Source organism: Pungitius pungitius, chromosome 3 (assembly GCF_949316345.1).
Source record: "Pungitius pungitius chromosome 3, fPunPun2.1, whole genome shotgun sequence".
Lineage (NCBI taxonomy): Eukaryota > Metazoa > Chordata > Actinopteri > Perciformes > Gasterosteidae > Pungitius > Pungitius pungitius.
This window is the reverse complement of record NC_084902.1, coordinates 9,142,135-9,212,312: the sequence shown is the minus strand read 5'-3', so window position 1 is coordinate 9,212,312 and position 70,178 is coordinate 9,142,135. Positions and strand designations below refer to the sequence as shown.

General features: G+C 44.7%; 5 protein-coding genes across 8 annotated transcripts in view; 4 read left to right on the top strand and 1 right to left on the bottom strand.

Annotated features, from left to right (window-relative positions):
* The window catches only part of egln2 (egl-9 family hypoxia-inducible factor 2), a 9,768-nt gene extending 8,320 nt beyond the window's left edge, over positions 1-1,448 (top strand). For all 3 annotated transcript variants that reach the window (XM_062561171.1, XM_037460024.2, XM_037460032.2), the window contains 2 exons: positions 262-329; positions 441-1,448. In XM_062561171.1, coding sequence (XP_062417155.1) covers positions 262-329; positions 441-493 — 121 coding nt within the window. In that variant the 3' untranslated portion in view covers positions 494-1,448. The remainder of the gene's footprint in view (positions 1-261; positions 330-440) is intronic.
* An 11,716-nt stretch (positions 1,449-13,164) lies between these two features.
* Positions 13,165-20,150, top strand: slc1a5 (solute carrier family 1 member 5). The gene is made up of 8 exons (XM_037465564.2): positions 13,165-13,854; positions 17,042-17,084; positions 17,219-17,287; positions 17,423-17,589; positions 17,710-17,943; positions 18,063-18,257; positions 18,358-18,492; positions 18,643-20,150. The coding sequence occupies exons 1-8, from the start codon at positions 13,316-13,318 to the stop codon at positions 18,884-18,886; spliced, it is 1,626 nt and encodes a 541-aa protein (XP_037321461.2). The 5' UTR covers positions 13,165-13,315; the 3' UTR covers positions 18,887-20,150.
* Positions 20,151-20,635: 485 nt separating this feature from the next.
* fkrp (fukutin related protein) lies at positions 20,636-24,283 on the bottom strand. Its single transcript, XM_037465577.2, has 2 exons — positions 23,898-24,283; positions 20,636-23,652 (listed from the first exon to the last, which is right to left on the bottom strand). The coding sequence occupies exon 2, from the start codon at positions 23,540-23,542 to the stop codon at positions 21,944-21,946; it is 1,599 nt and encodes a 532-aa protein (XP_037321474.2). The 5' UTR covers positions 23,543-23,652; positions 23,898-24,283; the 3' UTR covers positions 20,636-21,943.
* Positions 24,284-25,036: 753 nt separating this feature from the next.
* strn4 (striatin, calmodulin binding protein 4) lies at positions 25,037-38,373 on the top strand. The gene is made up of 18 exons (XM_037481188.2): positions 25,037-25,544; positions 31,078-31,181; positions 31,347-31,423; positions 31,529-31,607; positions 31,749-31,934; positions 32,512-32,689; positions 32,800-32,956; positions 33,546-33,641; positions 33,955-34,073; positions 34,178-34,353; positions 34,440-34,487; positions 34,560-34,681; positions 34,764-34,931; positions 35,024-35,164; positions 35,267-35,365; positions 35,454-35,540; positions 35,981-36,169; positions 36,683-38,373. The coding sequence occupies exons 1-17, from the start codon at positions 25,245-25,247 to the stop codon at positions 36,148-36,150; spliced, it is 2,307 nt and encodes a 768-aa protein (XP_037337085.2). The 5' UTR covers positions 25,037-25,244; the 3' UTR covers positions 36,151-36,169; positions 36,683-38,373.
* A 5,539-nt stretch (positions 38,374-43,912) lies between these two features.
* Positions 43,913-69,699, top strand: prkd2 (protein kinase D2). Of its 2 annotated transcripts, XM_037481006.2 has the most exons (19): positions 43,914-45,061; positions 59,827-59,965; positions 60,138-60,269; positions 60,407-60,606; positions 61,410-61,593; positions 61,684-61,755; positions 61,933-61,950; positions 62,105-62,264; positions 62,363-62,474; positions 63,183-63,260; positions 63,345-63,663; positions 63,966-64,018; positions 64,113-64,185; positions 64,512-64,618; positions 65,926-66,087; positions 66,236-66,334; positions 66,492-66,759; positions 67,095-67,180; positions 68,449-69,699. In XM_037481006.2, exons 1-19 carry the CDS (start codon positions 44,735-44,737, stop codon positions 68,662-68,664), a joined length of 2,805 nt encoding a protein of 934 aa, XP_037336903.2. In that variant the 5' UTR covers positions 43,914-44,734; the 3' UTR covers positions 68,665-69,699. The 2 variants fall into 2 exon arrangements, with proteins under 2 accessions (XP_037336977.2, XP_037336903.2); XM_037481080.2 differs by lacking the exon at positions 61,933-61,950 and having other exon boundaries at positions 43,913-45,061.
* Positions 69,700-70,178: the final 479 nt, after the last annotated feature.

Below are 70,178 nucleotides of genomic sequence, written 5' to 3'. Positions count from 1 at the left end.
AGGCAGGAAGTGCGCGTTTCCTGTGTGTGTGTGTGGGGGGGGGGGGTTCGGAGGGAGGAAGGTTCGATAGCAGGACTCGTGCTGGAGAGGCACTGACATGAGAGACAGGAATAAACAACACGGCCACACTGGAGCAAGCAGAAAGACCAGAGGATTAACCCTCTGCTGCCCGGGATCCCTACTTTAGTCTGCTGCTCTCTGATGACAGTCAGCCCAGCAAGAGGCCGTGTTAATAACATCTCTGTGCTCCTCTGTTTACAGCTATGCCATCACAGTTTGGTACTTTGATGCCAAGGAGCGAGCAGAAGCTAAAGAGAAGTACAGATTGGGTAAGTCTTTCCTTTTTATTAAAGCACTCCATCACCTCCTGGCCTCATATGTGGCGCCACTCGACTCGACCTGTGTGACCTAACGTGCGCTTTCTCTCGTCGCTCGTGTAGCAACAGGACAGAAAGGTGTCCAAGTGCCCGTCACGCAGAACAGCAGGAAGTGAACCCATGAGCCGATCACTGGAGAGCACTCTGAAAAGTCAAATGTGCCTTCCCCCGAACTGCAAAACGAACATCGCGATCAAAAAGAACGGACGGGCGTGGACGCAGCTCTGTGATGTCGAACCCCCCCCCCCACTCCGACGGACTGTGATGTGATCAAAGACGCTGCGGATGTGGAGCACAATGGACTGGATTGTGTGACAAACGCAAAATAAGGACTAAAGAGGAATGATGAGCAGACTCCCTCATTTGATGGCGTTGCAGTTTTGCCGGTTTGGTGGCAATTGATGCTGTGGAGTACAGACAATGGGGGGGGGGGGCGTTGAAAGCAACGTCGCCGTCCCTTTCTTTTCCCCCTGCTTCTCTGTGATGTTGTCAGTGAAAGAGACGGAAATATTACAAACCCTACTACTCGGAAGGCGTGCTGACCCTACTACGGGCGAAAGGATTGTTTTCTGACTTTATTGCAGCACTTTCTTTGATTTTAAAAATAGGGTTATGTTGCGTTACATCGAAGTAACTGATTCGTTCAATTGGAATGTTTTCTCACATATTTCTTTAAAATGGCGAAACACTCTTTCGGATGACGAAAGTGCTCATTGTAAAAAAAAAAAAAGAAATGGATCGAAAGTCTGGGGAAAAGAATTGAGGGGGGAGGCAGTAATTGGCGGAACAAATCAATGCATTGGATGAAGCTCTGCAACGATGTAAGACTTGACAGCCGTTAGGGAGGTCAGGAATTTAGCAGTCAATGCATTGAATTTTTACTATTCTCAAACATTTTATTTAGTATCGCAGTCAAAACACAATGAATCCCTGCTACAGTACTTTAACAATATTACCTTTTGCATCCAGCTTCAAGCACTTACTCCAAGCATTACAGGGACGCACTTCCAAAACTCTACACTTAAGTTCAATATCGCACACTAAGTAAAGTTCAAAGAACTATTTCTGGACTCTTATTACAGCATCAGGCGAAGACAAAAAACAGTTTTGCAATGGCCTCAAAATGCTCACGCAGAATCGCCACAGAACCCGGCGTGGACGCTGCTTTTGTTCTGCAGCGTTTCAAGACCACGCAAAGGTTTTTCTACGTGACGGATACCTTTTGTAGTCCGCTGTGTATGACACGGCTCACACTCACAGGATCAAGCTTTCCAGGGATAAGGGTCAAAACAGGGTGTGATGAAACTGTGTGCGTGCGTGCGCGCGTGTGTGTGTGTGTGTGTGTGTGTGTGGTCATTAGCCTGTACGCACATCCGGCTTGACTCTTATCTGTTCTTCACAAGATGGAAACGGTATCTATCAGCAGTCTGGACACTGTCAACCTGCTCGGACAAAAGACCCATCTGTGGAATAAAACACTGACTTAAGCGTCCCCTTGGGTGAACTGTGGGGTCAAACTATTGCCTTCTCAAGTGTGGGATGGATTTTTATGTGAAAATGTACTTGTATGTGTATATTTCTGCTGTCTCAAAGAGAGCGGCGGGTTGTTGTCTCTATATTGGTCAATAACTAGCACTTTTTGTTTGAACTGCCGCGCGTGAATGACGGTAACGCCTTTGTGCCGTGGGTTATGTGGTCATTCAAACGCAATAGAAACTAAAAACAATGAGATCAAATGGAATATGTTTCCCTAGTTCATTCTGGTGTGTTAAATTAAAACCTGTTTGTTATCGCACACACAAATGATTTGTTATTGATTTACAGGGAATACGATAGTATAGATAGACGGACCTATACCTGTGAACACGATGTTTCTCACTTGCTATGGATGTGAACTGATTAGGGTTTGGTGGTCTCTGTGAACTCACAAAACACACAATGGGCCGTATGCAATTGTGAGAATTGAACATGTCTAGTGGGATTAAACTGATAATGAATGATGTGCTGACATGCATCAGAACTGGAACAAGTAAGGTTGGCCAACGTGGAGGGGAGTAGGTTATAGTTTAAATTCAATTCATCAGTGATTCAATGGCCACTGATTCATCAGAGAGGCCCCCAGTTTGACCTTTACGAGGCCTCTCCAGAAGCCAAAATCACAGGCTCCATAGAATACCTAGACATAGTCTACGACCGAGTTCTTTTCAGTCTGATTCTGACCAGTCCATCGCATAGCAGCATTTCTTCAGCTTGCAGAGGTGGGGCCAGAGGGGCCCTCAGTTTAACCTCCAAGAGCTGTTTCTATAAGATTAAGGGCAAAGCTGATGTAGAGAGAGCGCTCAACACTTACAACAGTTGGCTAACTTGAAATGACACATGAACCTCGGGACAGAGCTGCGAAATAAGGAGCCATGAGTCACATATTATTTTAAGCCTGAAACAATCAACGTCAGTCTGTTAGCCAGATAAGTCAAAAGGAGATTTATGGTCAAACAACAATAAATAATAAACGGTCCCTCAAAACCATCAAGAGGACTTTCATTAGTAGAGTACATGCATACTGTACAATGTACACACTAATACACAAAAATCACACAGTAGTAAAATCCCTCCCTGGAAAAAAAAACAGTACTGCATTTCCTTTAACGCGTGTGTGTGTGTGTGTGTGTGTGTGTGTGTGTGTGTGTGTGTGTGTGTGTGTGTGTGTGTGTGTGTGTGTGTGTGTGTGTGTGTGTGTGTGTGTGTGTGTGTGTGTTAACAAGTCACCAGTCAGAAACCAATATCCTACCTGCTAAAGTCTAAAAACACAGATGCAATGCACACCGTGACCCTGCTGTCCCTCTAGTTTAAACACTCCTAGAGTCCAACCAGAAATACAAACTACTCGAGACGCTTTTGCCGTGTCTCACGGAAGACTATATTGCTTTTGTTGATGACAGTTTGTTGATCCTATACACCGTGGATATTTGTACGAGTTGCTTTAACTACTTTTACATACGGTATAATCCCCGTTTTAAATAGTTCTGATGTTCTTTCTCCACCTTGTGGCTTGTTTTGTTCACAGCAGTTTGGGCGTAAATCCTCCTGCAGACTGCTGTGTAGCCACCAGATGTCCCCCCATAACACAACACGTCTTCATGTGTTAACTACTGTCTCTGAATGGACTCACTATGTGCGTTGCACACACTCTGGCTCCATCATATCTGGAATGTGTGATAGAACACACACACACACACGCACACAGCATTGAAAACACAGCAGGTTAAATGTTAGCAGATGCAGTTAAAAGCATGTGTGCTTGCTTGTTAACCTACAAACTCTACAGCATGTCTTTTTTTAAATGTTCAAGCTTGTCCTTCAACATATTTTTCTTTGTTGGGCTTCACAGGAATCTTAGATTGCATTTTTCCCCTTAAGTTACAATGATGCAATCCTCCCAAATTGTTACTCTTACTACAAATAGTTATCTTGTACAAATAGCACACCCACCCATAGATAAGAATTGTTATTATGGCCTATGAAAATGTGTCATTATTTATTATAAGTTAAGTAGAATAGATTGTCCTGCACATTTCTCTTTCGCTAATGTTTCAAAGTTTCAAAATGCCCTCAAATGAGTCAGAATTGTTTCAGTTTTTCACTTTTACCACAAAGCTAAGTTCCATCATGTGTTCATTTCGTCACTTTCCTTCTAACTTGAAAATAATCATCCTCACGGATCTGTTGCAAGTTGCTTTATCAATATTCTAACTTTTATATTGTTACAAGCTGAGGTTTAAAGGAAAATCTCTCAGAAATCAAGGCTTATTGTATTCTGATTTCTTTGTAATTATTTAGTTCTGTCTCACTGTGTATTTTTTATTGTAATGGTTAACAGGAAACATATGGAGCCATTTTTTTATATTCGGTGTAGTGTATTTTTCAGTTCAGATTTTATGTTTTCAGATTCAAATCTTATATTTTCAGATTTAAAACATATATTTTGACTTTCAGATCTTTTTTTTTACTTTGGATCTTTTCTTTTCACATTCATACTTTTGATCCTGATGTGTCGTTGGGGGCGGGGCATCAACCGGGAGCGGCGTGTATTCATCAAAAAGATCAGAACGTGAAAAAATGATCTTAAAGGGAAAATATAAGCCTTGAATCTGGAAATATAAAAGCTGCAACCGTAAAATATAGTACAGTGAATAAATTTAAATAAAAAATAAATACAAGTGAAGAATGAAAAAAATTATAAAACTGAGTTAAAACTATATTAAACCCGACAATACTTTTCGTGCAGTAAATTGTTCTATTTCATCACCAAAACTTAAACTTTCAGGTTCACATTTGTTTTTCAAATGATCAAAACTTTTTTTATCTGGATTTGGCTCCATACAGAAGAAGGTTGTCCTTTTTCTAGTTGTCCAGGTCATAATCCTCAACATACTTCCCTGCATTTGAGCGTGGTTAATTGGGAAAGACAAGTTGGTAATCTAAGGAAACGGTATCCATGTCAATTCAGCTATTTGCAAAATACCCGTATGCGAACATGTGAGTTTCAAGCAGACATTGATTCATGTCTCATGCAGTAAATGCTTTTGTTCTGTTTGCCCTCCCTCCTCCTACCTTGGAAGTCAATTGCAGGCCGATTCACACGAGAAGCTGGAGAGAGTTGTGCTGTTTTCATATCAGGTGAAATCTCAGTCATCACTTAAGTTCCTAACCTAAAAATAGTGTCCATGTCAACACTCTCGTATGACACAAACTCATTATTATTGGTAATATCTTACTGTGTCACCACAAAACCTGCAGAAAACGAGGGTCATGTTTCATTTCCTGGTTGGCAGCTTTGAGTCTGTAATACATGAATGCGTTTCAGCTTCGGGCTACCTGAAGAATGTCTCATCAATTTCCAGTGCTTAGATTGTGTTGTGTTGAAACACTCGTTAAGAAACACAGGCACACATGCTCGCACATAAGTCATTAAGAAAGAAAACCCTTGGATGGTCGATGCTTCAATCAGTGTCTTTCAATCCTCTCAATTTAATGTTGTCATTGGGTGTGTACTCCATAACAGTTAAAAGAAGCATTTTGAAGGGGAATCGTATTGTTAACAAATCTTTCGTGGATTGTGTTATTGTTGCAATCAAATCTCTGGACGTCGTTACAGTTACACTCCAAGATCCAATCTTGCTCACATTGGGATCCAATAAGCCAGAGAAATATCTGATGACATCCGATCAGGCGAGTTGCTTTGAAGTGTCAAGTATGGAGTTACACGTGCACACACAAGGCATTTAACATCTGGCGGATCCAATTATGAAAGTCACATTACAAAGAAAAGTGTAACCGTGCATATTTGAAATATTGTGTCTATAATTGTCGGATTTTCTGTTTTTGGAGAATGACACCTATGAGGGCCACGGCTAAGAAGACTTTCAATTTTAGTCAGGCGAGGACTTTGATGACTTTTGAATAATCATCGTTAAATTGACTGATTTCCCTTGAATCTTTTCATTTTATTTCTGGTTTCACTCAAATCATTTTTTATTTGGTCGACCTTTTTGTGCTAAAGGAATACGTTGCCCTTGTTTGCCTGACTCATCACTTAAAAGGTATTGTAATCATATTCTCCTGGAGGCAATCCAATCAGCAGTGAATCCGCAAACAAAGAAATATTCACAAACCACTAAACAAGATGGTTATCTTGTTCAATGCTTGTCCCCTTCCATGACCATACTGAAACAATAGAATTATATCTTTCACTGCCTTTAACATGTCCTCTGGTCCTCTAAGGTCACATCTGTAGTTGCCATGGTGATGGATTTTGTACCCAGCATACCTGAGAATAATTAGGTGATTTCAGGTGGTTCTTGCCATCTCTCTTGGGCTGTATATCTATTATAGTTAAATCAATATTCTGTCTCTTCACATTCACATGAAGCACACAATGTTTGGCTGTATCTAGATTGTGTTTGCTATTACAGGTATTGTATTGCACTGATGTGTGTGTGTGTGTGTGTGTGTGTGTAGTCTCCGCTATAGTGGGTTTTTTTTTTTGGGATGTGTGTGTGTGCAGAATGCCAGACATAATTAAGGATGGTTCGCTAGACCAACGTGACACATGGAGCTGAATGTGTCTCTTGGTCCCAGGGGAGCCGTGCAGCGGGACCGTTCTCACGGGATTGGGTGAGCTGGAGCACCTCTCCTAGGGGCATCTCCAACACAGGGGTAGGCTTAGACTGTCTGACCTGTTTGTCTGACCTCGGCCCCGGTCCTCCATCGGGCCCCAAAAGCCCTGCCTGTCCTGGCGCCTGCCTATGCAAGCCCCCTCAGCGAGATTTTTTGCTTGCTTTTTGAAAAAGCAATGGCAGATAGTTATGTCCCATGTTTGGACCAGCATTTGCCTACAATACCGGGTGTTTTTGTCGTGCGGGTCACTTTGCTTCAGACTGAAATAAAGACCATGGTGATCCATAGAGCTTTTCAATTTATTTTGCTCAATTCTTTGGATTATGAAACAAAATTATTCCCACCAGCCTCAGCCATACTTTGTGTTCAAGGCTAAGAGCAAATCTGTTCACGCAAACGAAGAGGGCAAACATGGTACACATTATACCTGCATAGCACCAGCAGCTTGTGGCTTAAAATCTCGCTTTACTTGCACTTTCAAAGAGCCGCTAATTTAACAGAGCTCTAAGGCAGAATAAATTATCCAAGCTCATGGCGTATTGCTGCATTAAGTTCCAACTGCACCAGCTTATAGTTCCTCTTACAGCCTGCCAATGTTTGATTAGGCAGCATGTTTTTGTAAAGCATGCAGTATATACGGATTAGGGGAACTATGAAACAGGGGGAAAAGGAATAATATAATACAGACACAGGAAGCATTGTATGCTAGCTCCAGATCTGGCTGAAATACATCTGACAGGTGACATTGGCAGATCGTGTCCGTTTATCTAACCGATGTGGCGCCACTGAGCACCATCCAATCTACTATTGCAGCAAAGGGCTAAAGCCAAGCGGCATTATCGACGGCAGAAGGGGATCCGGCCGCCATGTGGGCCTGCGCACTGACACGCACAGGGAAGGAGGAGAGGAGAGGAGAGGTTGGCGGTTTGAAACCTGGTGGCTCTGTGTCCCATGTCGAAGTGTCCCAGAGCAAGACACCTAACCTCTAACTTGTTTAATACATCCCTTCGATCGGCATGTCTGTGTTTTGCTCATGTTGAGCAGCAGGTTGATCAGTTATATGAAGGAGATTTTCTGTAGTTGAGTCTTACATGTTGGTTGCAAACATCGAACCACCCTCAAGCCATCTTCAGTGCTTTTTGGAAGAAAAAAACGTATTCCTCCAATGAAGGTAGTTTCAGTTGCCTTGGGTTTAATGGATGAACCGTTGAAATACTATTTCGACAGACTATCGGGCAGAGCCTTGTCTTTCCCCAAACGTATCGCGTATTATAGTTGCCCCCAAGTAGCCCAACTTAAGTAGGGTCTGCAGACGGACATATTTCTGTGTTATGCAACCTGTATGCTATACACAAAACCCCATTCATGAGCACAGGGAGGGAGCGGAGAAATGCCAGTCACTGCTTAATGCTGTGTAACAGTGAGTCAGCCATTTGGATTGTCAATTTTGCATTGCTCACCCTTGGCTAATACAGACCCACAGAGGGCTCACTCCGCATTCAAAGTTGAAAACCTCAAAGGCGGGGGGGACTGACTCTGAACAGATGAGTTTTATGAGTCTATCTTGACATTTTGGACTTGAAAGAAGCCAGTAAAAGCGGCAACAGAAACAGAACAATTGTGCCTTTTCTCCCCAGTTCTTCTTGTTCTTTAGGCCCAGTCCTTATCTACACAAAGAAAGCCTGTGAAAGAAAACTGAGTAGGATGTTAAAAAAAAAAAAAAAAAAAAAAGAGTGGGCTTTGCCGGTGAAAAGAAGAAATTCTGAGCTCCTCCACGCCATACAGTATCGTATGACCTCCACTGCGGTAAAGGGGCTGGAAAGGAAAGGGAAGGGGGGCGGGGGGGGCTGGTGAGAAGGGCGTGTTTATCTCAGCAAATCACAGCACTTCTAGCTAGTACTGCCCGGGCCTGAATGTTCCCTGATACATGTCCCGTGGACAGATTGTGATGTGTGCTTTTCGTCCACGGTTTGACCCAACTCTCCTCAGGTGTGTTAAAGCCCCAACAGAAGTAAGACAATTACAGGAACACCGTCTCTCTGTTGATCTTTTAATAATGGATCGGCCAACCAGACCTGTTCAGCAAAAAGCCAGCAGGGTGTGACTCTACTCATGTGACAAAGTTAATTGTTTGATTATGGACGGCATCTTTCTCTTTGTTCTGAATTCCCTGCTTCAGGAATCTGCGTCCGCCTGCCCTCTGTGCTCTTGGGTTCTAGCGTCACCTCGTCCCTGATTTTGACCTTCAGTGTGGCCACACAATTAGGAATGAGATGAAAACAAAAAAACAGTAGCAGTAAAGTATTGTTGTAAGACTGAGCTGTGTTCATGACTGGGCAGGAAAGCAGGAGCACAGAGGACAATCTCCTCTCTCTCTCTCTCTCTCTCTGTGTGTTATTGATCGACCTCAGCCAGATGCAGGCCTTTTAAAGCACACAACCGGACCCACACATTTGTGTGAATGTTATCACCACGTTCACCCAATGCGGTACTGACATTCATGCACATGAATAGCTTGGATAGTTTTTTTTGTCCTCCTTTTTTTTCCGATGGCACAGAGAGCTCCCGTGTCCTGAGGCAGAAGCGGGGATAGCGATCGGTGCCTCGACTACACCGATCGCTATGACCTAAGATAACTCCCTCGGAAAGATCAAAATACTCACTGTGAGTGCAGGCGGAAAGTGTCATTTTTGTCCTTTGTTTTTAACAGAAGCATCCAAGACTGAAGAGGGGGAGATAGCTAAATCATCCCTTTTGTGTTTGCAAGCACATTACTAGGCCAAAAATCTAGCACACTTTGGAGGTAAGAGAAAACATGCACTGGATACTTTTAAAATACATTACTTATGGGTACAGTATAATCTGCCAGCGTTTCCAAGAAACAAAAGAGCAAAAACTAACCAAGGTAATAGAGTGTTGTTCTGGAAGGGGGGAGGAGCGGTGCACAGTTACACAATTGAAGCTCGAACATTTGGTTCACAAAAACAGCCTCCCAACACATGGTGCGGCCCCAAAACGGTTTTTTCCCTGTTTTTTCTTCTTTTAAAAAAAAAAAATCAAAACGCCTTGTGCAGATGTACACTGTGTGTGGGTAATCCACCCAAGGTGTTAATAGGCCTATGTTGGAGTACTGTGCCTATGGGTGAGGCTCAAAAAAGGTGCACAGCTACATGAAGTTTTGCACAAATCATTCGTCCCTTCCTCGGCAGTATAAACGGGGGGACATTAGATCAAGCCCTTCTCTCTCTCTCTCTCTCTCTCTCTCTCTGGATGTGATTGACATGACTTAAATGAAAAAGACAGTAATTTATTCAGATAACAGGATCACTTATAATGAACTCTGTGCTAGAAGTTATGAAAGGCGGGGGGTAAAAGACACATGGGGCCTGTGAGTCTGATTAGAGAGTAAATCCCAGCATAATTTCAGCGGGGCCTGTAAGACGAGACAGGGTTTAGCAGCGATCCCGTCGCTTCTGGACTACACGTACAACGCTCATGTTCAATTATTCTGTGTTTTCATGACCCCCTACTACAATGCTGTTTATGAACACACATGCTTCTGATTTCGTGGAAGCTTTTATTCTAAAACCCTTGCCAACTACATTGTTCAGTGGGGGGGGGGGGGGGGGGTTGCAGTCAGTGAACGCCTTTTTGTGCAGCCCCTTGGTCCTGCTATACGTGACAGAAGAATTCAGGTACTGGATGTTAAATTAAGCTGCCGTATTAAGTTTCCTCTCCTCTTCCCATCCGTCTATTGTCTGCGCCCCTGTTTCTCAACGGTTCTCATGATACCTGAGACAACTGCAGAGGTCACATGATTGTTGTTCTGTCTGCCAAATGCCAAATTTGTTTTTACCTCAGTGGAAAGTTGTCTTTGACTCCTCCAAGCACAGCAAGGGCATACACAACACACAACATACCATAAAAATATACAAATATACAGCAACAAAGAGGGAAAAAAACGTTTGAGAAGTTTGAGTTTATAATGGTGGGATAGAAGCTTTCTTTCTGGTTTCAGCAACGATCAAGAACCCTGTTTGTATTTCTCAGTCGTTCTTGTTCAACATTAAAAGATCAAATTGCGAATTTTTGCTGTAAACGCAAAATCTCCCTGAGTATGTGTGTGTGTGTGCATTGTGTGTTTTTATAGATGGGGCCTACTCTCTCGGCTCTCCTGAGCCCGTGGGTTTTAGCTATTGAAGTTGTCCTTTCTCACAGAGTAAAGCACTATTTCACAGAACCGCAGTGATATCCCTCACACAGTCAGGGGGAACAAAGAACGAGATTGAGATAACAAACTGACCACTGAGAGAACGTATTTCTATCAGCCGGTTTATGGCCCCGTGGGGTTTATTTGCTGTTAAAGGTGCTTTTCTCACAACGCTCTAACTGGTGGGACTTTGTTTAAAAGAAGCTTGGGTGGTTGTTTGAGTGTAAGATAACCCCAGGCCCCCTTGGAAGCTTACTAACATATTAAACTATCACACCAGAGTCCTTAGTCTATCAGACAATGCCAGTCCATCTCTTTTTACGGGTTGAAAGACACCTTCCCAAAAACTGCAGGATGGTATCCGTGCAACTATGATTTCGAGATCATTAGACACCGAGCTTTGACTGTTTCCATTCCGAGGGTTGGATAGGAGGGACATGTGGGGAATTCCCTCGCTTTCCTGTAATTCAAATGATGACGGACTAGACACAGTTCATTGCTGTGCTTGTGGTTCCGCAGGCAATCCCTTTGACGGTATAAATACAACAATCATGGTTTTCTTTGTTTAACGGGTAGTTGGGAGGAGAGCAAATGAACAGGTATGGGAGAAGCCTCAGCTAATGCAGCGAAGGGGATTAGTGTGAGCAGAAGCTTTTCTGTTTTGGGCTTTCAGACTGGGTTTAATTTTCTGTTAATTTTTTCCATTTTTTTTTCTTCACCTTTTTGATTTGCATAAATGCTTAGACAAATTGGCATTGATTCATGCTTTTCACTCTATAATGAAATACTTTGTTTGTTGTGGGTAGCTTTTTTATTGTATTTTTAAATTGGACTTATAATGGCACTTTTCTATAACATGTTTTGTAACTGCTTATTTGATGAAAAACTTTCTTGTTACTTGTTTTCTGAGTTTGTATCTATGTGGAAATGCACTTATTGTACGTCGCTTTGGATAAAAGCGTCAGCTAGATGACATATAATGTAATTATCTGTAGACCTCTGAGACAGAATTGTATCAAGGCACAGATCTGGCGAAGGGTACAGAAAGATTTCTGCAGCATCGAAAGCCCCAATGAGCACAGTGGCCTCCATCATCTGGAAATGGAAGGAGTTTGGAACCACCAGGACTCTTCCTAGAGTTGGCCGCCCAGTCAGACTGAGCGATCGGGGGAGAAGGGCCTTAGTCAGGGGGGTGACCAGGAACCCGATGGTCACTCTGACAGAGCTCCAGCGTTGTTCTATGAAGAGAGGAGAACCTTCCAGAAGGACCACCATCTCTGCAGCACTCCACAAATCAGGCCAGTCTGGTAGAGTGTCCAGACGGAAGCCACTCCTCAGTAAAAAGCACATGACAGCCCACCTGGAGTTTGCAAAAAAAAGCACCTGAAGGTCTCTCAGACCATGAGAAACAAAATTCTCTGGTCTGATGAAACAAAGTTTGAACTCTTTGGCCTGACGTGTCATGTCTGGAGGAAACCAGGCACTGCTCATCACCTGGCCAATACCATCCCTACAGTGAAGCATGGTGGTGGCAGCATCATGCTGTGGGGATGTTTTTCAGCGGGAGACTAGTCAGGATTAAGGGAAAGCTGAATGCAGCAATGTACAGAGACATCCTCGATGAAAACGTGCTCCAAAGCGCTGTGGACCTCAGGTTGGGGCGACGGTCCATCTTCCAACACAAGGACCCGAAGCACACAGCCAAGATAACAAACAAAGGCGTGGCTTCGGGACAACTCCGAGTGGCCCAGCCAGAGCCCTGACTTGAACCCGATTGAACATCTCTGGAGAGATCTGAAAATGGCTGGGCACCGACGCTCCCCATCCAACCTGATGCAACTTGAGCGGTTCTGCCAAGAAGAATGGAAGAAACTGCCCAGAAATCGGTGCGCCACGCTTGTGGAATCCTACCAAAGAAGACTTGAGGCTGTAATTGCTGCCAAAGGTGCTTCAACAAAGTATTGAGCAAAGGCTGTGAATACTTATGTACATGTTAAGTTTTCGTTCTTTATTTTTAACTGATTCGCAAAAAACAGTTTTCACTTTGTCATTATGGGTTGTTGTGTGTAGAATGTTGAGGAAAATAATGAATTTCATTTTGGAATAAAGCTGTAACATAACAAAATGTGAAAAGTACAGCGCTGTGAATACTTTCCGGATGCACTGTATATTTTAAACATCTTCCCAAAAGGTGCGTATAAACTCTACCAAATAAAATAGATCACCGTGACGTTTACGCACACATCCTCAGATACCAAACACACCGAATCACAAGAACCACGCCCACAGCTTTTACATGTCCATGTCAGCCTTTACATAATTGACGCTACAGTGCCATTTGACCCCGCCCAGCCCTACGTCACAGGGTTGGGGGCAGGTTTGCCTTCTCTCATAAGTAGGGCTGACCAAAGGAGCTCCGCGCGCGCGCGCGTGTGTGTGTGAGAGAAGGAAGCAGATAACTAGCGACGGCAACGCGAAAAGTCGCTCCGACCACTTTAACAACAGTTTGGGTCTCGCGCTCTTTGGATATATCTATATATCTATTTGCACTATGGCCGAGAAGATGGACATCGAGGAACGGAAGCTTTCCAACGGCGAGGCGCACCTCGACGCGCCCCTGGCCAACGGGACGAGCGGCCCCGACAAGGGCAACCGGGGGCCGCTGTCCCAGCGGGTGAAGAGGATCGTGATGGCCAACCTGCTGGTCATCCTCACCGTGGCCGGGGTCATCGTCGGCGTTTTCATCGGACTCGGCGTGCGCAACGCCACGCTGACCCGCACCCAGGTGATCTACGTGGGCTTCCCCGGCGAGCTGCTCATCCGGCTGCTGAAGATGATCATCATCCCGCTGGTGGTGTGCAGCCTGGTGTCCGGCTCCGCCAGCATCGACCCCAAAGCCCTGGGTAAACTGGGCGGCTGGGCCATGCTCTTCTTCCTGGTCACCACGTTGATCGCCTCGTCCATCGGGGTCGTGATGGCGTTCATCCTGACCCCCGGCTCGGGTACCCTGTCCAAACCCAAGGTGCAGGGCTTGGGCGACGACGTGCCCGTCGCCAAAGAAGTCATCGACTCCTTCTTGGATTTGATCAGGTGAGCGTGAACCGCCTGGGCTGCTGTTTTCGTAGTGACGTAACTCTACTCTAATTGGGTACACGTGTAAATTTAGCCTCCACCAATAAGTCTAAGGCACACTTTTACCCCCCCCCCCCTAGGTAAGCTTCTGGCGCTGTAATGACACGCAGCCGTTGCATCAGCTGAACAGCACGCCCGCCTTGAACCGACGTGTGCGACGCCCTAGAGGAACCATACGTGTGCCACTACTGTGGTTGTACGTTGTGTCTATCTTTGTAGTGCGGGCCACGTGGTGGGACTTAACTCCACGTGTTGTTGAAGCCCCCCCCCCCCTTGTGGGCTGTGCGCCGGGTGCTCTCCTTGTGTGTGTGTGTGTTATAATAAAAGTCTGCACAGCTCCGCGCTTTTAATTTGGCTGACGAGACACGTGGCAGAGACGTATGTTGTCTCGGACCTGGACGGGTCAGTGGCCTTTGCCCACCAGTCTCACATTTGATGACCCCCCCCCCCCCCCCCTCCTCTTCTTTTTAGAACAGAGTGTATCCATTCCAAGCCTCTATTTAGGAGTCTATGCCTCACAATTCTGTCTCTTCCCCCTCCCTCCCACACACACACACACACACACACACACACACTCCTCCCAATGCTCACAGCCATGAGACTGACCTGAGACCTGTGTCACCTCAAAGGGCGGCAACAGGGAGGGAGGGGGGGGGGTGCAGGAAGTAGTGAGGCGTTAACATCCAATGACACAGCGTCATCATCTATTGAATTTCCAGTAAAACAGGTTACGAGTTCGGTGGCTTCTCTATTCTGTTGAACACCAAAAACCGATAGAGGGGTGGGGGGGGCTTTCATCTGAGTAAACATGTATCCATTAGATTAGTGTACTCTACAGTTCAAGCGCATTGAACCGCGCAACCTTTTGTAAACACGCTGCCACGCGGACCCGTGGGGCCGAGCACAGGTCCGCCTCATGTTCTTTTAAGTGGCTCCCATACAAACTTCAAAAATCCACTATCTGCTTATTTTTGCTTTTCAAACTGGGGAGTGAGGGAAAGTTTTTTTTTTTTTTTGCGAGGGACATACAAAAAATACCTTTAACATTAAGTCACTGTTGTCTAAAACTTTTTTTTATATACTTGGGGCTCAATTGTGTGAGTCCTGGTTAGTTTAAGCATTCAGTGGCGCTTTACGTGACTTGTGTGTGTTAATAGAAACTCAAACGTTGACCCTCCCTCCTCCTCCAGCAGTGTGACCTGGCCTTTTCGCATAAAAGAGTAACCGGGCAATACGTAACCATTTACGGATTAACATTTTTTTTTTCCCCCTTACATAACAGGTTCTGGTCTGGACAGATAGGTTATTTAATATTTTCTCAGCTCGTCATTCTCTCCTCTCTGGCGTCAGTGCAGCGGTGCAATTCACTTGTTGGAATCTCCTGAACGCGACGCAACGACTGCACGTTTGCTCCGTATTTCTTGTATTTCTAGTCCGGTGCTTATTGTACCCGTCTTTTATGTTCCTCACAATTTTGCAGACAAGTCCGTAATGCTCGTCCCGTGCGGGACACAAGAACCCAGCGCACACGTTTCCAACGTATCGTGATGGGTCAGAAGACCGAAGGGTCTCATTCCAGCGCTCCCACGCAGTTGGGATCCTCATTAGTTTAGCCAAGAGACTTCTAAGAAAGGGTTGCTCACCGGAGGCTAATAATAGCACATTGGTTGTACAGAGGCACACTCTGTTAAATGCTTATCTGCCACTGTCCGGACATGATTGTAAAAGACCACACGTCAGCCTTCACGTCCTTATTGACGTATCCTATTTGCTTTTGTTTGGTCTTCGCCTCCAGTTGAATGCCAAGGTTTTATTTTTGAGCTACAAGGAAGTTGTTAAATGCTTGAGGCTAAGCACAATTGATTTCTCGACGTTTACCTTTTTTCTGTTTTTATCGGCAGTACTTTTATTAGATGGTTTGCTCAAGAGTATGTGATCCGTTTTACTAACTTTCATCCTTTTCTTTTCACCCTGTGAAGGTAAAGGCTGGATTTACGTAGGATTGTCTTTAGAATGAGATCTCACAAACCAAAAGCAGCGTGAGTCTCTTTGGAGGAGGAGGTTACTTTTACATGAGCCACTTACCTTTCAGAATTCTCTTATTTTACTTTATTTTTTTAATTTTATTTTTTAAAATAAATTCCTTATCTTTGTTGCTTCTGGGAATAAAACCAAAAGAGATGTACGAGCTTGTGATGACGGAAACTAAACTAATAAAAATGTAACACAACTCTCATTAAGAACCCCCTTTTTTTAAAGGATGTTAACCATAAACATTACCTTCCAATAAAATATATTTTTTTTTTTGCCTGTAATGGCAATGAAGTTAAAGTCGATCCATCGAGGTTTCAGCTCTGCATTATTTATGCGAAACGATACGGTGCTGCTCTCATCGACGTCTTTCAGAAGCGCTGACGTGAACGCGAACAACGCGGCTCGGCACAGGCTGCAGCTCGAGGCGTTTTGCCGTGTGCACACATGGCGCGGCGGTGTGTGGATCAGTACAGACCAGCGCCACCATGCCCAGCGCCCAATGAAAACATGCACTTCTTTATACAGTCAGGCGGTTGAATAGAATTGTTTGTAACGCAAAGCCATTTGAATATCCAAATGACGTTTTATTATCGGCTGATTATCGACAGCCCTTTTTGTTGTGTCTTTGCAGCATAACCTGGTCTGTTTGACGCTGCCCTGTCACATGTTAATGCCCTATAAGTTAATGCCCTATTACTACAACACCTTTACAAATGCCCGTATCATGCTCAGGTGGGTCAAAGAGTTCTTTACAGGCACAATCTACTGTGGGAACTAAGTACCAATGTGTGTACTTGTTAGCAGAGAATTGCTGACACACCAGCATTTAGCAAGAGTGGATAAGACGGGCTTTATTAGTTGAGTGCTTTCAGCTATTTCCGCATGATCAACCTTGTGATTCCATCTGTTTGAACTATCGCTGATGTCCACGGGGTGTCCCAATCCCAATTGGTACTAAACGGAAGCTAGGCTCGTGGGCGATGTGTCCTTTTTGTATAGCTTATAATGTTTTTGTTTTGAATGAGCAGATGGAGAAATAACATTTCTATAATTGCTCCACACGGACCACACACACATTGACAGCATTGTTTAAATCTTTTTCTCCACACAGAAACCTCTTTCCCTCCAACCTGGTGGCTGCTGCCTTTCAATCAGTAAGCACTGCACTTTGATTTGATTGATAGTTCTGGTTTGAAACGATGCGACGGTAACATTTACATTAGATTACTTGTGTGACGTGAACCCACTGGGGAAAAAACAAAAAAAACAACCTTTCTTCCCCAACCAGTACGCGACCAGCTACAAGCTGGTTACCAAAAATGGCACGGATGGAAACCTGACTGTCGCAGTGGAGAAGGTGAGCAAACGAATGTTCTAGCTGTCCACCCTAAACAACCCCCCCCCCCCCCTCCAAATGCGTCTAATCTTCTACAAAGCTTGGCTTGGTGCGACTTCCCTCGTCCTGACGGAGCGTCCTCGCGTGTCTCCCCAGGTGCCCTTCGGGACAGACCAGGACGGCATGAACATTCTGGGTCTGGTGGTGTTTGCCATCGTGTTTGGCGTGGCTTTGAGAAAGCTGGGCGAGGAAGGGGAGCTGCTCATTAAGTTCTTCAACTCCTTTAACGAGGCCACCATGGTGCTGGTCTCCTGGATCATGTGGTAAGGAAACCCTGCATGTTGGGAGGGATTTGAACGAAACCCCCCCATGGAGCTCCGGGTTAAGCATCGAGCCGCCCTCCAGGACCGTAGTTGTCTAATGGCGTCCCCTCCTCTCCACAGGTACGCCCCCATTGGGATCATGTTCCTTGTAGCTGGCAAGATCGTGGAAATGGAGGATGTTGGGAACCTGTTCGCCAGCCTGGGAAAATACATCGCCTGCTGTGTCATCGGACATGCCATCCACGGCCTCCTCGTGCTGCCCGGCATCTACTTCGTCATAACGAGGAAGAACCCGTACACCTTCCTCTGGGGCATATTTACAGCTCTGGCGACCGCCTTCGGAACAAGCTCCAGGTAACGATGTCCCTCCTCTGACAGGACGTCCTGTCGTTAAAAAAACAAAAAAAAGCCCACCCCACCCCGCTCGCTTGTCTCCGCTGTGCGAATGCTCACGCGGGCCCGTTGTCTCTCAGCTCCGCCACGCTGCCCCTGATGATGAAGTGTGTGGAGGAGAACAACGGCGTGTCCAAGCACATCAGCCGCTTCATCCTGCCCATCGGCGCCACCGTCAACATGGACGGCGCCGCGCTCTTCCAGTGCGTGGCCGCCGTGTTCATCGCGCAGCTCAACAACACTTCCCTCAACTTCATCCAAGTCTTCACCATCCTGTGAGTCCCGTCGCCACCACCGGGTTCACCCGGCTGGATGCTGTGTGTAGACTTTTACACTTAAGTCACTCATCCCCCCCTCCTCCCCTCTCTGTGTTAGCGTGACCGCTACAGCATCAAGTGTTGGCGCGGCAGGCATACCTGCTGGCGGTGTGTTGACCCTGGCCATCATCCTGGAGGCGGTGGGGCTGCCCACCAATGACATCTCGCTCATCCTGGCTGTGGACTGGCTCGTGTGAGTGTGACGCCCTTTTATTGTGTCCCACGTTGACGGAGCGCTGCAGGCCAGGAGCCGATGTGGCCTACGCCAGGTGCACTGTGCTCCCTGGCGACATTGTTGTCGATATTCGACCCGTCATCCCTTCTGTCTTTTTCTCCTTTTTAGTGACCGTACATGCACGGTGCTGAATGTGGAGGGCGACGCCTTCGGAGCGGGCCTCCTGCAGCACTTTGTGGACCGCGGGTCCAAGCAGCAGCAGCAGCAGCAGGAGGAGGAGTCGGCAGTAGAGCTGAGCGAAGTGCGGCTGGACGGGCTCCCGGCGGCGGCCCCCGAGCGCTCGCCGCTCATTGAGAAGCGGTACAGGGACGGTGCAGGAAGTGCTCAGGCGTCAGCGGCCGGTGACGCGTAATTTGGTCACGTGACCCAGCTGCTGACAGTCAATGACACTCTGACTTATTTTATACATCCCTGCAAAACCCCCAAACTTTCTTTTTTGTTTTTACATTTGTTACTTATTGGCACCAATGTTGTAAACGGACATTTAGCCCTTTGTCCACTTTCTGGTGCAACGCGTGACGATGTCTGACTTGAGAAGTTGGGGAGGACCACACACGGCTCGCTGCACCCAGCCCATGTTACAAAGACAGTTTTTATATTCTCCATCCCGATTTTTTTATTTTTTATTTCAATGTTCTCCTACAGGAAATATTGAGGAATGTATGGTCTTAGTGAGAAAATTGTTGCATTTTATGGCCACTTTCATATAGATGGTATCCACATATATTTAAACTATGTATTTTGTCATATTGGACATTACATGTAGTCAATACTGCATATAAATGGCTTACAATGTCTGTAACAAAAGGTATAAACATTTTTTAATTCTTGTAACTGCCCAAAGCTAAATAATGGAGTTGTTTTTCTTAATGACACATGGGTTAACATGCTGGGCTACTTGATGAACCTCCGAGCCTTTCTGCCTTTTCTGATAGACATCGATGCAACCTCAGGATTAACAACGGCTTAAAGACTGTACTCAATACTCGCAAGACCAAAAATCACGCCGACTCCACAAAAAGGCGTGAAAAAGTAAACTCCAGCTAACCTTGAATAACATTTGTGTGTATGTGTGATAGCCTACCTTTTCAAAGCCCTTGCTCTTTTGTTACAAACGGGCTTTAAAGCACAGTCTGTAGCATTTGTTTAGTTTAAAATACGAGCGTGGCTTCATGTGTCTAAGAAGTCATTTAGTACAAAGCTGACTGAATATCACCAGTGACCATTTTGACTCTTATGGTCTGAAGGATTTAATTAAGTCGTGACGTAAAACTTGTGTGGATGTGATGGCCATAAATGAGAAGTTTTGGGTTGTGGGGTTCCTATTGTAAGCCATTGGTGATGCCTCAATAAATTATTTGTTAAATTCATATTTATTTCCAGAATGAAAATCCAAAGTTATTTAAGACAATTTTTGGACTTGTAACTCCACTTTTTTTCTTTTCTTTTTTGCCAGCGTCAAGGTTTCTTGTAATAGCTCCTTGGTGAAGGGCTTTATTTAGTTTGTTTTATTGGTGTTTTAAGTTGTGAGTCAGCATCTAGATTTGTGTACAAGTTGCTTCTTTAGTGACTCTTGAAATTCTCTTCTGCAGTTTGTAGAGGTCTGTTAATGAAACTTGATTTTTTTTTTTTAAGGCTTTATGGTGTATGAGTTGTTAACTGTACCCTAGATGTAGTCAACTGTGGCCACGCTTTCTCAATTAAATGAGGAACTGTGTCCAAATGTTTGTTTGTCCGGTACTGGATATAACATGTGTGCATCACATGTTATGTATGTTTAGCTAGTTACACTATTGAATGTTTATCATCTGTAACTGTTTAAAGCTGTACCAAATTACCTGCTTTTGTGCTAAAAATGTTGTATACAATTAAAAAAAAAAAAGACCACTGTAAACCCAACTCTTAAAAGCTGTACATGGCACTAGTTTAGAAGTAATTCCCATAATCAACATCTGCGGGACTGTCATCTTTCATAATCAACATCTGTCGTTTCTACACTCCTATATCAAAGGACGTTGCTAAATTGTAAACCATCGCTTCAAAACTGCTTAGCAACTTAATGTTTTTTTTTTTCTTTGGAACAGTAAAACTGTAATCATCCTGAAGATGATTAACGTTTGTCCCAAAAGCATGTATTTTCACATGTTGGCTGTTGATATTGCAGTTGGGCTGCTTCTTTTAAAATCCTTTCCTGGTTAGTCTGAATTTGCTCTCCTTGGGGGTTTAAGCAATAAAGGCATTTTTTTTATTATTTGGCTTCATCTGATCACTGTTTGTTGGCCACTGGGTTTCGTTGTTTTACTGATTTCAGTCACTGGGTGCAAGCGGGATGGCAACTTACTTAGGATGCTGTATTATCCTTTTATTTTGGCCTTCAGAATCAACAGTCGGCAGTACAGATCCTTATCCTATTAAAAAGCACACCTGAGGAAATATTTGTGCAGCATAAAGATGTGCAGTGGCTAATTTGAACTGCATGCCAACCTATTATGAGGGATTTCAACTGCTAGTTTCCAATACAGAAGCAGTGTGATGTACAAAGGAGCAGCATTCTGGTTTGTCTCCCTATTAAATCCTCAGACAGATGGATCAAACCACTTATAGCTTATGTTGTGTTGAATTATGTTAGTGGTGCCACCTAGTGGACAAATAGACATACTACATCTCTAGTGCATTCACTGTGTGCTGCTAATAAACTTCAAACATTAATGTAGCCTCAGTCAGAACTGCTTTATTTTACTAGTTCATGGATTGGTGTATGTGATACTTGTCTTTTGGAAGATGTTTCTTTGATAAATCTGAATCTAAGATAATTAAGCCAAGTTCATATTTAAAGTTTTTTTCCATGGCTTGGGAGCAATTTTTCTGTGTGTTTATTCATTTCACAGCTGTCAGGTACCAAAAGGCATGAAAATACACAGATATTCATTAACTGCATAACCTCAAAGAAACGGTACAAATCAATGCATCAAAGTAAAAAAAGACTAATATTTCTGTTCAAAACCATAAATACTTAAAAATGCACATAGCAGCTTACATCAAATTAAAATATTAATTTAAAATGATTTACCATCTGTACAGAAGGCATATCTATACCGTACAACACATACAGATCTAGTACACCATGTAGTAAAAGCAGGTCTTGCTTCCTTTATATTTGCCTGAGTAAATATTTTCCGTATGAATTTAAATATTTCAGGCTTTCATGCCCTTTGCAAACAATACAAAGAAGATAAAGCATTAGACTCTGCACCCAAAAACTAATCTGACATGGCATGAAAATAAAGTTTTTGCTGTGGTAAAATTGAAATGCATTTAGCTTTCCAATCTCTTTTAGGCAGTTAAAAAAAAAGGAATTCAATTATTTTGTGTCCTCATCCAATTAAACCGTCCGTCGAGTCCCTATCGCTCATAATTTGCTTCTGTCGAGCCTTTTTTTGGAGGGGTTGGGATACTGGGGGTTCTCAATAACCCCCTCTCCAAACTTGAGCTCCAAAAAGCCTCGGTAGTTGTTGGGGCTGTAGGCAGTGACCCCGGCGAAGGACATGGGCACCAGCGGCTGCAGGAAGTGCTCCGGGAACTCCACGTCTTGTTTGTGCTCTGTCCACGTGTCTTTGGTCATGACGCCATTACGGGGATAGAAGGGCCACAGGTCGACGTGCAGGTGGTTGGCCTCGCTGTACTGCACTCTGTAGAAGTCTCCTTCCACTGCACGCTCCCACACGTAGCCGTTGGCATCCACCAGAGAGCCGGAGTCCAGGTTCTTCAAGTGGTCGCAGTTGGGCACGTCCTCCAGGTAGATGCCCAGGTCCACGTCGTAGTCCCACGGGATGATGTCTTGATGGCGGACGGCGCCCAGCAGAGTGCCCCCCTCCAGCCAGTAGCGCACACCAGAGGTCTCCAGGACTTTGATAACATATTTGGCGGTTTCCCTGAGAGCACGCAGACAGCAGGGAGGTGTCCAGCGGTCCAGATAAAGGTAGTCCGGAGTGTCCCCCTGCACCGTGCCGAAGCAGCGGGGCGTCTCCTTGCTGCAGCCGTACCACTGTTCCTTACCGTCGGCGAGCAGGAGGCGCTTCAGTCCGAAGCTCCTCATGAGCCTCCCGGTGGCCTCCTTCAGTCGCGTGTCAGCCTTCCACTGGTTGTGGGCCGAGCCGAAGAGGGGCCGGTGGTTCGCGGCGAAACAGGGGCTCTCCAGAAGCTTGACCTTCCACCCCCTCAAGGCGGTCTGCACGAAGAGCGAGGGAAAGAGGGGCCGCCCCACGGGGACGGAGAGGTTAAAAAGATCCTCGCTGCGGAGGAGGACCACCGCGTCTCCCTGCAAGGCCGAGCACACGCTCCCGCTGCTCCCGGACGCCGCCGTCGAGTAGGTGGCCGTCCACTCTCTGAGGTTCACCCGCAGGTGGAGACACTGCACGGCCGACCGGGCCAGCACAGGTGCGGCTACCAGCCGGACGGGCCCCCCGCCCTCGCCTTCCAACTCCCTGATCAACCTCTCGATCGCCCGAGGTTGTTCCAACTCCACCCCGTCGGGCACCAGCAGCACAAACTCCGTCTGCACGTGGAACTCGGGCCTGTGAGCCTGTGGCGGCTGGTCGGGGCTGGGGGTGAGGACCAGGAGGCGGGCCCCCTCCGGAAGCACCAGGGGAGGGTACGGAGCGGTGTCCGCCACAGCCAGGAAGGGGAGCTCGGGTCTCTGGCGGAGGAAGGAGCCGGCCACGTCGCCGACGTAGTTCTCGAAGTACTCAAACTCCCTGAGAAGAACAGTTACACGCGGGCCGCGACCGCGCGCCTCACCCCCGACCCCTCCGGGCTCCCTGCCGGCGCCCACGGGCGCCCCGATGCCCCCGCTCAGGCCGGAGCCCGGGAGGGCCGCCCTCCTCGTGCCCCTGCCGAGCTCCTTCCTCTTGTCCATCATCTGCTGCTGAGCCCGGGACACATAGTAAAGAATGAGGAGGTTGAGGACAATGGCACCGGTCAACAGGCCCTGGCAGAGACTGATACGCATGGCAACAGGGTGTGTTTTACTTTGCGGTCTCTGTCAGTTAAAGAAATCCAGCGGTGGGTCTCATGTCCCCATTTGTGATGGAGTAGAGGAATTAAGGAGTTGAAGACAACCTGTGAAGGACAAGAGAAGAGCATTGTGGCGCCATTGAGCTTTGAGTCCCATGGTTATAACAGCTGTATGAAAGAACCTCGACTGTGTGAGTATAATGTAATTCATAAAATAAGGGAGAGACCTGGAGTACTCTGATTTAGGACAACAATAACTCAAGGAATCCCTCTCTTAATAAAAGGAACTAACGTTAGCTGCGTCCTCGAGCAAATATAACAGACTGGTGAAATTCACGACCACGACTCACCTCAATTTTGATGCATCTATTTTCTTGTTTACAAGGCAATTATTTGCCGCCATTCGCGCTGTGCATGAGCCATGCTATTGGAGGCATAGAGAATCGTTAAGCCTATCAACCGTGTTGTGTTATGGGGTGTTTGGTTTCCATGGTGGTCCATCTCAGCCAGCTCTGGTAGCATATGAGCAAACGCGCATCAGGACACGGAGAAAATCTGCACTGTTAGCTAATAATTGCGCTGTTGTGGTTGAAATCGAGTGTCCGTCATTTTTAGATGAAATTCACAGAGTCCAGAAAAGACTCAAGAGTATTTCATTACTGTGTAGTTTAACTCGAGCCCAACCATGAAAACCAATGGCACAAATGTACTATTAAGCTAACGTGTTTGCTAAGACTTCCTGCTGGGATCCTTCAGAATAAAAGGGCTTTGGTCAAAAATCGCAACAATAGCAAATTACTATTGCTTTGTTGAAATGTATTCCTACATGATCATGTAATCTCTAGTCATTTTAAAGAAAATACGTATTTTCTACATAAAGTACACAGTTTTGTCAGTGTGTGGTTATTGATGCAAACAAATTATTGTCTTCATGGGACATTACATCTAATGGTTTTGCCATGAAATATAGATGACCTTGTATTAATAATGGTTCAGGATGTTTAAATTCACATTTTTTGTATGCCCGCTTAGTTGATAACAAATGTAATCTGTTCTGTGCCGCCCCATTGGGAGGGGCAGATTTCACAATGGAGCCATAAATTATTTTTAGTCGTGAAACTTCAAACCGGAAATCGAGTTGTATAAACCTCTGGCTAACTTTACTGTCTAACGTCCTTGCTCACAAAATGGCAGGAAATGAATTCCCGTAGCGACGCGTTCATTGTGTATTACTGCTAACATGGCCCTTTACTTGAAGCTCACATTGGGCATTTCTGATAGGAAACAGGAAACAAATCTGGGATTTACATAATAAGAGTCGCGAAAATCCTTTTGTGCGTTTTGAGAGGGATATCAATTTAATAACCATATTACGGTGTTACTTTAGAGAACATATGCCAAGGTTCTTGGTTAAATGTCTCATTGGTGATTAAATAAGCCACATTGTTACACGCATGTAACGCGGTCACCGTGCTTTATTTTGAAGGTTTGAAAGGGGATGTGTAGTATTTTGTTAGCTGAGTAGTATTTTTACTCTGTGCGTGCGAGAAAGGCGATAAAAAAAGGGTAGCCCAAGGCGAAGCGCTGCTGGGTTCAGAAGAAGGGTACGAGGTACTTTTTCTTCCTCTTCTTGTTCGTACACTCGCCCCCCTTCACGCCTCCTTATCCTGGCGAAAGGTTGAACGGTAGGAAAAAAAATGGAGGCGGATAGATCCGGCGGAGGACCAAACCCGAACTCCGGAGGCGGCGGCGGCGGCGGAGCGGGGCGCAACCCGAACGGGCCCAAAGCAGCACCGGGCCACGGGACGTCAGCCGCGGCCACCGGAGTGATGGCGGCGGCGGCAGCCGGGGCCATGCCCGGGTCGTCACAGGCTCGCGAGCTACAGGACGGGGACTCGGGAATGACGCTTCCCGGGATCCTTCACTTCATCCAGTACGAGTGGGGACGCTTCCAGGCCGAGAAATACCGCTGGGAGGCGGAGAGAGACGAACTCAGGGTAAATTAGTTGATCTTTTTTTTTTGTTGTTGTTCCCTTTTTCTTTTGCAACGCTAACGCCGAATAAAAGGCCAAAACGGAAATTCGCAGGAGCTCTTTCGGTGTTTGCTTTGTGAAAGTACACATGCATTTACAAGCAATCAATCTCGGGATGGCACAATGCTAATGGTCTCACTCCCATCATATTGTGTGTTATGACTAGACAGCACATGACAATGCACGTTCAGAACGACCTCCAGCTGATGATCCCCTAAAGACACCCCCCCCCCCCTACACACACAGGCTTTAATGAACCGTGTTTCCCATGACACTAGTGCTTTTAGCCCCTTGAAATTACCATCAAATCGGTTACGTCTCTCCATATCGTTCACTCCACCAAGCAAACAAAGACTGTACCAGAATCCTTCTAAAAAAAAGGGAAGGGATACCAGTTGTCTGTGACGTTTAAAAGGTGTCAAACACCTGGGAGTTTCCTTCAAATCACTGTGATTTATAATCGATGATCCATCAGTGGTGTTCAAAGAAAGCCCCCATTAAAATGAGATGCAGTTTGATGGTTAATGGCTTATTCACAAATCCCAGTGAGGGGAAAGGGATTATTGGGAGCTCCTTAACGTAGACTTCCAATCTTGCCCTGCACACCATCAGGCTGCCAGCAGCTTTTGAATGACATCACATCTCAATTCATAATTTCCCCGATAATGTTCCCTGAAGCACAATCGTGTTGAATGGTGGATTGTATTAGAAGTGTAGTAAAAGTGTATAACCGTGTATCTGGTTACGTGTACATAGTTGAGTGATGCAGGTGTTTTTATCAGTGTCACTCGCTTATATTTGCTCTCTTTAGAATATAACGTTAAAATATATCACCTGCCACTTCCAAATGCACGTGCCGGCTGCCTTTTAGGTTAGACAAGTAAGCTTCAGCCTTAACATGAATCAATTTGAGTCCCCAAAATGCCAAGAAAGATTAATGTCGATGGCGTATAAATGCCCTTAAGCAAGGTATGCGTCCCCTAATGGTCCCAGTTAATCAGAAGCTGACAACAGAATCCCTCGGCTGTACTGTGCAACATTCCTACATGCGTACGTATTGCTGTGCGAGGCGGAGCATCGGTGGGCGAGTAGGTGCTCACTCATCAAATTGCTGCAGGATTAGAGCAGGTGAGGAAAACATACAAGCACCCATCGATGTTTTCAGTATGCGTGTGAAACGAACGGATGAACTGTCCAGCTTTTCATTTGCGGTCTTCTTCTTGTAACCACACTTTTTTTGTAATAAGGACAAAACAATTTTTTGGAGAGAGACAAAACCACAGGTTTGAAAAAAAGAAAAGACAATCGAAGAGAAAAAGCAATGGCTCTCTTCTGTCCCTCTGCTTCTCCCTTTGCCCCCGACTCTAACCTATTTATAAATAGAACCACTGATAAAATATGGATGAACAATAACAAACTGCCCCCGGTTTGCTGCTTTCTCAGTCGCGTGGGAAAGAGCGGGAACGGAAGCAGCCCATCGCTACGTCCATCGGGCCGTTACTGCGTGTCATGGAACTCTGTTTGCGCGTGTGTGTGTGTGTGTGTGGGTGTGTGTGTGTGTTCTCCTGCGCGTGGTCTGGTTTCACGCGCACCATTAGCGCCGCGTCTTGTGCTGAGAGAAAGCGAGGCTCGCTGGAGTGCCAGGCTGAGAAGCTGCCCTAGCTTACATTTTAACACCCACAGGGCTCTGGCTTCTGTCGTCAGCATGCTGGCCAGGGCTTTCCACATGCCGGGTAGCGCGTGTGTGTGTGCGCGTGCTCAGCACCATACTATACATGCGTCCATGCAACCGCGCATGACTTGTTGTGCTTTTTATTGCATGAACAAAAGCTGCAACCAAAACCTTAGAGGCCAGCAGCAGCGAAGCCGTCCTTTAAACACTATCGTCTTACGGCTAAACGACTCTGTGTGTGTGTGTGTGTGTGTGTGGGAGACGGCGTGGACGTCTGCGCTCGTAGCGTGGCGCGTCTCTGTGAGTGTGCTTTTGGTGCGAAAGGCCACCTGTGGTATCGTGTCTCACCATGAAATGCCAGGAATGACGGCCCTCCCCTCTCCGGGCCAGGTGGGACGTCCCGGCAGGACCGTGAGACAAGCTGCACGGGGGACAGGTGGCAGAGGCCTCGTGTCTTCGTCCGTCAGACACACAAGACCCTGTCCCTGGTGTATTCTATCAAATTACACCAGTAGTAGTTTTTTTCTAATCCTCATTATGATTTCATGGACTTTGCAGCAGACACTAAACCAAGTTACTATTCAACGGGGTGAAATGCTTTCTCTTTAACTACAGCATTAAGCTATAACATTTTATTAGCCCTGGTAGAATAGATTACTGGTGACCCAGATGACATCACTTCCTGTTGGGTATTGCCCACGGGGCCCTCGAGCACACATCTCTAATTAATAGCGCTGAGCTCTCAGGCATGACACATGCATATGACATATGTACTGCCTTATTACACCGCGCCTTGCAGCCCAAACTTTAGCAAAGCTCCTTGTTATGATACACTGTATTTCTCAATTTATTTCAGTTTCTTTTTTTTTTAACCCCCCTCCATTATTCAAGACTGTAATTACATGCATTTTTTTGTTTCTCCCAAAGCTTACACAGCATCTTCTAATCCAACACAGGTTGCTAGGCCCAGCTTTCTAGGATGTCCTGCTGAAACTAAATACCCCCCCCCCCCCAACACACACACACACACACACACACACCACTCTCTGACACGCTCCATCATAGCACACTGTCCCAGAAACGTTGCTCGCTGTACTTGTTGGCACATGGATTCTCTCATGGGGATGAAGGGTTGCGAAGATGGGGAGGGGGGGGCTAGCGGAGGAGGGAAAGCTGCCCTTGACCCCGTTCTGTAGCTGGTAGAAGAGGTGGTCGTTAGAAAATGTGTCGGCTCTCTCTGCGTTACAACGAACTCTGGGGAGGACAGCCACACCGAGGGATGGAGCGATCCGATGGCACCACAGGTTGGACTTGTTAGTTCTGTTTGTTTACCATCACAACACAAAGAAAATAACCACTATGTCAATGTTGAGAATATATCAGACAACACCCAAAAGACTAACAAATGGTTTGTTACTCTGTGGCTTGGTTTTAAACGTGGATCAATATTTCACTCGAGGATAACTTTCTTTATTAGCGAGCCCTCTTTTGGCCTGCTCTATTTGTGTAAAAGTGGTAGAATGGACTGACTTGGCTCACTTCTTTTGTCTCCGGTCCTACACAAAAGTAAAAAAAAAAACATCATCTCCCAATCTGAAGCAGACAAAGGGCTCAATAACACAAACCAGAGAGGGAACCAAACAAAGGTGTGTTTTTAAAAAGCAGCAGCTAAGTGTTGCAACGGCACCAAGCAACAACCCATCTGACACAGCAACCCATTCCGACACCTTCCTATCTGCAAGAGGCAGGTCCCACAGCTCAAGTGTGTGTGTGCTTGCGTGCATGTGTGTGTGTACACTCGGCTTTGGATTTATTTATTCTACCAAAGCAGCGACCACTAACCAGTCCTTCCAGGAACACGACCGAGTGACACTGGCTCACCGGGCTGTGTGCGATGGTTATCTGTGCGGGTGAGCAGGTTGCATCTCGTCTCGTGTGTGTGTGTGTGTGAGTAGAATCTTGTGCCCTGCCCCTGAAGGAAGAAGTAGACGCATTCCTTTTAGAGGTGGGACTTTGCTTTGATTCCAATAATTTCGTTCAAAGGGCAGCGTAGTCGCCGACTATTGGCTTTGTTTGTTTGGACTCGGTGCCCACGCGGGGGGGGGGGATTCAGAGCCAGGACGCCGTCGTTGGGTCAAGCCTTTGTGTTTTCAGTTGGGGTCAAACAGGCCTGCGCGGTAATCGTTTACCGATCTGCAGCCAGTTGTCCTCGTGGTCTCTTCTGGTCATTTTGACCAGGACTGTCAATCAATGCTGAGGTGACACTGCAGATGACTTTATGTCCCACTCCACCACTTCCTGGTCCCCAAGTTGGCTCCACTCGATCAACACATCACAGTATCCGAACATTTCTTTGCTAAAACAAAGTCAACCCTGACCCTCATTTTGACATTTCCATTTGAATATGTCATTCTCTCGTGAGCTAAAGTGTTTTACCCTCCCCCCCCCACTACACATTATAACACTTATGGCTTGGTATTTCAGCATTTTAAGCATTTCCATTGGATTCTGCTAAAGGGGAAGAAGGGTTTCTACAGTTAAAAACACAACAACCACACAATTACTACCTATGCAGCTGACTGTTGTAGCTACTTCTATGCTAGAGGCTCTCAACCACAGACCAGCGGCAGATAATGCTACATAACATATCTACAAGGACAAGTTTTGTGTTTTAATAGCCTTCCCGGCTGGTTAAATAAATGTATGCACCATTACTCCATTCAGTGTTCCTTTATAAATAATTCATTCAATTGTTAATATTATTTCAATTTTACATGCTCAACTCCGTAGTTGTATTTGGTCACCTTTTTGTGTTCTAATTATCTCCAATTTTCTCCGCTAAGCATATAAAATCACTTTTTACTAATCAGGCTCAGCGGTACGGTTTGCTTGGGAGATTATCTTGTGTTCCACTCGCCCTCCTAGTTACATGACTGTGTGTGTGTGTGTGTGTGTGTGTGTGTGTGTGTGTGCGTGCGTGCGCGCGCGCACTGTCCCAGATGATTGACTACCCCCTCGAGTAGCCCGAGTGCCAGCCCCATGAGATGGTGTTTTTAGACTGTTCCACTTTGGTGCGTGTGTGTGTGTGTGTGTGTGTGTCTGTGTGTGAGCAGACTACTCGCGGAAGGGTAGGCCTTTTTGAACCTGCGTCTAACGGAGGTCTTTTGTTTCTCTCTCCTCCACCGGCGGAGGGGAGCGTGTTATTCAATCCACAGTTTTGCTCAAACACATTGAAATATCACACCTGCTTCAGACCTGCAGGTACAGACCTTCCTCGTCGGTCCGACAGCCCTGTGACACCTTTGTCATGATGATGCCTAACCCAAGGGAAGAGCCTGTCTAAGCATAGCCCTTGTCAAATCTCCAATGTGTTGTTCCCTCATTATCACAATTTCTTTATGTAAAAAAAAATAAAAATAAATCCTTTTTACTTGGTCAGTTGAGGAAGGAAAATGAGTGGGGAAGCACACAAGGGAAGGATGTGTCTTAAAAGAGAGGCTTTTTGAATTTGGCCGGTGTGTGTCTTGTTTTTTTTCATCCTCCGCAGATGTGCACCGAGGCCTCGGTTAGGACAAGTTAAAAATAAGAGCTCTGTTCCACCACCCTCTACTTATTCCTCCGGGTTTCCAGAAGTCATGTTTGCTATGCTTGTCACAATTTTTGTCTTCACGGACAGAGCTTGTTTGTGTTCTCTTTGCTTTTCGAGCTTTATTTGGGACGGCAGATGCTACAGCTATGGTGTCGATAAGAATTGATTTTGCTCTTGTATATGCCTGTGAGCGTGGGTGCCTTTTTTTTAAGGAACTTTGTGTGTGTGTGTTTCAGGCTCAGGTGGCATTCCTACAGGGTGAGAGGAAAGGGCAGGAGAATATGAAACAGGACCTGGTGAGGCGGATCAAGATGCTGGAGTATGCCCTCAAACAAGAGAGGTAGGAAGCTCCTTCCTGTCCCTGTGTGTCCAAGTCTGTGTTTCACCCAACCTTCTGACACAATGGTTTGCATGTTGAATTCATCATGATTTGACAGTGGAAGGTTTTTTTTTTCTTCATTGGCCTGTAATGCCTCCCTCGTGTGGTGTTTGGTCGGGGTTGCAGGTCCAAGCATCAGAAGCTGAAGACGGGAAACGACCTTAGTCCCGGAGACAAGAAACCAGAGACCGAAGCAGACCAAGGCATGTTCACACAAGCCCTCATGCAATCTTCTGCTTTACACTCAGAGCAACTTTTCTTTCCTCCTGCATCACTATTGACTGTCTATTTTCTTTTTGTTTTTGTAGTTCCCAACGGGCCAACCGAGTCAGAGTCTGAGCCGGCCAATCAAATGTCTTGGAAGGAGGGACGTCAGCTACTACGAAAGTAAGACCCTTATGTCAACATCTCCTTTTTATAAGCTACTTATGTAATATTTTGCTACTTCATCGTTGTTCATCTAGACCACAATGATTGATTGTATAAGTGGGTGGATTCATGTGTGCCTTTTTCTTTCTGTGGCTGCAGATATCTTGAAGAAGTGGGTTACTCAGACACCATCCTGGACATGCGATCGAAGCGCGTGCGCTCGCTGCTCGGGCGGAGCAGCCCCGAAGCTAACGGGCCTCCACCCAGTGAGTCCTGTCCCGAGCCGGAGCAGCGAGCGGGCGGAGAGTCGTTGTTGGTCCGACAGATAGAGGAACAAATCAAGAGGTGAGACTGTGGGCAAAGATTACCCTCCATATGACTAAAACAGGGAATGAATATTTTTGTTTGTTGTGCTCTTGAATAATTCACTTTTCCATACCAGCAAGTTTTATAAAACTATTTTTGGTTTTCCTCCAAAAGAAATTATAATGGCAACATGTTCTTTTTTTCGGCCAAATATGAACACCATTGTGTTTCAGTCTGTTGCCACCCTAAAGAGACAGCATCATGGTGATCTATTCACAGACATGAGCTTGACATTTTTATGGTTGTTACGCTGATTGGGTCATTTGAGGGCAAAAGGTCTTCAGATGATTCTCTTCTTAAGAACACCTGACTAAGACCTCTTGCACAGACTTTAACGTGATAAATGTACAGTGTTGGTAAGAGCGGTGTCCTCATAAACGGTGCACTTTTTACACGAGGCGGTATGTCATTCTATCCGACTTTGTGATTAGGACTTGTCCGTAGCAGCAATGTGAAAGCAGTGAAACAAAAGCACAACGTAATCTTAAAAGCATGGTCGCTGTTGTAAAACCTTTTTAAACTGGAGCGGAGAGAATAATGGTCTGTGCATTTGCAGGAACGCGGGCAAGGAAAGCTCAAAGGAACGTCTGGGCGGCTCGGTGCTCGATAAGATCCCCTTCCTGCACGGCTGCGAGGATGATGATGAGGACGACAGTGACGAAGAGGAGGACTTCCAAGGCATGGCCACAGACTGCATCGACGGGCCAAGAAAGAACAAGAAGTCGCGCGTAAAGGTATGATCAGTGATTCAGGAATACAATTAAGGAAGATGAGGAAAATTATAAACTGCAAACCTTCTTCATGGTGAATCCTCTCCTCTCCTCTCCTCTGCTCTCGCGTCCAGATGGGTTCGGAGCCCATGACCACAGACCTGGACCCGGAGGACGAGGAGGACGAAGACGACTCGGAAGATGCCCTCAGTGAATTTGACTTCCTGGGCTCGGGGGAGGATGGGGAGGGGGCGGGCGAGGCCCGGATCTCGGGGGACGGACGGGAGTTAGGTACGCTGTTGCCATAGCAACATCATCAGCACAGCACCGCCAGAATCACTGCCACCAGTGTATCTGTCTTTTTTTGCCCCACCTCCTCCTCCTTCCCCCCCGCTCACCTTTTTTTATCTTTTACTTCTCATTGTGTCCTGGCATCTCTGCTTGTCAATAAAACCAACCTCTTTTCCCAACCACCTGTCTCTCTGTCCTGTTTCACGAGCTGTCAGTCTGTGACTCTTTAGAGCTGTGTAGCTGTCATCTATCTGTCTGTAGATGTATTTCCTGTGGTGCGGGGCCATCGCAAAGGTTCTCAAGCATGCTGCCGTCTCTTTTTATATGTACACATTTCATTCTTTGAGTCATTTACACTGTAACCCTGTGCTCTTGTTGATATATCCTTCTCATAGAAATGTGTATATAGAGAAATATATATATTTTGAATAGTATGAGTCTGTGTTAAGAGAAGGAAGTCTACCTTCTTTCCCGTCTACATCAGTCCGTCTGTCTCTCTCTCATATGCCCATCTGCTGGCCTCTCCAACCCTCCTCCGCCCCTCTGCATGACTGGATGTTTTGTGTCTCTCTCCTCTTGCCGGGTTCAGAGAACCGCAGGAACAAGTTGCAAGGCATGATGTCGGACTTCCCCCCTAAACCTACCCCGCCCCCCTCTGTATCAGGACAGGCTCGCCCTGGAGAAGGTAAGAGCGCCACATCAAAAACCATAGTCCAACTATGCCACATGCACGATTGTAGCTTGGACGGTAAACCACAAAGATGAAGATATTTTGTCTCCCTTTTGTTAATTATTTAAGCCTGCAAAGGTGTAAACGTACAGCACTGCTCCTGCACCTTTTCAAATATTACCTCCTTTACCCAGTGAGGGAGTAAGGAAACTGAATTACAGGACGCTTGCTACGGAGTTTAAAGTTTTGTTGCTTTTACGTTCTCTTTGTCTCCTGTTTGTGGGGCTGTAATGTTTTGTGTAACTCTTTTTCCACTTGCAACCTGCAGGTGGCGCTCTGGGGTTTTCCTCTGACGTCTTCATCATGGATGCTGTCGGAGGAGGAGACATGAACCTCGGTGAACTGGCCGACCTCACCGTTGCCAATGACAACGACCTCTCGATGGATGTAATTACACATTTGCTCTGGACCCGGGATGCAGTCCGACGTGCATGTTCACACCATGTGTGGATGTTGACACTTACCTTTTTTTGATTGTTGTGTCCTGTCAGATGCAAGATAACAGAGACGAGTTCAAGAAGACGTGGAACCCTCGTTTCACACTTCGCAGCCACTTTGATGCCATCCGCGCTTTGACCTTTCACCCCAGTCAGGCGGTGCTGCTCACAGCCTCTGAAGACGGCACACTAAAACTATGGAACCTCAACAAGTCCATGCACTCTAAAAAGTAAGAATCCTTAGATCAAAAGAAAAAAAAAGCAGCAGTAGGACAGTAGTCAAACCAAAGATAAGATTGCCTCCCTCCACCCACAGGAATGCAGCGCTGGATGTTGAGCCCATCTACACATTTAGGGCACACAGGTGAGTTGAAAAAACCAAATTTGTACCAAACCCGGATGCAGAGCAACCACTGACGCCTCTCTTTCTGCTCAGTGGAGCCGTTCTGTCGCTGACCATGGGAGAGGATGGAGAATCCTGCTACAGCGGCGGTCTGGATGGAACCGTCAGATGTTGGAAGATGCCGGACCTCAATGTGGATCCTTACGATAATTATGGTCAGTCAACTGAGGAGAAATCAGGATTTCTCCGTTAAGAAGGCCGACTCCCATGTTTTAACGCGTGCACTCGTCCGTCCAGATCCGGGCATCGAGAGCAGCGTACTAACCGGCCACGAGGACAGCGTGTGGGGTCTAACCTACTCCGCGGTCCACCATCGTCTCGCCTCGTGCTCAGCCGACGGCACCATTCGCATCTGGGACCCTCAGAACTCTGCTCCCTGCCTGTCCGTCTTCAACAAGGAGCGAGGTTAGGCGCCCGCGCTGAGTGTGAAGAAGTGCTTTGCGAGCCGTGTATTGTGTCCGTGCCTCACGACTTCCTCATCTCACGTCTTCTACCAGAGAAAGGAACGCCCACCTCAGTGGCCTTTGTGGCCACTGACCCCAACCAGGTGGTGGTGTCGTTCGATGCGGGCGAGACGCTGCTCTACGACCTCAACACCGAGCAGAGCGTCACTGCGCTAGAGACACAGACCAAGGATGGTAATGCTCCGGAGCCCATTTGTGGTCCGCTTCCCGGTTAGTTCAAAACACATTGTGTGTCCGGTAGTATTCAGGTGGAGCTGTTTGTCTTTCGTTTTGCAGGCAGTGAGCTGATCAACCGCGTGGTCAGTCACCCATCTGAGGCCGTCTCCATCACCGCACACGAGAACCGCACAATCCGCTTCCTAGACAACAACACAGGTATCTGCATGTGCTTCATCTGTACTGGTCGCCTGTACACGTCTGGATTGTGAAAGCGCCTAGCTAAGCTTTTTGTGTGTTAATACAGGTAAAGTTGTCCATTCAATGGTGGCTCACCTGGATGCGGTCACCTGTCTCACTACGGACCCTAAAGGCACTTACCTCATCTCTGGAAGTGAGTAGCGTTTAGCTTAACTGTGTCCTTATTAAGCTGAACATCTTGAATGGCGTCCATTAGGATGAAGACAATCTAAATGGCGTAAACTGTCTTATTCCCAAGTCACACCAAACTCCATTTTCCCCTCATCATCATTTTACCCAGAGAGAGATTTTAATGCTGACGTTTTTAAATTATTTATTTATATCGAGTCTATTCTGTGGGTAATCTGAGGAATTGATTAACCGGTAATTCGGAAAAAAATTCTTGAAAGGAAATACATGGTAATACGCCATCTATTATACATGATCAAACTCTGATAGAAACAGCCTCACAAATCAGTAGCTCTGTAAAGCCTAACTACAATGCATTTTGGAAGCAGTTGTGCATCTTTTAAAACAATATAAAGGACCTCTTCGTTGTCTTTGCTTTCGCCAACCCTCTGCCTCCCCCTGCAGGCCACGACTGCTCGGTGCGCCTGTGGATGCTGGACAACAGGACGTGCGTGCAGGAGATCACGGCCCACAGGAAGAAGCACGACGAGGCCATCCATGACGTGGCCTTCCACCCTTCACAGCCCTTCATCGCCAGCGCCGGCGCAGATGCACTTGCCAAGATCTTTGTCTGACAGCACTGTCGTCATTCCGGTGAGTCACGTTTTTGAAAAGAAGGCCTGCACGTATTACAAAATTGGGGAGTGGAGTTTAGTTGCAGAACAAAAGTCTATTGATTGGCATTTTGTCTTTTGAGTTGCATTTTGAGAATTGTATTATTTGGAACTCAAGTCAGAGTTTATATGGCTCCATTTCTTCTCTTTTGATCATTCATCTTCAAAACCTGTCTTCATCTTTATGAAAGTTCAAAAAAAAATATTTAGGTGTTGGGAAAACACCTTTTAATCCATGAGTAGTGTTTGGTATCAAATATAAAAAAGTAGTTTCATCAAGTCTCCAATTAATGTTGAACAAATGAAATGCCTCAGTTGTAATTTTTGCTACTTACCTCCAATAAGACATTCCATAACCCTGGAAACGTAATTTGATGGTCTCTTTTTTTTCTGTGTTATTTGGATTTCCTTCAATTTAAAATGACCAAACTGATACAGGGTTTAAAGCAGTTTTGAATGGCTGTCTAACTTGTTTCGTTGTCTGCCTTTTTAGAGACCTACAAAAACATCTGGGCTAAAAGAGACTGAAGACTACAGTGGACATATTTCGCCTGCTTACACAAAGAAATACCCACACTTGCAAACAAACACCCACACACACAGTTGTCCTGCACCCCACTGGCTGGGTCATTGCCACAGGACGTCACCTCCTCTCAATTCTCCACTCTTCTCTGCTGCCTCAGTGACTTCTTGTAATACTAATCACTGCTTTTTTTATAAGAAAAACCAACGCTGCTCGTTTTTTAAATAAGCGTATTTGGAGTAACACTTTTCTACACTACAAAATTCCATTCTGCTTTGTATTCATTTTACAAACACTTATTACAAACCACCTCCTGTGCGTGTGTGTGTGTGTGTGCGCGTGTGTGTGTGCGTGCGCGCTTATGTAAACAGGTGGTACACTACCCACATGGATGAACCACAAAGGAAACGCTCGCACTGCACAGCGCACATGCACGCATTTCAGTTGATCTTCATTTAGCAAAATGATGGCTGGTGGCTAAAATCCATTTGTAGACCAGACTAATACGCGTTATCTTTCCCAGTGAACCAACCTCTTCATTGGGAATCAATGATTTACATTCCAAAGACTCAGTAGCGTGTTCGTGCGTGTGTGTGTTGGAGAATGTTAACTGTGTTTTGCGTGTGATGGGAGGAACCATTAGACAGTGGCTAGCCTGTGTTGAACAAATAGCTTTAATTCTAACGTCACGGCCAAGTCGTCGTCGTCGTCGTATGTTTGAGTATTACAATGTCCCCGCGATGTCACTCTGCTGTACAAGACTTAACGGACACATTTCCACAATCACGGGCCATTTGGATCTCTGCGCGGTGACGCTCTCGCGACACGTTAACCAGCTAAAGGTGGAGATCGCCAGCGTGCAGATGGAGTCAGCTGACCTGCAGCGGGCGCCAGGTGCTTTTTTTACTGTACAGAAGAGTCCATTTATGCGCTAGTTGAAATCACGGTGCTATGACCGACCTCGTCAGGATCAGGGACCTGTTTTGTGTGAGCGTGAGGGGAAGAGGGAGCGCGTTTCTCTCTCCTCGGGGCTATCAAGGGAATCCGCTTTTCTAATGCGATTTCATCGGTTCGTTATTTCAAAAGCTGTGGTCGCATTTACGAATGAACCAGTCGCGTCTCTCGTGAGGACGTGTGATTGTGTGAGGGATGTACGAATGATGGTGATTTTACGGACGCAAAACATTTCCTCAGAGGAGAACTGTTCAGATTGTCTTTTTCATTTCATTTTTCTTTTTTTTGGGGGGGGGGGGGGTGCATGCTTCTGGCTCGTTTTTATTTATTTAGGCTTTCCAAAAAAAAAAAAAAAAACTTACCTACAGCTGTATGTAGAGGGGAGGTTCCCTTGTCTTTGATCAGTTGCACAGTAGCACATTACCCCGAGAGCTAATGAGTGTGTGTGTGTGTGTGTGTGTGAAGCCGGTCTCCTCTTTTTAAAGAGGGAAGGAGGAATGAGAGAAAGAAAATACAAAATAAAAATAAGAGTCCATTTTAAGTTCAGCCACATTTGCCATTAAAAAAAGAGGAAAAAATACAAGAAAGGATTACTTTAAAAGATGGTCAGGTGTCTCTTCATATGAACACAAGTCCAAACTTTAGGGTTCTGCTATTTTCAACGTTACCCAGAGCGACCCTTTGGCTTAGGTTGAAATATTGTTCCTTTTGAAACACCTCACATGCATCTCCCTCTGTGCATTTATACTGAGCGGACTGCCAGTTAACTTCTCCTCCTGAAGAATACAGAGTCATACTGGTGGTTCCAAGGGTTCAAAGTCGCCGAGATGTAAACAACTCTTTCCAAATGACTGCGGACACTGGCCTTCGTGGTTTTGAATTTTTTTTCGAAACAGGATGGGAGACTTTTCCGGACGCAACTACATTATTGTGCTGCTGCTGGACATAACATCCTGTTATCACATTTTAACTGCTATTTGGCTCCACTTTGCACTACATTTAATTGTGGATGGTTGTGGTTACAGACAGGGTGCACAAACAATAATACAATCTGATAAGAATAAATGAAAAACTGCTGTGCTGAGCAGTTATTTTATAGTGAGAGATGCTGAGGGCCTTTGGCCGAGACTACAGACAAATCCGTGTGACACATCGAAAAGAAAAAATAAATTAAATCACAGGTTGTACATGATGACTAGAGATGCCATTAGGTGATGTAAATGTCCATTTCCTTGTTTTCTTTCTTGCATTTATTTTTTTTGGTTATGAATAAGGTTAATAAGATGTAAGAATACTGTAGTATCATAAGTGAATCATTCTTCCTTGCTAGGCATAGAACTTGCTTGTGATTGATAATGGCAATGTATAACTTGTAAAAAAGAAAATGATTAAAAAACATGAAAAAAAAGTAAAACATCGGTTACCAGTCAGAGGCCAAGGTAAAGGACTCATTTCTGTGTTTTAATTTTTTTTATTAGCAATTTATCACTGTGTGATATTTTGTACATCATATTAAGCTGTATTCAAACTATTTCCTCTAACTACAAGGGATAAGAGACCTGCATTTTATTAATTTTGTTTTATTAAATATTTTTTAACTGCATTCTAGCACGTATCAAATTACTTTATTTTTTGTTTACGGGTGCCCTGTTGTATGTTATTAAGGAAGATAAAAAAAACACAAAAAATGAAGATTTTGTTAAGTGAACAAAAGTTGAGTATTTGTGTTGTCTTTTTTTGCCTTTGAGTAAGGGATACAAAACTTGCAAAAACACTAAATGGGAGCGTCACCTATGCGGGTGGCTCGCAGCACATCACAGGATCACTGAGCCACTCAGACTCACCACGTTAAGGTGGCGATTGAGGTTTTATTTTTTATGTGGGAGCCCATAGATGGAGGAAAAACCCACAGGGGAACCCCCAGATAGCTAAATCCAGGCCAAAGATGATCAAATTTGTATACAAGTGGCAGGTGGTATGTGCTACTTTACATGTCATTTACCTGACACTTTTATCCAAAGCGACATGCATTGCATCATAACGAGTTACATTTTGACTGGGGAGCAACTAGGGGTTGAGTGTCCTGCTCAGGGACACTTCAGGATGGCACATGGAGCAGCTGGGATTCAAACAACCAACTTTGCCACCACCGCCCACGTGTCAGGAGGGGTATGTATCTCAGGGTCTTATGGATTAGCAGGCACCCAAGTCAGGATTGGCCCCGCCTCCTCATTCATTTATAAATAACATATAAATGAGTCTCTGTCCTGTAATACCGTGAGTCGTAAGATAGAGATCCCTCCTCTGAAGTTTTCTTCCTCTGAGTTTTTCCTGTGCCGATTCGAGGGTTTCGGGACAGAGTATGTTGCATGTGCACAGACTGTAAAGCCCTAACTCTGATTTTGGGCTATACAAAATAAAAATAATTGAAACTAATTGTTTGACACAGGGAGGAATCCCTCTGCACAGTTCTTCTGTTTGTTTTTCTTCCAAGGCCGTGTGGACGTCACACCAGACCTAAAACAGAAACAGCCCTTCATGTAACATGCACCTTGAGGTGAGTTGTGAGTCACTAGAAGACAAGCATTGGTTACCTGGTGGTTGATTCACCTCACCAGATCCTCAACGCACTTCTTGAACACGGTTACAGGACTGGCAAGCAGTGCTCAGCCCACATAGAATCAAAAATTAAGCTAATAAAAGTGAAAAAGGTGATCACTGAGTAGAAATGCACCAATTAAAAATCATGTGCTGGTGGTCCACAGCGAAGGTGCTCTGTTCTCTTGGGAACTCCACCCAGATGTCTCCAACCCAGGTCTGTGAGGGTTTGAATAAAATGAGCAGTTCTATAACCTCTTCTTTAAAAGTATCTGCTGATGTTTTAATATATACATACACTCACCGGCCACTTTATTAGGTACACCTGTCCAACTGCTCGTTAACACTTAATTTCTAAGCAGCCAATCACATGGCGGCAACTCAGTGCATTTAGGCATGTAGACATTGTCAAGACAATCTCCTGCAGTTCAAACCGAGCATCAGTATGGGGAAGAAAGGTGATTTGAGTGACTTTGAACGTGGCATGATTGTTGGTGCCAGAAGGGCTGGTCTGAGTATTTCAGAAACTGCTAATCTACTGGGATTTTCACGCACAACCATCTCTAGGGTTTACAGAGAATGGTCCGAAAAAGAAAAAACATCCAGTGAGCGGCAGTTCTGTGGGCGGAAATGCCTTGTTGATGCCAGAGGTCAGAGGAGAATGGCCAGACTGGTTCGAGCTGATAGAAGGGCAACAGTGACTCAAATAACCACCCGTTACAACCAAGGTGGGCATAAGAGCATCTCTGAACGCACAGTACGTCGAACTTTGAGGCAGATGGGCTACAGCAGCAGAAGACCACACCGGGTGCCACTCCTTTCACCTAAGAACAGGAAACTGAGGCTACAATTTGCACAAGCTCATCGAAATTGGACAATAGAAGATTGGAAAAACGTTGCCTGGTCTGATGAGTCTCGATTTCTGCTGCGACATTCGGATGGTAGGGTCAGAATTTGGCGTCTACAACATGAAAGCATGGATCCATCCTGCCTTGTATCAACGGTTCAGGCTGGTGGTGGTGGTGTCATGGTGTGGGGAATATTTTCTTGGCACTCTTTGGGCCCCTTGGTACCAATTGAGCATCGTTGCAACGCCACAGCCTACCTGAGTATTGTTGCTGACCATGTCCATCCCTTTATGACCACAATGTACCCAACTTCTGATGGCTACTTTCAGCAGGATAATGCGCCATGTCATAAAGCTGGAATCATCTCAGACTGGTTTCTTGAACATGACAATGAGTTCGCTGTACTCAAATGACCTCCACAATCACCAGATCTCAATCCAATAGAGCATCTTTGGGATGTGGTGGAACGGGAGATTCGCATCATGGATGTGCAGCCGACAAATCTGCGGCAACTGTGTGATGCCATCATGTCAATATGGACCAAACTCCCTGAGGAATGCTTCCATCACCTTGTTGAATCTATGCCACGAAGAATTGAGGCAGTTCTGAAGGCAAAAGGGGGTCCAACCCGTTACTAGCATGGGGTACCTAATAAAGTGGCCGGTGAGTGTATATACAGCTTAAAACATCACAAACATGGACCTCTAGCGTCAGAAAGCAGAGGGTAAATAAACTGGACAAACAGGCCTGCAGTACTTCCACTGAGCACCAGAGGGAGGCCGCACTGACCTGAGTGGAGGCAGACGGAGGTGTGAGCCAGGTGGAACGGAGTAAACCAGTAAGACAGCAAACAGAACCTGAGGGCACAAGAGGCAACACTCGGATCATTCAAAACGGATAACAAAGAGGACTGTGCACGTCGACTGATATTTAACAAGGCCACCTCCTCTTTGTTGACTGTTTATGTTTAATGGTGTTCATTAAGGGAAAGCAGTCTTTCCGGGTCGATCCAAATGGCTGTGACTCATTTGACCGAAACCCCAGTGAGAGTACCACAGTTGGATCGCAGCGGTGACTTTGTCCTCAAGCAGCCGGGCCTTCGTCCCCCTTTGCAGAGTGACCTCTGAGGAAGGGCTGCAGGGTGGCCGCCTGGTACCAGTGCAGCAGCAACTGCGGCTCTGGCTCCTGTATAAATATATGTATATACAAAATTGATTTGTATTTGTACTTATGGAGGCTGAAACATCTCGAGTACCACGCTCGAGTGTCTGGACTGCTGAAGTCCAGATAATTGGAATCACCTGTGAGAGAGGTTAAAGTACAAAGAACCAAAAAAGGTTAAAGGTTAAATAATAATTCACTTATGAGATGTTAACAAAAAATATTCCACTATTCCACAAGGATAGGTTGAAAAATTAAAATCATAAATAAATAAATCATTTAAAACCTATGCCAATATTCAACGAAGAGGTATATTGTTTACAGTTCAACTCTCAGTACAACATACAGTTACACTGCAAATAGCACCAACAGCATCAGTAACCGCCTAAGCAGTGCACTGGTTTCAGCCACTTTATAACTGTGTAAGTTTTTTTTAATCAATATTTTCAGTCTATGGATTGCCATATAGTGGGTGATATAAAAAGGCAAAAATTTTGATTCAATTTAATATTTTGCTTTCGATTAGTCAGGGCTCTCAAGTGTAGCATCCATGGCTGAATTAGAGCCTTGAACTGATGGTCCATACGTCTTTTAGTGAACACACCGTCACAAATAAGAGGAAAAATAAATAGCAATAGTGATTAGCATCTTATGCAGAACAGAAAAAAACGTAATAACCCCAAACAATATTTTACAAACTTGAAGATACTAACCTTGTGCGCATGGCAACTGGGTGCTTAATGAATAAAACCCTTTCCGTGTTTATAATATAGTTTTTCCGTCCTTTTAACGTCTTTCAACGTATTTTAGATTTACTCCCGATTTACTGTGTACTTCCGATTTTTCTACCTTCAAAATAAAAGCGCAACCGGAAATTCCCAGATGACCGTAACAAAATGCCGAAAATGAAATACATTAAAAAGGTAACAATATATTAGAATACTCCACCTTATCAGAGGTCCTTTACACTCATGTTTCACGCATTGACCGTGACAGTCACTCATTTCGGTCTCTAGTCACGCACTCCCGCCACACATCAAATTTCTCACCCTTAAAAAACAAAATCGGACTTCGGTCCGGGCCGGGTTGGGTCTCCGAACCGTAGCGTCCACCCCCGACAAGATGTCACTCCAAGGTTATTGGAAAAGCTGAAAGCCCTGCAGCAGGACCAACCACACCTATTTCAGATGGGTTTTCTCGGGGAGTTCAATAAAATGAGGACATTTTTGGAAAAGCGAAAGGGCGTGAGTTTGGACCACGGGGTTGTTGTGAGGCCTGATTAACACGAGCATCCAGACGCGAGGGGGAGAGAAACCACCGCGGCCCGAACCCAAGTCCGATTTTGTTTGTTTTTTTGCGTGACTAGAGACCGAAATGAGTGACTGTCACGCTCACTGCGATCCACGTGAGAGCCCTGAGCCTGCTGTGAAGTCTGGCAGAGGTGTGTCTACTAAAAACGCGAGGGTGGTCGCTGTTTTCAACCGACAAACAAGGCAGGAAATGGAGTCTTCACGGAGTGACAGGCGTGTGGGAGGCGAGGAGGACTCGGGATGGGTTTCTGCAGCGGGAAGCCTCCCGTCTCCTCGCGCTCTGTAAGAGGAACCCAAAGAAAAGGCGGGGGGAAGACGGAAATGGGGGTGGGGGGGAGGAGCCAACGAGTGAGAGGGCGGGACTCTCTGCGAGCCTATTGGCTGCGGGCTCTGCCAATCATTTTACTTCCTCCCGAGCTGTGGCAAGACCACATATGAGAGAGCGGGAGGAGGAGAGGGAGGCACCCTCAGGCGGCTTCGCACCCTGGGTTTTTTTCACGCACAAAAAAAGAAGACTGAAGTGGGTCTGAAACTGAAACAGGGCAACATTCGTAAAAGGAGTGCGGTCTTTTGCTCTCCTCCATTCTTACAGTTTCCTGTTTAAGGAGGCCATTTTGTAACCCAGCCTGGAGAAGAGGCACAACAAAGTTTGTCATTGTTTTTGTTTTTTTCCACTCCCACGGCCGGGACTTTCAGTGTCAAGTTTGGACTTTCTCCCCCGCACATCTACTGCTTGAGACGAGAGCGCCGAAGGTGGACAAGGGGTGTGTGTGTCTGTGTGTGTGTGTGTGTGTGTGTGTGGTTGTCTCTCACTCAACGCCGCTCGTGCTTGTCATGCCAGGACAATAGCAGGAGTCCGAAGAAGAGAGGGCACGAAACAAGTGGCAGAAAGGAAGGAAGGAAGGAAGGAAGAAAAACACAACTTCCTGGATAAGGATTTCTTCCTTCGTCAAGTGGTTGGGGGTGGACACAGGACACAGAGGAACCGGGACTGTCCGTGTGTGTCCGTGTGTGTGAGCCCCCGTCTCCTCCACTCCACCGTTTGAATGAGCGTGAGGTTTTCTGAAGAAAAAACTCGGGCCCCTGTTTTAATAATATTTTTTGTGTGTGTATGTTAGGAGCTTTGGGCATATAACAAACACGACTCTCGAATGGCAAACGCGAGCCCCTGTATGTCCTCGGGGGCCATTGCCCAGGTGTTTTTCCCCCCCGGGGGCCCCTCGCCAACGGGCTCAGCTGTGATGCAGCCGGCGACCCCCATATCCATCCCCCCGATGCCTGCTCAGGGGTTTTTCCCCATGATGGACCTGACACCAGTGCAGGGACCTGCAGGGGCCGTGATCCCCCCACAGCCCCCGACTCCAGCCGGCGTGTCCTTCATCATCCAGATCGGACTGACCAGAGAATCTGTCCTGATGCCCCTGAGTGCCGACTTGGCCTATGTGAAACAAATGGCCTGCTCCATTGTTGACACCAAGGTAGGACACGTGTGTGTGTGTGTGTGTGTGTGTGTAAGGGGGGTTAAAAAAGTGGGCGATCACCTTCCCCAGGTAGACCGCTGGTTTTGTTCCAGGCTCTCTGCCACACGTTCATGTGTGTCTTCAAAAGGTTTGTTAGATTATCAGTCTGTGTCCCACAATACCAACCTTTGTTGTATACATAATATATCATAATATTCCCCTATGCAAAGGGATTCGTTCAAATTTGCAAGCAGAGAACATTTTTGAACAGATGGCTGTGAGTGGGGGAAAATGTACAAAACGTCACATTTTTGATCCGCTCTAATTACTGCAATTACGCCCCCCCCCCCCCCCCCCCACAGTTGGAAGAGAACACACTGTTTAATTAAGGTTTTGTTTTGCCACACACAGGGCGGCCGAGGGGCCAATGTTTGGTGGGTTTAGTCTTTGAGACACTTTCATAAGCCTCTACGTGCATGAAACAGGAAATGTAGGACTATATTTGTAGCACTTTACATAATTAAAAAAACATAAAACAAAAGGAAGTCCGTATCCAAATGCCTTTACTTTCCTTCAGTTGAACTGAATGTTAAAGTTGAATGAATATACATTGAATTATATACATTGGTTCAACACAAGTTTTCTTCACTCTCCTCAGACATTTTGAAGTTCATAACAAAATAACTGATCAGACCATTTTTGACTTCTTGGCTTACCAGTCACTGATCACTTCATTTTAAAGTCATATTTGAGGCGTTATTTTTTTCAACCCGCCCACTGTTCAAATTGTTGGCAGTCTTTGTGTTGTTTTAACTCGTTTGCAACTTGAAGTGGTTTTATCTTCAACATTGACAATGTTTTCTTTTCTTTCTTTTGACAGACACAAACTTAAAATTATGCAATTAATGATGAAAAGTGTCACAATCGGACTGTTATTGAATATATTTGTTCTATAAAACAAAAGGCCAAGTATGTTGTAGAATACAAATACATCTGAGAAAACAAACAAGTCCGAACAATTGTGTTTTCTCTATTAAACTGAAGGGGGGGGGGGGGGGACTAGTGACATCCTCATTGCAACAGGAAGTAATGAGTATTATAGGAACGGTGGTCTTTATACTTTTAGCACATCCAATTATCTAGACTGGCAGATTTCTCCCTTAAACACGCATAGTAGGAAACCCATTGAGGATAAACAGCATCCTACAGGGAGATTAAGCGACCCATGTGCTTTTATTGGCCAATTAGGCGGGTAGGTGCTCGGGTTTGCAGATTTCAACAGCCCTTGTAAAGCAGCTTTGCAAAGCTCCCCCTCGGTCGCCAATATTCTGGGAAACTAGAATTTAGTGAGCTCACTGAGCCGCTGTGCCGAATGTCCAGTGACCACGCTGTACCCGGGACTGAGATCAGAAGCTCTAGTGTGTGTGGTGTGCTTCCATCCGTGTTCCCGTGAGGTCACCACAGACATGGTTGGAACAAGTAAGAGGTGTTGCATACAATCGTCATGTCAACAACAGTGGCAACTCAATGACTTTGTCTTCTTTTCTTCCTCTTTTATTTGTGTGTTTTCTCTGGCGAACCTGGACTCTTCCGTTTAATGTAAGAGAGATCTTTTTATGCATTCAGTAAGATGCCTTTTTAATTTGGTCTTAAGTGTTCAGATGAATGTGTTTTTAACTGATTGCCCCTAAAAATGCAGCAAAACATTTTCAAATATCAACTTGCCAGCAACAACACTTTCAGCTGCTTCACGGTAAAAGTTGTTGTGCTAAAAGGCCTCTTTGGTCTCTGAAGTGCATACATTTGACAACAACATGCAAAAAAATGATTTACTCCGTTGCAAAGCTAATAAGACATTAAACAAGGTGTAGAAGACTCTTTAGTAGGTCACCATGATGAACGAGTGAGGTCTAAGACGCCTCTACATCTAGATCCCATGTTATTTTCCTACATTTTTCATGGTGAATCAATAAGGAAATGTTCCTTACAAACGCTAAAAAATATGGAGGCTCTGGTCCGTGACTAATGGGGGCAGCAACTCCTGTCTCCCCACGTGCTTAAACAGCTGATGATTACTTCAGCACAATTTGGATGAAGGTGTCACAGGGTTTGTGCTGGTTGTAAATTGCACATCGATCGATTGGCATCGATCAGCTGGAGAACCTCCCCTTTATAGTGAAGTTGAGATGGAAAGGTATTGTGTGTGTGTGAGTGGTACCACAACAGCTTGCAGGCGCATGGTGGCATGTAGAAAAGTCAGTGACATGGAGCATCAGTAACACTTATCTAGCCTTTCGACGGAGAAAGAAATTTTGAATTCCTTCTTCAGATGACGTTCAGATGTTTTTATTTTTGGGTTCCAGCTTGTCAGCAAGAGAAAGAAAGCAACTGGCCTTCTTTAATGGTTTGGTTCTTCCTCATTTACTCCTTTTTCAGCATCTTTTGAATCCCACTGTGCCCACAAAGAGGTAGTCAATACTCCAGACTCACAGACACTCGCAAAAGCTTTACGCAAACCACATTTGTGAGGCAAGACGCTCATCATGTTAGATAGCTGGAGTATTACATTTGATGAACTGCCACCGCCTCAGAAAAACCAAACAACCCTGTAGCTTAAATGAAAAGCTGGAACCAGTTTATAAAGAATATATACTTGTTTTCAGTTTGTCTATTGGTGTTGGTTGAGGTGTAGTGTAAGATAACGGCACAGCAGTGGGCCTGGTTTCCCGCCTTTCCTTCCATCTTTAAAGAGATCAAAGATTTGTGTGAGGATACTCTTGCCCTTTGTTTTGACCTCCGAAATGGTAAAAATTGGTCAAACGCCATGCACGAATCTCCTTGCAGGAAGTGAATTAAACAATGCATTTTGAGTTTTTTGATTTCGATTTTATGTAATGTCTATAGTTTAAAAATTTGATTTAATGGTTTTCGTGTAGCAACGGTTGGTGTTTCGGGCCCGGCTTTGTGGTCAAACTAATAGAACCGTAAGCTGTATGCAACTCGGAGGAGTCTTGTTGAGTTTGGCCGAGAGGGAACGGGTGGTCTCCAGAGCATTTTTTTGGTCCTTATCCATCTCAGAGTTTTCACTATATTTTTTATTAAAGTGAAACAAGGGAAAAAAATAATCTGAAAAGGTACTTTCATTCTCTGAGCTGATCTTTCTCAAGCCTGGTTAGAGCAGCCATACACACAAGTATACATACACACACACACACACACACACTCACTCAGCAATCCCCTTGGATCCATAATTCCTGCCCTGCTAGGACCTACAGCCTTGCGTTGGAGGTTTGGACAGTGTTTTTTTTGTGTGTGTGTGTGTGTGCACGCGCACGCATGAATGCCTCCGCTGGTGTATTTAGTGGGGTTGTTTTGCGCCAAAAATCATCTCTCCCGTCCCCCGAGCGGGTGAGTCACCCTCTGTTTATTCACAGGCTCCCTCCTTGTGTTCCATTGACACGTTTTTCCATTCACTTCTCTGTGGCGGAGTACACACTTCCCTGCCCTTCAACTTCCAACACTTACCCAGAGTCAGTGGCCATCCAATGGCTCTTGTTAGTCTCCCGAACTGAGCGTTTGGCCCAATCCCTCAGGCCCAGACTGCAAAAGGACGCCTTTTTTATTCACATTACCCACACTTCCCACGCCTTTTTTAAAACGCCGCTTGGCTGCATACATGGCAATAGTGCGAGCCAAAATCCCATTTAGCCAGCCGACTTGCAGCTGCCCCAACCCCCTTCTCCTCCAGATGGAACAAGAAGTAATAGTGTGTCCTGGAAACCAGAGGTCTGACTCCATTCAACCATGGTGCCGTTCTGATGTATTTGCTCCTTTTGTTGGGCAGGCCTTACCGACACCCTTATTTTTCCTTTCGTCATTCTACCTTCTTTTTCCCCCCATCAAATGTGTTGTTTTTCTGTGACTTAGAAATGGGACTTAATTTAATTAATATTTTTTTTTTTTTTTTTTTTGTGGGTACAAATAGTCTGCTTTATTTTATTATGTATTTTCCAGTTTGCGTAATGCTGGAAATCATCAAACTAAATCATGAGAAATTGAGTCTGCCAAAAGCCTCAATATTTCTCCTTTCTTTGTTTCTTGGGATGAAAGGCTACTGACATCTTCTGTCTTTTGGAGAACCAAAAGTTGCTTCCTTCTCTTGAGGAGCTTTAATTCCTTATCCTCTCCTCTCCAGTCCTTTCCTCCTGCCTTATCATCAACTTCCTCTCACTCTATGTGTCCTCTTCCTTGTCGCATCCCACCACCTCCTGCCACCCACTTTCCTTTCTTTGTGCTCTTCTGCCTTCCGATCGCCGGAAATATTTCGATATGCACACTTGCGCTGCCGTACCGGACAGGACCGCACAGGTTTGGTAGACGCGTACCGAAGCATGTTGATTTGAGTTGACGCCACTGGGCGTGTTTCAATATATGTGTCAGTCAGCATGTGAGAACCTGCTTAGTCTTAGTCACTGTTTGCTGGGGTCACATGACTCGATTGTCTGTGAGACCATTGATGAGAAATCAGCTGAAGATTTGGTACTCAACCGCCACATGTAGTTTATTTCTTTATCTAATCACAAGAAACTTTAACTTTTGTAAGATGATGATGATGTGAGTTTCTTTTCTTTCTTTTCTTTCTTTAGTGTATTCAAAGCACAAAGGACTACCCGCGACTAAACAGAGACGCACACACAGTTGTTGCTGAACGCCCCGGCCCTGGCCATTGTTTCCACCTCCGTTTTGGAAGGGTCCCTTTCTTTATCTCCCTCCCTTGAGAAGTTGTTTGGCCCGGGGAATGGGATCACACACACACCACCTCCTGTTTACATCACCCTTTAGCACACGTATTCTACGCACACCAGACCCACCCACACACACACATACAATGTAAAGTAGCTAAACAGTAGGCCTCGATCTTCCAGATGAACGCTGGAACGAGAGGTGGAATAGTTTAGATGAAAATCACACAGCGTCTCTGTAGGTGAGGACACCGCATTAATCAGGTCTGAGATACACTGCCGCTCTCAGTCTAATGTCACGGGGGCTTTTGCTACTGGGCAAATACTGTCTGCCTATCAACCCAAACCTTTTGTTGGTCAATGAATAAATGCCAGACAATTAGCAGCCCACTGGCAGGTGGACGTGCAAGTGAAAAGACAAACGCCGCCTTTATCGCACGTCATGTGATGATTAAGTGAAGACCTTACCCCACCGCTCCAAACCTTTACACGGGCTTTGTCTAACCAGTACTGCTGTAGAGGAAATGTTTATTTTCAAAAGGGTAATCCCACAGCAACAGGTATCAGTTCTGCTTACCGATAACCCTCCCGTGTGCGTGTGTGTGTGTGTGCGTGTGTGTGCGCGCGTCTCTTTGCGAATATTTACATGGTAGCGGAACAGCTTTGCATGAGCGACCGGGTGTCTCCCAGCTGTTAGTGGCGAGCTGCAGGGGAAGCTTAGTCCACACGGAGACATTTGATTATTCAAAGCACACACGGACGGCCGTAGTCAGGTGCTACGGATGTTTTATCAAGAGTGCGGGAAAGCGTTTGACTCTCGAGCGGCAGCTGAGATCTTGGTGTTGAATATAGCAGTCGTGTGAACTGTCTCTTTTTGTAAACCCAATCAATACCAATTTAGACGCCGACTTCCTGACTTCACAATTAAACTCTTCTACTGAGGGTCAAAGGGACCTGTTTTAATCTCACTTGCCATTTTGGTTCATGTATGTGCAGCAGCACAAAATTGGGCAGGGCCAGCTGAAGAGGATTCATACTGCACCTGCAACGTACTCTGTTTCATGCAGATTGTGTTTAAGTGGGACATACTTCTTCCTCATAACAGCTTGATCTTTGATCCTCTTGCTCACATTTCTGCTGCGTAAAGAGGTGTGTGTGTGTGTGTTTTTGCTCCACTGCATTTGGCATACGACGTCTCATGACATACAACATCTCATTCCACCATACTAATAGGATTTAATAAACTGCCAGATAAGATGTTCCTACATTATAAGCTGCAGCTGTGGACAGCACAATATACTCTAAATGTATTTTGATAAGTCTGAAAGATATCCTTTTGTTCCTAATTCAATTATATGGACTACTGACTGTGCAGCGTTTAATTATACTATTAATGTTGATGTAGTCATGATGTACTCAGATCCCAACATTTGTTTTTGAGAGTTTAATGTTTTCATAGAAGAAATAACAGCCCAAACTAGTAAACTGAGTCCTGTAATACAGTGGAATTTTCCGTATAAGATGTTTGTTTCTGGGCTGAGTCGGCCTCTCTTTGCCCTGCATTCTGCTTGTTCTGAGCTAAAGAGACCTTATGATACTAATCTGGCGATTAGCATCGGTAAAAACGGTTTTGTCCCGTAATCCAATTCGAAGCCGCTGAGCAGCATTTGGGGGCATGTGGAGAGTTTGTACCACTTAGGGAGAGGACACACACACACTTCATTACATTATATAGAGCGAGAGACTGGGCCTTGGGTTAGTGAGGCCGATCTTGTTAGTGACTGGTTCGTTGTTGTTAAGTGAAACTAAGAGTGTAGTAGATGATAAGAAAAAGCGAAAGAAATATTAAAGTAGAGAAAGAGCTATTTTACATTGCTACAGCGCATGAAAGCTTTTGCTGCTGCAATGTAAGGTGTGTGAAATTTCTATGTGAGAAGGAGACAATGGTGGGAGGCTTAAGGTTGTGTGTGTGTGTGTGTGTGTTAACTCAGGAGGGAAATAGGCACAACCACTACTCAACATGAGTTGATAAATGTACAACATCAATATTGAAAACCTGGCAGAAGCCACTGGAAAATAGTTTGTCTCCATCTGTTTGGTCTTTAATTCTCAACATGGTGGTGGATATTGATATTGATATTCATCCCTGCAGCAATAGTTAGAGATTTTGGAAAGCTTTGCTTTTTTGCCAACGTTTGGATGAGAACCTCGCTACCGCTCTGATATCGCTCTGATATCGGTGTATGTTAAATAGGCATCTAGCCTTGCTCTGTCCGGTAATGATAAAGTCCATCTAGCAGCACCTCTAAAAGCTCATAAATCATAGGAGTTTGCTCCAACAGTTTGCTCGATGTTTAAAATGACTCAAATTAAAGAAGCCGCTCGACTTCTTAGTTTCACGAATGTAACCAACGGTTTGTCTTATGATTCACGTTCAGTGTATTCACCCCCCTATTCTTTTTTTAATTAGGATCGAAAGCCATGCAACACATTGGGAGGGAGGGGGCCAAAGAGAGAGAGAGAGAGAAAAAGAGGAGGGTAACGGGCACAAAGGAAAAGGGGATGACTCAGAGTGCAGTAATGTGCTTATTGTGGCCCTCCACATGGAGCTGAAAGGGTTGGTGTGTCAAACCCTTCCAGCGTGTTTTCCTTTTAGGTCGATTTGACATTGTATCAGAGATCATATTAGCTGAGTAAGGGAGGAAGAGCAGAGCAAACGGACGATTATTAAGGCTTTAACTGGTGTGCAAAAAAGAATCTCAAATATATTTCAATGCAGTCTAACATTTAACTGCAGGAAAATGTAAACGCAAATTGACCTAATTTTTTTATTGTAGTTGGTGTTCCATTTACCATTTGTCCTATAGTCCGCACCTCTGGCCTCATTTCAAAATCATTGACACCGTAAATGAAAACAATAATTTCTACTAGTGATGTGGTGACATTATTGAAATAACCACTTGTGAAAAACTCATGTGTTTAAATTCCTGTGGTAAACTTGTTTTCATGCATTGCGAAAATCAAAAATGAAATAAACTGTATCACTGCTGAATTGGAGTAAATGGAGGTCCGGTTCATCAACAGCAAAACCATATCAAAACATCTTGGAGTATAATGCTTGTATAATGGTATTAGGTTAAACCAGTTTGTGGCCCAAATAATTATGTTCTTAAAGTACGTTTCTTTGCTTCAGTTGAAGTTTATTGTGCATGATTATGTGCACTGAGAAGTTACCCTCTAAAAAAAGACAAAAGTTAAGATAAAGGAGACAGTGATGTTGCAGTGTTGCTCGACCAACAATTCATCTCTTGTGTCTTTCTTCACTGTTCCTGTGACTCTAGATTACGGATATTTTGTTTGGATTTTTCTTTTTTTGGCTCTTTGGCTTTTATACAATTCAAATCCTGCATGGTTGTATTAGTTTCCAAGTATTTTCTTGAATTGGGGAGTGTTTTGGCACATAATAGCAGGCCTCTGGCCAGGCGTCTCTGTTGCATGTCCCCCTTCCATCTCTCTCCCTCAATCATTTTCTGTTGACTAACTTTTTTAGGTTTAAAATGCCCAAACACCACAATATTTATGGAAATGGTTCTATTCAAAACCTCATTTCAGCCAAAATCAAGTAATTTGTTTTCTTCTCTTACAAAGACCGGTTTTCAGTCTCTCCCTCTTGTCATGAATCAATGACTCGTTCATTGCACGGCGTGGATTGAATCCAAGTTTCATATTGGCTTTCCTGCTCAGTGAGCCAAGGAAAGACTGGAGCGCCTACCAACAAAGGTGCATGTCTCCTTTATCCTCAGACCCCTCTCTTCTGCTGGCTCATGGCTCTCATGTTACCTCCACTTCCTCCGTGATGCTTGGGGCAGAGTTACTTTTTGTCCCTTTGCTCCTGCTTGAAGCTCTCAGCCAATTACACACACACACACACACACACACACACACACACACACACACACACACTCTATATGTCCGCCGTATTGTGTACCATATCCCTTTTAGATCAACTGTATTCCTAATTTATGTTCTTTTTGCTGTCACTTACTCTGAATTCCATCAACTTGGAAAATTGTGGATTTTCCCTGATTTAAAAAAAAATTCATTCTGAGTTAAAAGGTTCTTTGTGGTACTCACGAAAATGTCAACTTTGCCAAGTGTTTGTTTTAATATAGTGTGCATTTCAATGTGACTTGTGTATTGAACTCAGGCTGTTGGGGTCATGCGCCTGCTGTTGGAATAATATTATATAATAACATTACAAAATACTAGTCCAAATATTTATGTGACTTATGCTGTATTACGTGTCTTTATGCACGTTGACGTTGTTGCGCTTTGAGGTTATTCAGCCACGTTTGTTTGGGTAAAGTCCTTATATTTTTTTTTTCAAAGATCACAGTCTCACAGGTTGACACAGATATCTCTGGTATGTCAAATCTAGCAGGTCAGGATTTAAACCTGATTATGTAGCTGCGCACACACACACACAAAGGCAACGTAAACACTGCAGCACAGTAGTAGAACTTGAGGGGAACTTTAGGTCTTTAAACACCCACCAATGTAGAAACTATTTTTGTTCTATGAATGCAGTGTGTGTATACAGTCATTGGGCTTTTACCGTGCAGACTGGCAAACGTCTTCCAATACAAACAAGGAAAATGCCATTATGTACTCAATGGTTGTCCCTGTGGTTTGAACAGTCCCCCCTGTGTCCTTTGTTGTAACTCACACAGCAGATATATTTCAGCTGAGTCCGCAGCTGCCAACAATTTAGGTGTGTGGGGCATTTCGCTGACATCTTCCCAGTCCAACCCCCCACCCTGCCATGTCAGACCAACAGGTTTAAAAATTCTTGTTTTATGAAACCTGTACGTTAAGACCTAAACGGTTGCAATACTAAACTTTGTTCTTCCCCAGTAACAAATCTCAACAGGGAACCTGTAGAATCCAGATAAAGAAAGAGGCTTTTGTCTGGAGCTGTTAATGTCTCATGCAATCTATTGTTTCATCTGATAAACCATATTGTTCTTCACAAGCTCTTTTATAGCTCTCGGACGCGTACAACAATCCAAACTATTATTATTGACATCACAAGAACACGGTAAAGCGCGTCACGCAGCTTTTCACTCGTGTGCACACTTTCTGTGCTCGCACGTCCTCGTTGGTTTTTCCCCTTTCTTTGTGTTTGCCAAGTCCAACGTTTGGCTGACGTCATCGTAATTCCTTGTCTTCCGGGTACCGACCTGTGGTTCACTGCTGTGAATTGATGTGAGCGTTATTGAGACAACAGCCCCGCGCTCTTTATTTGGTCTCTGGAAGCCAACATAAGCACAGACTCTACCGATGAATGAGCGAGGGGGCGAGCAGGCATCTCTTCGTGTGTGTGTGTGTGTGTGTGTGTGTGTGTGTGTGTGTGTGTGACCTGACTAGGGCATAAAAATAGAACGCCGGGGCAACATCACCTTTGTTCCGTCGCTGACACTGTCAGCACAAAAGGAAAAATTCTTGGTTGCCAGGAGCTAATGAGGTCAGCCCGGTGACGTCTTTACGCGCCTCGTGCCACACCAAGCCCTCATCAGACACCTCATCGCATTCAGAAACGTGGGGCGGTTCCTTTTGAGTTCCGTGCCTGACTTGATAACAAGTAGAGACGGGGGGGTGTTATTGTCCAACAATCTGTGTTTGTGTCCCATGGAGAAGGATGCACAGGCATCGCGTCACTGGGGCAGGAGCCTGCATGATTTGTTCAAACAATGTCTGTTGTTTGGATGTTTGAAGGGATGCAGCATGTTTCCTCTTGACTATAAAATTGGCTGGATGAGGTTCCTGTTGTAATAACCCCTTTCTGTTGCAGAAACACATCAGCGGCGTATGACCATGAATGGACGTGGAGGCCGCACTGTTTACAGGCGCTGTGAAGTGTCACACACAGCGCGTTTCTCGTTTTATCCGAGTAGATTCTCGGTTGTTTATGCAGCGCTTTCATAGCGTTTATGCTGGACTCTGGCCTTCCTGTAACATTGTGCAATGTTTAAACACAAATCCGGCTCTGTTCATCAGTTTCTCCACACTTTTCAAAAACACAGTGACCAAAACTTTGAAATGAATAAAATATGGCTGCGTTGTCAAAGGTACTATTTTACCTTTGTGTAATAATTTTTGTTCTTTACCTGCAACGATCAGATAATTCAATACTGACCATGTTGTGGGAAGTCTCAATTAACTAATTTGATGGCTCTTAACGCTGAAATATCGTTAATAAACATAGTGTTGTGTATACTGCATTCTTGTTTGCAGTCACTGAGGTAACCGCTTTATATTTAATATGCTGATACAATAGCAATACACCGTGTTGTCATGGTCGCAGCAGTATTCTGTGTTGCGGATGTTTTGAAAACCCATAATAGCACTATTTTCAAGAACTAAAACTAATCGCAAAAGTGTGAGGGCTAACGCCCAGCACTACAATTACATAGTGTACAAGTAAGTGAAAAATAATGGTTTATTGTGGGGCTGATGCAGAACTCAATCAATGTAGCAGTTGATTAGAGGCCTGTGTGTGTGTGTGTGTGTGTGTGTGTGTGTTTCGTGCCACTTGGTGTTAAAAGGTGGCCCATGCTGAGCTCCGGAGGGGAAGTGATGGGGAGGATGAAAAGCAGAAACAAGCTGCTTCCTCAGCAGGACATTCAAGTCTGTGTTCTTCACACATGCAGCGTCTTTATAAATAGGATCTTTATTTAGAAGCTGTGATCTGTGGTTGTTTCACAACAAGGGTAAACTTCTCTGGATAACAATGCTGTAAGTACTTGTGTGAGGCACCGTCAACCTGTGGCTGAGGTGTGTGTCTGTGTGCACCTGCTGCTGCTCCTGCGCTGGTCTTGATTATTAACATCAAATCCTCGATCACCATCAATTCATCTCCCAGAGCTCTTCATCTGAGGCATCATGTGTGCTTCTGGATGATGAAAACAATGCTTTTCAGCTCACATTTCCCTCAACAATAGCCTTGTTCCATGACATCATGCTTTTATGATGTGAAAGGTGTTTTGTGTGTGTTACATTCAGATCCCTTTTGTGTGATTGTGTGTTTTTAATAATGACTGAATGAGTAATCCTGACAAATGTTTGACTTTTTAATGATTGTTGCAATAGCACACAGACACCTTTCAAACAAATTTACAGATTTTCAGTAATTGTTTAGGGTGATGGGGATGAGAGCTGCATTGTGAACGTTTGTCTTTCCTTTTTATCATCCCACTTCTGAATTTTTAGGCAAGTTGCTGTTAATCCCATCAGTCCCAGTGTAATATATATAGTTAAATCAGTGCTGCTTGTGATGCTTCAAAGATTTATAATTTACTTTGCTCTGTATGCAGAAAATAATTCCATCACGTCATAAACGCAACACCGTTGTGTAACACATGTTTGTAAAACTTTCTTTAAACCTCCCTTTCTCCTTTTAAAAGTTGTTTTTTAAAAAGGCTCATGAAACATATATTTGAGAAGGAAATTAAGGGATGAAAAGAGGGAGGGGTTTGGATGAAGAAAACCTTGTCCATAATTCATCTCACTCATAATGGCTTCATTGGCCTGAAGAGCTGCAGAAATAGTGCAGGCAACGCAGGGCAACCTGATCCCTGGCAACCCCAAAAGAACCTGGCTAGACCCGAAGCCGCGTCTCCAGGCAGAGACACTGCATTATACCACCATGACAATACAGTCCGCTCTTTGTCTGCACACTTTGCACGAGCACAAAATACTCTTCTTGCAACAGTACCTCTCTCTCTCCCCCGCCCCAGACACGCAGAGAAAATGTCATTTTTCATCACGTTGATATACAAACACAAGTATTGTGCAGCTGTTGTGCTCTTTCCACCCTGTACTTTCACCGGGAACCGGGGCAGCGCGGCAGAATAGAAGAAGAAAATTGTCATTTTCGCTGAGGTAACCGCGACTTTGCAGAGTTGGGTTGTTGTGCTTTTTAAGCAGAGCACTAAAGACTTGTGGTGTGCACAGACCTGGCATCTGCAGCTCTGTGGTCTGAACGTCGTGTATGTTCTGGACCTGATAAAGGCCAGATCATGTGACTCGCTTTGTTCCTCAAGCTGCTCGGGTAAGACATGACAGTAATAATGTGGGCTTTAGGCCGTGGTGTCTGTGGGTTTGCGGGGGGGGGGGGGGGCTGGGAGTCTCCTCTGATCTGGGATCTGATTTCATTTCACTCCTGTCAGAGAACTTGTGGGTTTTAAAGTCTAGTCTTTGGTAAGGTTGGGAGTCTTGTCTTGTTAGTATATATATATATTTCTTTTACTTGACTCAAAGCCAGACACATTAGGTTTAGAGGGTCAAAAAAAGAGCCTGTTTTCTCTTTACCCCTTGTGGTATCTGGAGATATCTAATGAAGTTTTTGTTTTATTTGGCCATCAACCAGTACATAGAAGACGATTGGAATTATTTTGCTCAGAGAATGGTAACAACAACACCAAACTTCACAGTACCCTCTCTTTTATAGAGTCTGTGTCATTCCTGATAAGCTACAGGCCTCGTTAAAGTTCTGTCACTGCAAATGCTTTCAGAGAAATAGTTCAGTTGACTGTGCACTCCACAGAGTTTTTCCAGAGCAGTTGGTATGACAGGCAGACCAACTCGATTCCCTGCTTCCGTGCCGTTTTCTCACTGCAACATACTGTACATATTGTAATATTGGGATATACTGTAGAATCAGTGTGTGGGTATATATAAAACTGCATTTTTTTTCCGCTGGATCAACTTTGCATAATAGGAGTGTTAAGCAAACCTGGTACTATTTAAATGCTTGCACCGCATTGATTTGTTTTCCCTTACCGCTGCTGTTTTGTATACCAACTCCTTGTAATTATGTTGGTTGTTTTTTCGGCCTGACCCGGTTTCTTTGATTTATGTTGTGATTGTAGTGTTTGTCTGACAGGTCAACGGTCTTTGTCAGTGGATTTTGGGGTAAAAAAGAAGCCACTGTGTGCTATTCGTAACTCGTAGTTGACTGTGAGGTCGGCGGTGGTAGCCCGCTGCTGGGGCGTGGTTCACTCTCTGTGGAGCTTGGCAGCTGTACAGGTCGGGCCTGGATTTCACATGTGGAGTGGCTTGTTGGGGAAACTGAGAAGGAGACTGTGCGTGGGTGCGTGTGCGTGCGTCCGGGAGACGAGAGAGGGTGTGTGATGCTGTTTGTGAGGAGGGTGTGTCTGTTGGTAAGACAACAAGCGAGAAGGGGATGGTTGTGTGCACTTCATTCTCTTTATCTGGTCACAATCAGTGTGTTAAGTGTATTCCTTCCTAAAAGACCCAATTTTAAAGCTCTGTGCATGTCCCTTGCCTTCTCTGTTTTACTGTGTGTGTGTGTGTGTGTGTGCGTGTGCATGTCGTATGTAGCGGTGGTGTCCTGTGTGGTGTGGCTACTGAAGTAAACCAGACCGCATTAAGTATTCAGGAGGGCCGGGTTTCCCAATGACAGCCTCCTTTGCTCTGCTGACTTCTGACTGACAGTCTCACCACTCATATCTCTGGAAGAGCTTCATGGAAACGTGCATTCATGTAAATATCTGATAGGATTGAGTTTCTCCTTTGTCTTGCGTTCCACTTTGCTTGATTTGAGGAATTCAGCCAGTAGTACTTGTGTATTATTTGTTGTTTCTTTATATATTTTCACACTCCTCCAGTGCTTTGAATGACTAACAGCGTTCTTTAAATATGTTCTTACATTCAATATGGTTTCCATGCTAGTTCTTTTTTCTGTTCATTGGCCTAGTATTTAAGAAAAGTATGAATACAAAAATATTCATCTCATTGATTCAAAAATTGTTTAATATTAGTAATAAAACTAGTTTTTGTTGAACCAAAAATGTTTGCCTCTAACAGAAGCATTGTGAACTAATGATTTGCTAGAACATCTGCAACACAAATGACTTCACCCTCGAACCACCATTTATTAATGATGTGTCATGTATTATTGGATTAAATTAAATGCCATGCTATTAACAAGTCCCTTTTTTTTAACTTTCTTTTCTCCAGTTCCCCGAGTGCGGCTTCTATGGCATCTACGACAAGATTTTGCTGTTCAAGCATGACACAACCACCAACAACATCCTGCAGCTGGTTAACGGGGCCAGTGACATTCAGGAGGGAGATCTAGTGGAGGTGGTGCTCTCTGGTCAGTCAACAGCTCTCTCTCTCCTAGAAAAGGAATCGGTTTAATCTTTTCACTTTTCTAGTGCGTTCATCTTACAGTCTCCTCTTCGAGGAGCACCACTACTTTGATTGTTTCAAGCGCCCATGCCCCCCCCCCCCTCCCCTCACGCGGTACACCTGTTTTATCTTTTTAGCGGCAGCCACGTTTGAAGATTTCCAGATCCGGCCGCATGCCCTTAATGTGCACTCGTACCGGGCCCCAGCCTTCTGTGACCACTGTGGAGAGATGCTGTTTGGACTGGTCAGACAGGGGCTCAAGTGTGACGGTGAGTAAGGCAGGGGGATGAAGTGTGAGGAAGAAAAAAAAAAAAAATGATTGCGCCCAAAAGTTTCTCCGGAACTCACCACATATCCTCCCCTTTCTGCTCTCTTGTGCACTGGTGGTCCATGTCGCCCCCTGCAGGATGTGGACTTAACTACCACAAGCGCTGCGCATTCAGCATCCCAAACAACTGCAGCGGAGCTCGCAAACGGCGTCTGTCCACGACCTCCCTGAGCAGCAGCCAGTCCCTGCGTCTCTCCACCACCGAGTCGGTGTACAGCTTAGGGACAGCCTCCAGCTGCGCAGAGGACGCCAGCCTCGTCCGCTCTCACACGCAAATGGTACGGGTCGATTAATGCACACAATGTTCTGTGAAGGAATATTAAAGTTACAGAGGCTTTGGTATGTTCGGTAAAATTGAATAAAGCTACTTTAAAGCTACCAATTTCTAACAAAAACTGCCTGCATGACTGCTCCCACTTTTTTCCAACACTTTAAGTAAACTGATATAATTATACCTAAATCAAGAGGAAAAAAGTCCATCATTATTTCTTTTGTAGGAGACCCTATTAATCTAATTCTAATGAAAAGGCGAATATTTTTAGAGGAAACATAAGCTCAAAGGAGCTATAATCAATATATTTATACTAACACTGTATCAAATTACAATGTTAGAGGTCCTGCATGCATCTGCACCTAAAGACAATTCTGGCCATAATCTGCAGCGCCTCTGGGATTTACCAAGATTTATAGTGAGTTTCAGCCTATGCTGTATTAGTTCACAAGGACCGCTTTCATTGAGCGAGCTTTAGAAGCCCACTGCACTCAGTACCAGTTACTGGTGAACCCAGTGAGGCATTTAGAAGTTATAAAGAGTCAGATATTTCAGATAAAGACCAAAAGCATAAAGTAAAGAGAATGAGAATTTAAACAAACGTCTATCATAATCTTTAACTAATCTGTACTACTACTTATTAACTTCTTTCTGCTGCCTTCAAGGAACCAACAAAGTCTGGACAGAACCTTTTTTTTAATGAAATTGTTGTTCGTTCTTGTTGCCAAAAGTAGTTATTGGTGTCCTTCCAATTTTGTTTTTTCCACCCAAAATGAAATTGCTCATCATTGTTACTTTCCGTTCCGCTAGCCACGGACCCCGAGTGATGCCCGACGCTTCTACACGGGCCGACCAGTTCATTTAGACAAGATCCTGATGAGCAAAGTTAAGGTGCCGCACACGTTCGCTGTCCACTCGTACACGCGGCCCACGGTGTGTCAGTATTGCAAGAGGCTTCTCCGAGGGCTCTTCAGGCAGGGCCTACAGTGCAAAGGTGAGGACCGACAAAGAGAGAGTGATGCTGACTTCTATCTAAATCTAATACTATGTGTAATCTAATAACAACGTGTTTAATTTCACTCAGACTGCAAGTTTAACTGCCATAAACGCTGTGTGTACAAGGTTCCTAATGACTGCCTCGGGGAAACCATTGGAGGTGAGGAAATATACAAATACATCACCATTCAAATGACTTTATGAGTCTGTTAACCCCATTTGATTAGTATCAGTATAGAATTACATCTCAGTGTTTCCATTGGTATAACTAGGTTACTTTAACACTGACACATTATCAGGCTGAAACTCACTGGCGCTAATGTGTTTATCTTCTCAGAAAACAGAAGTAGCTGCGGTAAGTATCCCCGGGTCCTCTGTATTGGTGCATGTGCAGCTCTTGTCTTTTGATAGCAGCCTTAGTGGTAGCAAGTGGTCATTTTGTTTCACAGCATTTTAAACTAATGGTCACTTTTATATCAAGTCACACTCTGACTCTTCTTTTGTCCCAGATATGTTGAGTCCCAGTGCGGACCCTGAGGTGCCCATGGACTACAGCAGTGAGTATGACGCCTCAGACAAGTCTTCAATAGATGACTCCGATGAGGCCTGCAGTATCCCTGGGTCCTTTTCTCCCGACAACAACCAGGACGGAGCCAGCGGAGACCAGAGGTAAATCTAGAGTGATGTCGTAGGAATTCCAAAATATCAGTACACACAGAGACTAAAATCTGGATTTAACCTACGGAGCGTTGTCTTCCTTCTTCTAGTGTTTACATCCCGCTAATGAGGGTGGTGCAGTCGGTGAGACAGACAACCCGTCGATCCAGTACGGCTATCAAGGAAGGATGGATGGTTCACTACAGCAATAAGGACACACTGGTAAAGAGATTGCCCATAACTATCTTTGTCCTTGTTGTAGTGGCTGAACTTACAGATTCTATTCTAGGAATTTACTGCAGAAAGTTTGTTTTGTTTTCTTTCCACTCACTGAAGGACTTTCTCGTTATCAGTCAATTTTCTTTGTTCACCAGCTCCTCGCTCAACAGTTTAGGTCCTTGATCATATGGCTTTAGGCACTATATTACTTTCTTTTTCTTTTATATTTGTGTGTATATGCGAGTGTGCGTGTGTCTGTGTCTTTGAATGGAAGAGAAAATGATGATACAGACTCTGTCTGAAAGCATAAAACCACTCAGCAGATGTCTGGTGAATTAATCCTAAAAGCCTCTTTGCGCATTCTCTTTCACCTGATGTATTCTGTAAGTTTGACCTCAAGGAAACCTTGCCGCCTCGCTAGTCTTCTTTTTACTTGATTTTCTTTTCTGCCTTCACTAACACCCTCCTCTCCTGTCTCTCATTTTTGTCTCCTTTCTCTTTTCTCTTTGTTTCCTCCGTCCATCTTGCAGCTTGTGCTCATTCTCATCTGGCCACTCTTCCCTCTCCGAAAAGCATTCACATTGATCCTTGAACGTTGCCCCGTTCTGTGCCCCGTTCCCCAACCTCTGTGCTTTCTCCATCTCATCCCTCAATGTCCGGCCTTACCTGCGTTGCCCCCACCTCATTCTGCCCTACTCCAACCTTCAACAGAGAAAGAGGCACTTTTGGCGTCTGGACTGTAAGTGCATCATCCTTTTCCAGAATAACACCACCAACAAATACTACAAGGTAAATATGGTTCACTCCATGAAAGGATAGGGTCTTGCGTTATAAGTTGCAGGTGAGCAACCTCACTGCTCCTTGTTCTTGCAGGAGATCCCTCTCTCCGAGATCCTGGAGGTGCGTCCTGCTGGCAACTTCACTCTCGTGCCCACGGGAACAAATCCTCACTGCTTTGAGCTCATCACGGGCACTATGTGCTACTTTGTAGGGGAAGACCCCAACGCCCTCCCCATTCTGTCCCCTAGCAACCCCCAGAACCTCCCCCCAAACCCTCCCTCCCCGAGCCAAGTAGCGCCCAACAGCGGCATTGGCCGCGAGGTGGCCAAGGCTTGGGAGAGCGTTGTTCGCCAGGCTCTCATGCCAGTCATCTTTCAGGATGCTCCACCAGCCGCGGGCAACACAACTCACAGTAAGTTGAGCCCAGTAGGTTGTGCGCCGTTGCCGTGTCGAGAGCAAACTGTGTAACCACAAAACAGTTGACCAAATGGGGGTTAAAAAAAAGGACAAATGGAGTCGACTAACTGGATGAGTGTGGTCTTTAGAACGCATTTCTCAAATAAAGAGGCCTACATTCTCGCTAAGCTAAACTGTTCTTTCACAAGAATGTTGAGCTGAGGTTATGCCAAGTTGTTCTTTTTTTCAGTACTGGAGAAAATACCTTATAATAAACTTGAGATATAAGGACTAATATCAGCTGTCTTGTATTTTCAGGACAAGCTTCTATCAACATATCCGTGTCCAACAGTCAAATCCAAGAAAACGTGGTATGATTTTTTGTACATTTTTAGCAAAGGCCGCCATTATTTTAATTAATTGTACATGGTTATGAATGTGTGAAATATTTTTGCTTTCCTGAAGGACATCGGTACAGTGTACCAGATTTTTGCTGATGAAGTGCTTGGATCTGGACAATTTGGAGTAGTGTATGGAGGTATGTAGATCGAGTTCTCGATTGCTGTATTTTGTTTTATATTTACATTTATAGGTTAAAGTGCTGTAGAGGAAATTATTTTGTCATAAGTTAGCAAACAGGATTCAAGATAATAAATCACAAACCCTTGAACCACATATTTTGCTTATGCATAAGTGAGTATGGGTCTGTAAAGTGGAACTCTGATTTCACCCCCTCCGAGTTTGACAATGTTAAATCAGTGAAGTATTATTGGATGTAGATTGCATTCTTTTAATGAAAACCGCATGTATGTGATTTTCTGTTCACAACCCCATCTTTAATTCAATAATTCCATTCTGCATCAGGGAAGCACAGGAAGTCGGGCAGGGATGTGGCTGTCAAAGTCATTGACAAGCTTCGCTTTCCCACCAAGCAGGAGAGCCAGCTGAGGAACGAGGTGGCTATACTGCAGGTAAACACTTTAGCTGTGAATGGGTATTAAACATTCTGTACATACTAATTTGATGTCAGTGTTTTTTAATACATGAACAACAGTGATTCTACGAATGGTGTTCTTCTTGGCATCACTTTGGTTTGGTTTTTACTCATTTTGAGTCTTAATTTTCCAAAAATGAGTGCATAAATGATTTTATGAACTATTTTGGTTCATGTCTTAATACTTCAGTACTTGTACTTATACTTCAGTGCCTGACCAAACCTAGTGGTTTGTGTGTGTGATAGAAACACTATTCAATAGTGCCAAGTGAGTCCTTTAATACTGAAGTCAAGAAACTTGAGAAAAGGTAAGTTTAGAGTATACGGTCAAGTGGTTGTCAAGCCGTCTGCCTCAGAAAGAACCACAATGCAGGACCTGTGGAGCTTGTCAAGGGCAAAGGGTAGGTTTCATATGAGTCATCACTAAGACTCCTGGTTAACCATCATAAACATATCAACACAGATGTGTTACTCTACTTGAGAGGACCTTCACTGACATCACTTGTTTATAACAGGGAGTCCTAAAATCTTTGAAGATTTCCCTGAATAGAAGGGGACCAGACACTGAGAGCTCTGACAATTCAAATCCGTAAATAAGCCACAGTGGAAAACAACTGGCACAATGGAAATGTACCTTCAGATGGGCCATTTTCAAAAGGAATAGAAGTCGTCACATTCAGTGGAGTTTTTGAGATTATAGTCCTGAAGCACTGAGACAATAAGTTTAGGGAAATATTTGCCATATTGCTATCTCTAAAGGTCAGACTTCAAATGTCAGCAATATCTAATAAATTGTTTACTTAACTCGTTAATGCCATAATGTTAAAAAAAGTAGCAATTAAAAGGAGTGAATCCGGATTTGTGGTCAAACTATTGTTTGTGTAATCATTTGGAAACAGAAATGAAATCACTTTCCCTAAATTAGGCTGAGTTAAATGTACAGTTGATTGGTCACCAGCAGGTGGAGGCAGATATGATGTGCATGAGGCTTTTCTGTTTGCTGGCACTAAAAGGACGTTACTCACTTGGCATGACAGACTGAAAAGACTTTGCCACATTCATATGCTTTCAACTGAGGTACATTTGCTGAATGACTCCCCTCAGATGTATGTAAATGGCCCTTCTGGAGATCTTTTATTAGCATCTTTGGAGTATTTCTATGTAAACCAATAAACCAATTTCACTTCTCCCTACTGTGCTGCAAATTCCCATTTATATGGTTCCTCCTCTTTTACTCACTGTGTGTTTTCACCGCTCGTCTTTTTTTGGTCTCCTCTCTCTCAGAGTTTACGTCACCTGGGCATTGTGAACCTGGAATGTATGTTTGAGACGCCAGAGAAAGTGTTTGTGGTGATGGAGAAGCTGCATGGGGACATGCTGGAGATGATCCTCTCCAGTGAGAAAGGCCGATTGCCTGAGAGGCTCACCAAGTTCCTCATCACGCAGGTGTGTATGCGCCTCTGCCGCAAAGGCATTTGTACTTTGCGTCAACAATTTTGTCTTGTTACTCGCTTACTCCTGTGGTTTTTACTTGGTATTGGGCTTTGTAGTTACAACAGCTAGTTTGTGTGGTTTTGTGTGTCTGCACCTACAGATTCTTGCAGCTCTGAGACATCTACATTTTAAGAACATCGTTCACTGCGATCTGAAACCTGAAAATGTGCTGCTGGCCTCCGCCGATCCCTTCCCCCAGGTACACACAAGCACACGCGCTACACTCACATGGAAACTCACTCTCACTGTGTGTTTTGCGCTCTTAGATGAGTAATTCAGAGCACTTGCGGTATCCACGTTCTATTCTCGAGGGCCTGTCATTTCACCACTTCTCGTTTTTGGTTCACTCTACCCAGGTGAAGTTGTGTGACTTTGGTTTCGCTCGTATCATCGGCGAAAAATCTTTCCGACGATCTGTGGTGGGAACCCCGGCCTACTTGGCTCCGGAGGTTCTGCTGAACCAGGGTTACAACCGCTCGCTGGACATGTGGTCGGTCGGCGTAATCATGTATGTCAGCCTGAGTGGGACATTCCCCTTCAATGAGGACGAAGAAATCAATGACCAGATCCACAACGCGGCCTTCATGTACCCTCCCAACCCCTGGAAGCAGATCTCCACTGATGGTAAACAACAAGGGGGAGCGGGAGAGGGGAGATTTCTTTCATTTTAATACAATGCATTCTTCATGAAGGTTCTCATGTCAAATTTCTTTTGACACTAAGATGGTTCAACTTTGATCATTTTGAAGGTTGTAGTCTCTGAGTCTGTATCCGTCACATAAACCTTTACAAATTGTTAGTACATGTAAACGGTTGTACTTCACTTATGATAATGTAATAAAGCAGAAACTGATCCTCAATATTATTATTGCCTCTTCATAGCATTTTATTTGCCCCAAAACTAATTGAGAGATAAAATTGCAAAACCAGAAAATGTTTTTTTTTGTTTGTCTTTCCAGCAACTGACTTGATCAACAACCTGCTCCAAGTAAAGATGAGGAAACGCTACAGTGTGGACAAGAGTCTCAGCCACGTGTACTTGCAGGTAGCCTGTATAACCTACTCTTATGCAAGCACAAACATACGTATTGTTTAACACATGGTTTAGTCTCTTTCATCCCAATCTCCTCACCAATCAGTTTCCAAATACGGTGACTGCCAATAACCCGTTCTCACTGCTGCAAAGCCCTTGATGTCATTTGTGGCCATCACAGAAATGGAAAATGTCAGTAGTCCGCTGAGTGGTGAGACAGAAGCTCAGGTCTGATATTTGGAAACTTTATTGTGGACCATTTAGCTCAGGACCCCGTCCCTTGTACGCAGCTAACCGAGTTAGCCGGCTCATTTTCAGGGTAAAATGACACTTTCTGAACTCTGGTGAACACCTGACGCCGCAACCGAGCATTCTCTGTCCCACAGACCCTCACAGACTTTACTTTCTTTTTGAGAACATCGTAAGCGTGCTGTTTGGCGCTTAAGAAACTTCTGGATGTTTCATGTTTCATTGCTTTAAATGACGAAATTAGAAACCGTCCTCTGTTCCGAAAAGCTCACAACCCCAAAAAGTGAAAAACCCTTTTGATACGGAGGAAAAAAAGGGGAAAACCCTTGGGGAGAACGGCAGAGATACGTTAAATTCACCTGTCAGAAATTATTCAAATATACAGATTATGGTCTTGAACTCCTCATGCAGTCAGGATCATTTCCTGCTCGTCAGCAGAGAAAAAAGAGGCTCTTCTGTTGAGTTTATTTGCCATTTTACTCTTCTAAACTTCTAAACAAAATCATGGTATTGGTGATTGACGCTTCCCCCTTTTTGAAGTAGGACGCGCACGCAAAATCATCCTGATGACTGACGTCTGGCTCGAATTAACGAGACTGTTTGAGCGTGGACCAGGAACAGAGTTCGCCTGACATCAATCATCGGGTTCATTTGAGCTGGCTAATAGGACGCTAATAGGACTCTGTTGAACCACGTACGGGAAACGAGGCCCAGGTCTCAAATGTCTAAAGGTCAACGTCTCTCTTTCTTCATACCAGGCCACTGTTGTTTGGTAGCAAGAACGATCCATGAATTAATAAAGCTTCATTGTCAGTGCCGCCCGCTCTCGGATGAAAGTGTCTTGTGTTAGTTTCCCTGAGGCAGTCAGACCAGCACCAAAGTCCTTCAACTTCTCACTCTCACACACACACACACACATGCAAACGCACAGTGGTCCCTCGACGATGTGCTATAAAACCCCCGGAAAGCTCATTAAACCTAATCTAAATCTGAAATGTCATCCGCATTCATTTCCGTTTCTCATGTCTCAGGACTATCAGACGTGGTTGGATCTGCGGGAGCTGGAGACTAAACTCGGCGGGCGTTACCTCACCCACGAGAGTGATGACAGCCGCTGGCAGATGTTTGCCTGTCAACATACCCTGCCCTACCCCGCTCACCTCGTCCCCCCACCTCCTGCCCCCGCCTCCGATGATGAAGCGGATGCAGATGTGCAAGGCCTCACTGAAAGAGTCAGCATCCTCTGACGAGAGAGAGAGAGACACACAGACGGAGGAGGACTCAAGCATATTTAGGAAGAAAGAAGTAGGGGGGGTGTTGAGGGAGGTGGACCTAGAGAGACAAGTTTTATGGTCTTAATAAAAATAGTGTCTAGCGTTAAAGACTTTCACCGTAAAAGATCTGTTTGGCAGCACTCAATTTTACAGCAAGGAATCCAATGCTTCTCTTCAGGCAAGAACCTTCATTTAACTCTGCTGTCATCGGTTGTCCCTTTTTATCTTTTGAATTGTTGGACATTTTTATGGGGATGACTTCTCGTTTGTATTTAACATCCTCGGTGCGCCTGACCTGGGCAGTTTTTACAGATGACATTAGTCAAACTATTAATCACAATTTCTCAGAAAAAGGACAAGCAGCATGTTCTTTTCCTCCAATTGTCAAGATGCTTGAAACTAAATGAAGCTGGAAATGTCACTTTACTGCAGCCATTAAACCAGTGGTGTGGGTGTGTTTGCATTGAGGTGTTTTTTCTAAAAAAAAGGATCATCTTGAATACTGAAAATGAAACTGCTTCCCATTAAAAGAGAAGTACCATTTGGTTTGGGTGTCATTTAATTGGACTGACAGGAATTAAAGTCTAATTTAATGTCTTCGGTAAAAACCGGTTCAATCTCTTTCCAGTGACAAGACATCTGTGCTGGTAATTACAAATGTGCAGGCATTAAGTCAAACCATTATAAATTCACAATTGCATCCCCATAATTGAATGTCCTGCGGTGAAAACTGAAGATATTGATCTTCCCTCAGCAAATCTTCCGGTAATTACCACGGGTTGTGAGTAATAACCGGCTTTTAGAAAAAACACGTGATTGAACATGGCTTTGTGGTTTGAAATGAACTGCACGGAGCCGTCCTTTAACTGAGTGGCCCGCACCGAACAATCGTGTATTTAAATGTTGAGTGAGATGTCGCAGATTTACGTGTACATTAATTTTCAATATACCCAAATACTGCCAGTGAAGGAAGAATTTTTACACCTGAGCAAGTAAATGGATGCTTTTTTTCTAAAAACACAGCTACTTGTTTTTTCTGTTGTTGAGAGCAGACCTCTCCCTATGATGTGCATAAACTGACGGCTTGCATTACTAAACTAGATTTTGTAGTGTTGGTAATTTGATTATTCACTCTCCATCATGTCAATATGTTGCATGTCTTTGCATTATCGAGATACAATTGGAAACGTACTGTAGTCTATTGTGTGTATAATAATGATGTGTAACCTGAAGCTTATCAAGTTGTCAAATGTGAGTAGACTGTATAACATGTTTGCAAGATAATCCTAGCCTTGGTAACAGATAATACAAAACTTAAACAATATTACTATTTTGTCTTGGATGTTTTTATGTATTCATCCGTCCATAACTGTCATCTAGCAATTGTAATTTATAGCTTTCCCGATTAAAAAACAAAAGCTGGATATGTTCTAATTCTCTAATATGTTTAGGGTGGAAGAATCATTACTGTCATTCAGGTTCACATC

Bases quoted from the DNA above. Each gene is read 5' to 3' on its own strand.
- strn4 (XM_037481188.2), top strand. From the start codon at position 25,245: ATGGAGGCGGATAGATCCGGCGGAGGACCAAACCCGAACTCCGGAGGC. The intron at 31,935-32,511 runs GTGAGACTGTGG...GTGCATTTGCAG, and splicing joins ATAGAGGAACAAATCAAGAG to GAACGCGGGCAAGGAAAGCT. The intron at 32,690-32,799 runs GTATGATCAGTG...TCTCGCGTCCAG, and splicing joins ACAAGAAGTCGCGCGTAAAG to ATGGGTTCGGAGCCCATGAC.
- fkrp (XM_037465577.2), bottom strand. From the start codon at position 23,542: ATGCGTATCAGTCTCTGCCAGGGCCTGTTGACCGGTGCCATTGTCCTC.
- prkd2 (XM_037481006.2), top strand. From the start codon at position 44,735: ATGGCAAACGCGAGCCCCTGTATGTCCTCGGGGGCCATTGCCCAGGTG. The intron at 60,270-60,406 runs GTGAGTAAGGCA...CGCCCCCTGCAG, and splicing joins ACAGGGGCTCAAGTGTGACG to GATGTGGACTTAACTACCAC. The intron at 66,335-66,491 runs GTACACACAAGC...CACTCTACCCAG, and splicing joins CCGCCGATCCCTTCCCCCAG to GTGAAGTTGTGTGACTTTGG.
- slc1a5 (XM_037465564.2), top strand. From the start codon at position 13,316: ATGGCCGAGAAGATGGACATCGAGGAACGGAAGCTTTCCAACGGCGAG. The intron at 13,855-17,041 runs GTGAGCGTGAAC...TTCTCCACACAG, and splicing joins TCCTTCTTGGATTTGATCAG to AAACCTCTTTCCCTCCAACC. The intron at 18,493-18,642 runs GTGAGTGTGACG...TCTCCTTTTTAG, and splicing joins CTGGCTGTGGACTGGCTCGT to TGACCGTACATGCACGGTGC.